General features: G+C 42.7%; 7 protein-coding genes across 12 annotated transcripts; 3 read left to right on the top strand and 4 right to left on the bottom strand.

Annotated features, from left to right (window-relative positions):
• Window positions 1-6: 6 nt before the first annotated feature.
• LOC135435395 (alpha-protein kinase 1-like) lies at window positions 7-5,796 on the top strand (the record flags this gene model as incomplete). The annotated part of the gene is made up of 5 exons (XM_064692426.1): window positions 7-1,466; window positions 2,375-2,514; window positions 2,694-3,357; window positions 3,832-3,982; window positions 4,057-5,796. Coding segments are annotated over 5 exons (4,155 nt in total), but the record flags the coding sequence as incomplete, so codon positions are not given.
• A 27-nt stretch (window positions 5,797-5,823) lies between these two features.
• LOC135435407 (ecdysone-induced protein 74EF-like) lies at window positions 5,824-6,387 on the top strand. The gene has a single exon (XM_064692442.1). The coding sequence runs from the start codon at window positions 5,824-5,826 to the stop codon at window positions 6,385-6,387; it is 564 nt and encodes a 187-aa protein (XP_064548512.1).
• A 4,316-nt stretch (window positions 6,388-10,703) lies between these two features.
• Window positions 10,704-12,448, bottom strand: REG (proteasome regulator gamma). The gene is given in 4 exon segments (XM_064692438.1): window positions 10,704-11,382; window positions 11,385-11,603; window positions 11,675-12,207; window positions 12,288-12,448. Coding segments are annotated over 3 exon segments (744 nt in total). The 5' UTR covers window positions 12,054-12,207; window positions 12,288-12,448; the 3' UTR covers window positions 10,704-11,236.
• A 711-nt stretch (window positions 12,449-13,159) lies between these two features.
• On the top strand, window positions 13,160-14,147 carry LOC135435399 (leucine-rich repeat-containing protein 57). Its single transcript, XM_064692433.1, has one exon. It carries the CDS (start codon window positions 13,314-13,316, stop codon window positions 14,079-14,081), a length of 768 nt encoding a protein of 255 aa, XP_064548503.1. The 5' UTR covers window positions 13,160-13,313; the 3' UTR covers window positions 14,082-14,147.
• LOC135435397 (probable peroxisomal acyl-coenzyme A oxidase 1) lies at window positions 14,076-16,876 on the bottom strand. 2 transcript variants are annotated; one of them, XM_064692432.1, is made up of 3 exons: window positions 16,595-16,876; window positions 15,349-16,538; window positions 14,076-15,282 (listed from the first exon to the last, which is right to left on the bottom strand). In XM_064692432.1, the coding sequence occupies exons 2-3, from the start codon at window positions 16,380-16,382 to the stop codon at window positions 14,208-14,210; spliced, it is 2,109 nt and encodes a 702-aa protein (XP_064548502.1). In that variant the 5' UTR covers window positions 16,383-16,538; window positions 16,595-16,876; the 3' UTR covers window positions 14,076-14,207. The 2 variants fall into 2 exon arrangements, with proteins under 2 accessions (XP_064548502.1, XP_064548501.1); XM_064692431.1 differs by having other exon boundaries at window positions 16,592-16,876.
• A 3,927-nt stretch (window positions 16,877-20,803) lies between these two features.
• On the bottom strand, window positions 20,804-53,517 carry HDAC4 (histone deacetylase 4). Of its 5 annotated transcripts, XM_064692424.1 has the most exons (15): window positions 53,430-53,517; window positions 52,522-52,669; window positions 47,822-47,866; window positions 40,778-40,887; window positions 32,435-32,542; window positions 29,970-30,251; window positions 29,807-29,880; window positions 29,587-29,717; window positions 28,295-28,441; window positions 25,727-26,739; window positions 24,446-25,651; window positions 24,255-24,374; window positions 22,440-22,874; window positions 21,071-21,204; window positions 20,804-20,970 (listed from the first exon to the last, which is right to left on the bottom strand). In XM_064692424.1, the coding sequence occupies exons 3-15, from the start codon at window positions 47,853-47,855 to the stop codon at window positions 20,916-20,918; spliced, it is 3,849 nt and encodes a 1,282-aa protein (XP_064548494.1). In that variant the 5' UTR covers window positions 47,856-47,866; window positions 52,522-52,669; window positions 53,430-53,517; the 3' UTR covers window positions 20,804-20,915. The 5 variants fall into 5 exon arrangements, with proteins under 5 accessions (XP_064548494.1, XP_064548492.1, XP_064548495.1 ...); XM_064692422.1 differs by lacking the exon at window positions 53,430-53,517 and having other exon boundaries at window positions 52,522-52,711; XM_064692425.1 differs by lacking the exons at window positions 28,295-28,441; window positions 53,430-53,517 and having other exon boundaries at window positions 52,522-52,712.
• Window positions 53,518-53,849: 332 nt separating this feature from the next.
• LOC135435406 (prisilkin-39) lies at window positions 53,850-54,320 on the bottom strand. The gene is made up of 2 exons (XM_064692441.1): window positions 54,274-54,320; window positions 53,850-54,185 (listed from the first exon to the last, which is right to left on the bottom strand). Exons 1-2 carry the CDS (start codon window positions 54,283-54,285, stop codon window positions 53,850-53,852), a joined length of 348 nt encoding a protein of 115 aa, XP_064548511.1. The 5' UTR covers window positions 54,286-54,320.
• Window positions 54,321-55,629: the final 1,309 nt, after the last annotated feature.

The raw sequence follows: 55,629 nt of genomic DNA on the forward strand, positions 1-55,629 counted from the left end.
CCCGTGTTGAAGAAGAGCGCTGTCTCGTCCACGCCGCCCGAAACGATCATCTACAATGTGTCCGGCAGTCATTTGGCAGCACAGCAGCAACATCAACAGCAGCAACAGCAGCAACAGCAACATCAGCAACATCAGCAACATCAGCAACTTCAGCAGCAGCAGCAACATCAGCATCAGCATTCCGCACCGCCGGCAACGCATTCGGTGCACGCGGCGCCGCCGCAACGTTTGGCCGTGGAGCCGGAGCCGCAGACGCTCGACTTGAGCATCAAGAAGCCGCCGCGGGATGGCCACTCGCCGCATACGGGCGCCGGCGCCGTCGATCGCCATCATGGACCGCCGCCGACATTGGGCGGCGCCATGAAGCACATTGTGCGCACGGCGCCCATGTTTAGGTCCGAGGCGCCACCCACATTGTCGGTGCCCGGCGGACCGCCAAATGCACCCAGCTATTTAATGTACCAGCAGCTGCATGGCGTGGGCGTTGGCGTAGGCGTAGGCGTGGTCAAGGCATCTGCAGTGCCCGCCCAGCCGGGCTCACTGTATGTGCAACCCGTACCTGTACCCGCCGGCCAGGGCCAAATGACGCGCCCAACGCCGCCGCCGCCCGCACAGCCCCAGCCGCCGCCGACGCGCGTCTCCAAGCTGCCGCCCAAGCTCAGTCCACAGCAGCACCCGCAGCAGCAGCACCCGCAGCAGCAGCAGCAACAACATTTGCACAGTCAGGTGCCGTCGCCGCAGCAGCAGCAACAGCAAGCCGCAGTCAGCGTCGCTCAGCAGCAGCAGCAGCAGCAGCAGCAGTTGCAGATGGTAAAGGGCGGCTCCATAACCCACGGCACGCCCACCAACAGCGCACAGCAGCAGCAACAGCAGCAGATTATTGTGCATGCAGCGCCGTCGTCGCTGCCCAGTCCCAAGTATGAGAGCCTGGTGCGCCAGACGCCGCCGGGCAGCTGTCCGGATAGCGGCAAGCATGGCTCGATTACGCAGGGCACGCCGCTGCATTTGCCGCCGCATCCGTTGGATAGCAAGCGGGCGTATGATTTCTATAAGAGTTCGCAGCGCTTGAGTCCCGCGCAGGCGCCGCCGCCGCCGCCGCCGCAGCAGTCGTCGCCGCAGGCACCGCCGCCCCAGGGCTATGGTGTGGGCGTTACCGTTGGTTCGCCCTATTCCCGCTCGCCCTACAGCAACGTCGTCGAGCAGGCCTCGGCGCTCAGCTCGCGCCAGATTGTCATCAACGACTATCACACCTCGCAGCAAATGCAGGGCCAGCAGCAGCGCAACGTCTCCCGGGGCAGCAGCAGCGCCGGCGGCGGCGCCGGTTCCGGTTCCGACAAGGAGTCGCCATCGCCCCGCAACAGCATCAGCGGCGGCTCCGCCGTCTATGCCGGCTACGAGAAGGAGCCACAGCCACGCGGACGACCCGAATATTCCAGTCGCGCCTCACCGGCCGATCATTCCAACAGGTATGCATATCGAATCCATATAAAGAACAACTATTTGGCCTCATCGATTGGCTGATGTATGAACTGAACTGATAGATCGATTGGTTGACTGACAGACTAATATGCGAACTGATTGACCGACAGACTGATGTATTGATTGACTGACTAACTGATTCATTGACTGATTGGGCGATTGATTGACTGACTGATTGTCTCATATACGGACTGACTGATTGACAACTGATTTACTTACTGATTGATCAATTGATTGACTGACTGACTGACTAACTGACTGACAGACTGATATATTGATTGACTAAATGAATTACTGACTGATTGATCGATTGAATTACCAATATACAGAATGACTGACTTGTGGTTCGACTAATAGACTAATTGATTGGTTGACTGTCTCACAGATTGACCAACTGATTGACTCTCTAGTCGTTTGAATGTCTTATTGATAGATTGACTGACTAACTCATTGTTTGTTTGATTAAGTAACTGATTGATTTACAAACTTAGTTATTGACTGAAAGACTAATTAACTAATTAACTAATTGCTTAAATAATCGACTCTTTGGTTGAGTGATTGATTGATCGACTAACTGATTGATTGATTGGTTGACAACTGCCAATCTGAGATGCTGGTGTCTGATTGACTGACTGATAAACTGATTGGTTGATGTAATGACTATTCATTTAATGGGTTGATTGACTGACTTATCGACTGACTGAATGATTGTCTAACTGATTGACTACTTGGTTTACTGACTCAGTGTTTGACCGGCTGGTTGTTGGACCGACTAACAGACTGCTTGATTGACTGAATGACTAACTGGCTGACTGACTGACTGAATATATTGCCCGTATATCTTTCCCTTGTTTCCTTGAATGTCTAATATGTTAACTCGATTCTCCTTCTGCAGCACACCCAGTCCGCATCGCACGCCGCCACCGCAGCGCCAGGGCGTCATACAGCGCCACAACACGGGCTCCAAGCCGCCTTCGCCCGCTGCGCCGCCACCGAGTCGCATGCACATTGTCACGCCCTTCAATTTTCCGCCAGGTAAGCGCAGCAAGTCATATTTGAACAACAATCATGGTCACTTTATGTGCTCCAGATGTGCGCTCAGTACAATGCCAAAGCTGGGTTCATTTATGAACATTTCTCGATAGTTTTCCTCTTCATTTACTTAAATGAAAACAAAGTAACACATTTTCCATCTCGCATCTTCTCATGATCAGCTGGCCACGATGCGCTGGCCTCGTTTGTGGATGTGGCCGTGCAGCAGCCGCAGCTGCCGGTGCCGTCGCAAAAGGATGACAAATCGCCAGTGTCGCAGCCGCCGCCACCGCAGCCGCAGCCGCCGCCATCGACACACGGCCCGATAATAACGCACGCCCAGGTGGCGCCGGGACAGCCGGTGCCGCCGGCAGCACATCACGATCTGCGCTATCGGGCCGATCAGATATCGGCCAACTATCATCATCAGATGGCCGCCGCGGTGCACCAGCAGCTGGCTCAGCAGCAGTACAGGCAGCAGCTGAACGCGGCCGCTGCCGCACACGAGATGCAGCGCCGCATCGAGCAGGCGAAGCGCGATCAGCGCCAGATCAATCACAACATAGAACGGGAGCGCGAACTCCAAAAGGAGATCATGCAGAATCAGCACCGAATCGAACGGCAGCGTGAACAGGAGCGCCAGCGCCGGGAGCAGGAGCGCCGCGAACAGGAGCGCGCTGCCGAGGAGCGGGACAGCCGACGCATGGAGCGCATGCTGGCCACGGCCAATGCGGTGCCACCGCCAAGCCATGCGCATGGTCATCCCCATGGACATGGGCACTATATGCGTGGTCCGGTGCCTGAAACTGGGCCGCCACGCACCATACCCGACCGTGAGCGAGAAGCGTGAGTATCAATCATTCAATAAATTTAAGTCAATCATATGAATCAATTCGTAACAATGTCATGTATCTGTCAATCATAAACGTATAAATCAAGCAATACTATCATGTTCAACTATCATCGATCAATATAATTATTCAACAATATCAATCAAAGATTAAACATTGCTGAAAATGAAAAAAAGCTTTCAATCCAAATCAATCAATACGAATCAATATTTCAAACTTTAAATCAATGCAGATCATATTTAAAAATGTCTCTCAATCAGTACCAATCGTTTGTTTTTTTAACAGACCAACAGAATATATGAATATATTGAATTATTCAATCACTCAATCAATCAATCAAAATGCACACAAATCGATGCAAGTAAATAAATGAATCAATCAATGTTATAAACATGCAATCAATCAATCAAAATGTATCTGTTTAACAATCCAAGCACATCAATCATGTCAACTTTCCCTCTTCTTGCAGTTACTATCGCCAGGCACATGGCAGCAATCCGCCAGAGGATGCACCCGGACAATTCAGCGCCCAGAGTCTGATTGATGCCATCATCAAGCACGAGATAAGCCGCACCGGCGACATCGGCAACCTGCCCCGCGAAATACCGCGTACCAACTACGTGAGTAAAACGCCACCACCTGGACACAGTTTTGAGTATTGTGTATTAACCTTTGACCCCTCAATCGCTTTCAGTATCCGCGCGACTTGCGGCAGTCGCACGAGGGTCCCGTTTCGCTGCGGGCCGCCGAGAACAATGGCAGCATCAACTCCAGCTCGCCCAGTGTCAACAGCATTGATCTCGAGCAGGAGCAGCGCCCACAGCAACAGCAGCAGCAGCAGCAGCAGCAACAGCAACAGCAGCAGCAGCAGCAACAACAACAGCAGCAACAGCAGCAGCAGCAGCAGTCAAAGTCCGGCATTCCGCAGTCTGGCTCGGAGCGGTCCGTGCATGGCCAGCTGCGCGGTCAGGTGCCGCCGCCCACGCACCATGGCACGCCCATTTCACAACCGGGCAGCGGCCCGACGTCGCAGCAGCAGCAGCAGCAGCAACAGATACACACGAAGAACATCACCTTCGGGGAGCTGACGGACTCGATAATTGCCAAAGACTACGGACCGAATCCGCATTTGCGTCCCACCTATTTGCCCTATATGCAGGATACGCAGAGCATATTGCCGCCCGATCGCTGGAAGCAGAACCGCCGCCAGCAGCAGAAGGCCGAGGAGGCCGCCGCTGCGGCAGCGGCAGCAGAACGTGCCAAACAGTCGCCCATCAATGTTGTTGGCGGCGGCGGTGGCGGTGGCAGCAGCACCAGCAGCAACAGCAGCAGCAGCAGCGGTATCGGCAGCAATAGCAGCGGTCCCGGCGTTGGTGGCGGCGGCGGCGGCGGCGGCAACAGGGGCAGCGACGTCGGCCCACCACCAACAGGTGGCGGACGGGCCAATACGCCCGGCGAGGATGCACGCAACATAATACGCCTGCCGCAGGCGGTCAGTCCGAGGAAGTACGCCCACGAGCTGATCATGCAGCATGCCGCGGTGGCCGTTGGCGCCGATCCCACACACTATTTCCTCTCGGCACCCGGTGCTGTTGTCGGTCGCAGCGGTGGCCCCGGAGTCGTTGTGCCGCCGCCGCCGCTTCCCCAATCCAGCGGCGATCAGCGCGGCCCCGGCGCCGACAGTGGCGGCGGCGGCGGCGGTTCGGGCTCCAAGTTTGACAACTATGTAAAGAATCGAATTGCGGAAGTGATGCGCGACGATTACGGCAAGAGTCGCAACGTGGAGGAGCATCTGCACGCCCAGGTCGCGCATTTGGCGCACGCCCATGCCGTTGCCGCACAGAGCCACGTCAAGGAGTCGGCGCCGCCGCCGACACACGAGATCAGCGTCTCGCGCAAGACGCCCAACCAGTACGATGTGATAGACAGCGGGCGACGCTCGGCCAGCAGCAGCAGCGGCGGCGGCGGCTCCAACAGCCACAACGCGTCCGCCTATCATGCGCCGCCGCCGCCGTCGGCGGTGAACGCCTTCGCTGCCAACACCTATGCGTATCCGTTTAGCGCTCTGACCGTGCCCAGCGCTGCCGGCGGTCTGCCGCCGCCGCCGTCAATGCCGATGGCGCATCAGTCGGCGCCGCCGTCCCACTTAAGCTGCAAGGCGGCGCATGCGCTTAACGAAGTGGGCGCCGCAGCGGCTGGCGTCAGTTTGATTGTGGGCGGCGGAGGCGGCGGCGGCGTCGTTGTTGGCAGCGGCGGTCCTGGTCCTGGCGGCTCAGTGGGCGGCGTCCTTGGCGCCTCAGCTGGCGGCGGCGGTGGTCCGCTGAATGCCAACGTATTGGCCGTTGCTGCTGCAGCTGCGGCAGCGGCAGCCGCTGCCTGCGAACCAAAGCCTCTGCTGTCCTCCAAATATGAGGCGCTTAGCGACGAAGATTAGTTGTGACTGCAGGCGTCGTCGTCCGGCATGCGCAGTCTGACGGCAGCAGCGACGGCGCCTCCAGCAGCCCATCCACATAGCGCAGCCAACGTCTATCAGCAACAGCAGCAGCAGCAGCAGCACCTCCTTCAGCAGCAGCAGCAGCAGCACCTTCAGCAGCAGCAGCAGCAGCACCTTCAGCAGCAGCAGCAGCAGCACCTTCAGCAGCAGCACCTTCAGCAGCAGCAGCAGCAGATCAGCTGGACCAGTGCCAGCTATCGACGTCATCATCTGGCCCAAGCCCAAGCTCAGCTGCAGCAGCAGGCGACGGCGCAGTTAGCGCCGCCGCAGCAGCAGCTGTCGCCGCGCGGCCATCATCATCCAGCACACTATCAGCCGACGGCGCTGCTGCCGCCGCCACCACTGCAGTCGGCAGCGGCAGCGGCAGCATTGGCGCAACAACAGCGCGTGCACTATGCAAACAGTCAGCATTACGGTGATCCGACGTCGGCAGCGGCAGCAGCAGCAGCGGCCGCTGCGGCAGCCGCAGCTGCGCATCACTATGCAAGCGGCGCAGGCAGCGGCGCTGGCGCTGGTCATGGTTACTACTGAAAAAGAGACAACAACAACAACAGCAACAACAACAACAACATATGTATGTACTTTACGTAATTTACAGCAGAAACAAATTATATGTATACGTATATATGTATGTTTATGTGTATGTATAGAACTATACCAACTACAAAATTATTCGAGCAAAGCAAATAGAAGAAAAGAACACACACACACCCACACATCCACTAAAGAATTGTTGACAGGCGCTTGTTTTAAAGAGAGCACTGCAAGCTAAGAGAGCACTTTCACGCTCACACAGGCAGAGACTGGACTACGCTCTTCTAAACGTAAGAGAGCTTTGAATGAAAACTGCATAGAGAGTTAAAGAAAGACAAATACACATATAAACATATACATATATGAACACACAGACAGGCACGCACACGCAAGACCTGGTGCATTTGTTGCCTTGCATTTTGTGTTAGTTATGTAACCCAACCGGCAACCTGCTGACCCCTTCATGGACTAGACACACACTCAGAATGGACGCACGCACGCACGAACGCACGCACCAAAAAACGAAAGAATGAATGAATAAATAATGCAAATTTAAACTGTTGTTAGGCATGCAAACAGTTACAGTTAAAAGTATAATAGAATATATGCTAACATACGGTATGTATGTGTATGTGTATGGTCTATGTATGTACATATAATTATATTTACATATGTGTCTATATTATATGGAGAGAGAAAGGCAGCCGCGAATTTGAGCACCTGCTGCATGCGCTTTTATCGTACTCCCTTTTTCCCAAACCCCTCGAGCTGCCCTCACCTTTTAGCGCCAGTTTTGGCCACTTGAGGATCTCTCTCACTCTCACTTTCACTCTCACTCTCCCTCTCTCGCTCTCGCGCAAGCACTCGCCCACACATCTCTGTTTCATACACCGTTCTTGTGATTTGTTGTGTGTCTCCCTTTCTCTCTCTCTCTCTCTCTCTCTCTCGCTCTCTCTCTCTCTCTTTCATTCTTTCTTTCTCTGTTATTGTTCTTTGATTTGAATTTTCAGTTACGTGCATTTGTTGTAATTTGTAGCCCAAACGTAAACATAACCTCAAAAATTGAGTCGAAAACTTAAGGAAATAAAATTTAGTGACAAAACTATATATATATACTATATGTATATGTATATGTATATGTGTATGTATATTTAAGGATGAAAACTATTACATAAATACATATATATTAAACAATTAAATTTAACAAAATATATTTAAAACAAAACAAAACAAAAAAACAAAAACAAAAACAAGAAAATAAATACACTGTTGGGCTGTTCTTAGAAAAGAGAAAAAAATCTAAACAAAAACAAAAACAAAAACGAAAAAAAAAATGATATAAATACATAAATGAAAACAAGTAAATATATATTAAAGTACACTTGCAAAACATTTATTTAAAAAAAATATTTTGTAAATTTCATAAAAAAAAAAGAAGAAAAAAACTAAACATAATTTTAAAACATATACTATAACTACTTTTTGTACTATCCATTTTTTTTTTTTTTGCTATTTCTATGTGTAAGTTTTTAATTTATGAAGCATTATTGTTTTTTTTTCTATTGATAAACTTATGGATATGCATATATGCTTATATGTGTGTATACAGTTATAAATAAATATATATATATATATGCTATATGCTATTGAATTATGTACGTTTATTATTATAAAGATTGTGTGTAAGTAAAAGGAAACAATAACAAAACAATGATGTATATATATATGCTTACATGTATATATATACAATATATACAATATATATATATATATATAAATATATATATTATTATTATTATATGCATATTTTTTTATATAACAAACTTATGTCTTACAACAAACAAACAAAAAAAAACAAACGAAAAAAAAAACAGTTTTAGTGTTTAGCTATTTTACTGTTTATGTTTTTTTTTTAACTTATTTTATACATGCAAAAAAGAAAGGAAAAAAAACAATTTTTAAAAGAATTGAAAATAAAAACGATTTACAAAAATTAAATATTTTTAATACACAATGTAACTAAAAATAAAAAAATAAAGTAAAATACAAACAAAAAAATAAAAGTAAAAACCACAACAAAACGCTAAGACTTATTCAACAAAAATTTGTAAAATATTAACAAAAACTTATAAATGTATATGTGTGTATGCATGTGTGTGCGTATATATATATATATATATAAAAATATAAATATAAATATAAATATAAATATAAATTTAAACATAAATATACATATATTAAAGAATATATATAAACAAGAATGGATATGAAAAAGATATGACAAATATATAAACACACTCACACACACAAACACACACACACACACACACACACACACACACGCAACTCTGTTGGGGCTTTTGGCCAACGCGGCATGTCCCGTTTTTTTTTTATAAATATATATGCATGTACATGTATGTGTGTATATATATATATATACATGAATTACAAAGTAAATAACAAATTCTAGATGGCATAAATATAGAAAGAGAGTGAATAAAATTATACAACAAAAATATATATATATATATATAAATGTGTATATAAGTTTATATGTGTATATATGTTTGTGAACGCATATATATATATAAATAAATATGTGCGCATGTATGTTAGTATGTGTGTGTGTATGTATGCATATGTGGTAGCTGAGCTGGAGCCACAAACCATGGCTGAGGAGCAAAGTCGCCTCAACGGCCCAGGCTCAAGTTCTATATAACCATATATACATCTATATATAAATAAATATAAATATAAATAATATATATAAAATATGAAATCTAAAATCTAAAATCTAAATGGCAACTCAAGTTAAACATTAAAGTTGCCGAGTTTTAATAAAACAAGAAGAAGTAAGAAAAAAACTTGCGCTGGTTATGAAAAGCAGCAGCTGATCATGATGAACATGTTGATGATAATGATCACACAAATTATGAAAACGTATGCAAAACAAAAACACAAAAATATGCAAAAAAAAAAAATAAAAACAACAGCAAAAACAAAATAAAGAAGAAAGATTACAAATATAACAATATGTAATAATAATAATAACAACAGCAACAAAGTCGATAGTTTATTGTTTTTTTTTTTTTTTTGCTCTTTTTGATTTCCGGTTTCTGTTTGAATATACAAAAATGCATGATTGATAAACAATTGACATAAATATAATGATAAACATATAAATATGAAAATGAAAACAAAAATTATTTGAATACCATATACATATATATATATATATAAATATTTATATGTGTATATGTATCTATTCATATATATATATATACATATATGAACAGCGTGGGCTGGAGCTGATTTATAATTGATAAAAACAAATAGAGAGAACGATGTGTAGCTCTTAAGTTTTAGTTTGTAACTTTATGCCTTAAGTTGTAAGCTTACAAATAATAAAATTAAATTAAATACAACATATTAAAAAGCAAACAAAACAAATATAAAAACAAATACAAACAACAAACAACAAAAAAATGAATAAAACAACAACAAAACAAATGTATAACAAAATGTGCCTTTTGTTTCTTGATCGGGGCAAGATATATATATATATATATATATATACACAATAAATAGTTTATTCCAGTAGTTAAAACTTTTACAGTAGCCACCATTTGGGTTGAAAATGTGTGCGACTTGAAAAATTCGAGCTTCAAGTAATCGGTGAAGTGACGTCCAATCCTGGACAAGATATGGCTATTTAGACTATTTGTTGCTTCCAGAACCGGCCTCATTTCCAGATTGGAAACGTTTTAAATGACAAACGATAGTCGTGATCCACACGAGTCCAAAATGCTATCCCATACCAAAATCGGAACCTTAATACTCGAGATATTTCAATTTGAATGAATTGTTCAAACTTCAAATGATTAGAGCTCGGTTTAATAAAGTTCCATTTTGGAGGGACCTGCAACTGTGGTTATGTCTGGCTATGTGAAATGACGCTGTAAAGAGCATCCATAAAAAGTGAATAAAAGACATTTGTTTTATTGCTATTGATTTATTATTGATACTCTATATAGGCAGCGATCTGCTGTCTTGGCTTCTAATGCAAGGCAAGACAGCTAAAATCGAGTCGGCTTAGGCATTTGCGAAAGTATCCCTGAAGTATGCTTAAACTATTTATTACGCAGCAATCCTAAAATTATGCTACACTGAACTGAACGTGTGAACATGATTGTAACCAGAATATCCAGTTAATGCAACAAAACCAAAAACCAAAACTTTAACTGGCCTGGCATTTCGTTTTCTCTGATACTCATTCATTTTGTTTGATTATAGATAGATAAACGCAACGAGTCTTATAGTATACAAGTATGCGAGTTCTCCCCGTGTTTATTACAAGTTTCATTGTCAGTTAAGCCCACTTTTTGAAGATTTGTTTGGTAATTTGTTAATTATGTTATGTTTGCTTATTTACGTGTAACTATTGCTTGGAATCTAAAATTAGCATCGACTTTTGCTTGTATATTACTTTAATCTAGATTATAATCTAGATACCCAAATATTTTATTACATTAAACTGTCCTTAAGAACTGCACGCTTTAAACATAACGTCTAAAGGTTATCATATTGTTAGATCTCTTACAAATTCTCTCAACTTTAAGAATAACAAACTATTCCAAATGGAAATTTCGAGTGTGATTAACTGTGTTTAACTGGGACCCCGCTTTAATGGGATACGCGGGATGCTGGTGACGCGGCCTCTGGAACGGGATGCGGACGCTGTTGGCTTCCAGTATTGAGGAGGAGGAGGAGGAGGAGGAGGCGGAGGCGTGTGTGGTCTGTTTGTTAACTTTAAGAAACAAATAATAATAATAATAAATGGGCGTCTCTAGTATAAGCTCTCAATGTTCGATGAGCGCGGCTTCTTCAGCTTCTCCAGATTCTTTATAACAATATCGTGCAGCGAGGAGTAACGATTGCGCACCTCGCACACCACCAGCCACAGGCTGAGATACTCCTTCTCGTCCAGTTCACAACCGCGCGCCTATAGTCATCGATATGCGGATATTTGGCAACCTTCGAGACGACCTTGGCGCGCGACAGAAAGTATCTAGATATTTGGTCAAAGAAGGCGGCCGCCTCCGATTCGACCGTCTGGATTTCGGCCAGCGTATCTTCCTGAATCGACACACCAAAATTGTTGCCATCCTCGATTTTGGGTATCATAAAGGAAATCCACATTTTTAGTAGGTTCGCTGCGCAAAATACAAAAGCGTGATATTAATTGCTGCTGCTTGTTCACAAAATCACAGTCCCGTTCACTTACAGTCCTCAACCAGCTTGCGTATAATCGGCTTGACTACCTTGATCATCTCGCAGAGCGGCTTATTGCAGGGCACCGTGCCGGCGGGTAGGCCCAAGACGGCGGTGCCTGAGACATCATCTTTGCGCGCCCGTTTTGACACTGGATGATCATCGTGGGCACTGCCGTCGCCGTCATGATTGTTGACCAATATGGGCGCCAAGACCGGAATGTTTAGGTCCTGATGCACCTCGTTGAAGTTGCGCTCATTGAACATGGACGTGGCGAGCAGCTCGTTCAGCTCAACGATTTTCTCGGGGAATCCTTTTGTAATAAGTATCTCCGCTTTCGTGATCAGCGAGTCCTTATACTCCTGCACCTTGCTTATTGTATCCTTAGGCATTCTTACCGATCGCTCTTCACGCAACTAAGCACAACACGTTCAACAGAAATCACAGCTTGCGTTCTTCACCGGTCTGCAACAATCAGTAGCGCGTGCTTCACGTTCGGCCACTTGCGTTAGGTAAAGGCGTGAGTTAGTGTGTCGGCAACGTACACTGTGCAACAAAACATATTGTTTATCAACTGTCCGTTAGTTAATGCAGCATTTTGAATGCACATTCCGCCCGTAACTTACCAAAATGAAAAACTCTTGATTGCTTTCGATGCGGCAGGCCGCGAGTCCACGCTTGTATTTTATGACAGCTTCGGCAGTGGTGAAATTCAAAGTATTGTAAAACGCGAATTGTCCATGGCAGAACTATCGATTAACTATCGGTCAATTTAATACAAAAATGGCTAGATTTAAGCAAAAACAACTAACAAAATAGTTGATTGATTTCTAAATTGTATTACAAATGTATATATATTAACTTAAGAAAAAAACACTAGTTTTTGCTACAGCAAGGAAATTCTTAGGGAAATGCAAATTATTCGATATTGCGCGCAATTTATGTATTTTAACATACTTTTTAACTATATACTAATATTTCAATTTCATAAATAATATACATATATATATTTCACTAACGATATAACCGTAGCCGAGTCGTGTCGATACACAGAGGCTTACTCATTTCACAACCCAAACGTCCATGACAAGCCCCGGGTTTACATATGTATGTATTTGCCCACGAGCACATATTTGTCCGATTTTTAGTCTTTACATAAATAAATTCTTTCCATAAATATTGCCAAAATAAAACCATCGCTCGTCTACTTCACAGCTTAATAATATCGTTTTATCGTATATTATTGTACGAGTGCGACTATCGATATGACAACTCCAACTTCACTCCAACTATATAGCTCATTCGATATTGCGCGCGATTATATATTTGAATGCAATTTCCTAAAATAATTTTGCTAATAATTAAATATAACAAATTAAATATTTATTTTGCCAATGACGTAACCATACAAACATAGGTTGCGTCGATTTAGAGAGGCTTACTAAATTCACATCCCAATGCCCATGACAAGCCCTTTAACAACTGCCCCCGGTCACATATTTGTCAGATTTTCGGTCCTTGCTTTCAAAATTGTGCACATTTGTTATTATTTGACACATATATATTTCCCAATTATACCATCGTTCGTCTACGCAACAGCTCCAAATATTATCGCACATTATTGCAAAATTACGGACTATCGATATATCGATATGACATCAATTTCCTCCGTCTATAGCTCAGAGCTGGTCAGAAGCACGAACATGGGCAACAAACAAATAAAACAACATCTGGAGACCGCACAAAAGACGGGTGTACTGAAAATATCCTTGCAACGCCTGCAGGAGTTCCCGCCGCAGCTAAAGAACTACCCGAATGTGCTGAAGACACTCGATCTATCGGAGAATCGCTTCGAGAGCGTACCCGATGAACTGGGCCGCCTGACAATGCTGAAACATCTAAACCTGAGTGGCAATCGCCTGTCGGAGCTGAACGAGGTCGTGGGGGAGCTGCTCAAACTAGAGGTTCTGCTTCTGATGAACAACTTTTTGACCAAGCTGCCCAAGACGCTGAGTAATTGCACGCACCTCAAAACGGTTAATCTGAGCAATAATCAGCTGAAAATATTCCCATCGATGCTGTGCGGCCTGAAGCAGTTGGATGTCTTGGATTTGTCGCGCAACCAGATCACCGAAGTGCCCGCCGAGGTGGGCAATCTATATGTAACCGAACTGAACCTCAATCAGAACCAAATCTCGTCGCTAGCCGAGGAAATTTCGGACTGTCCCAAGCTGAAGACGCTGCGGCTCGAGGAGAACTGTTTGCAGGCGATCGCATTGACGCCGCGCATACTCAAGAGCTCCAAGATCTGTAATCTAGCCGTCGATGGGAATCTGTTCAATTCGAAACAGTTTACCGATCTGGAGGGTTACGATGTCTACATGGAGCGCTACACGGCAGTCAAAAAGAAGATGTTCTAAATGTTATTTATGTGTTTACTTCTTCTTTCCATATACCATATTATATTATTTAATTTATTAGCTTAATTCTATGCTTTCTGTGTAGTTGCCCATCCACAATAAAAGTCACTCGCATTCTGTGGCGCCTCACAGCTTGCAACGAAATAGCGGCTGCAGATGCGTGTGGTAGCTGGGATTGACGGCCTCCTGGTTGAGCGGATTGCGACGCGCCTCCGCCATCAGACGCTCGTAGACGCGGCCATCCCAGCAGCCCAACGTGGAGCCGAGCACGCGATCATGAAAATCAAAGCCATCGACCAGGGCCACCGCATTGGGACGCAGTGCGCCCAGCAGCTGCTCGTAGCGCTGCTCCAGCTGCTGCAGCTGCTTGCTGCTGATCCTGTTCCACTTGAGCACGGCGCCCAGCTGGCGCAGAAATGTGTCCAGCACAAACAGCTCCACCAGCTGCTGCAGCAGCTCATAGAGCGCTGGTGGCACGTTGCGCGCCAACTGTGCCAGCTGCTTGATGGAGTTGCGTGCCAAGTAGGCGTGGCCGTGCAACGTTGCCGCCGCCGTCAGTCGTCTGCCGGACAAATTGTTGGCCTGCTGGTTCGTATGGCCGCCGCGCTGGCGCTGCTGCTGCTGCCACAGCCAGGCCTCGCGCAGCTGTGCCGAAGCACTGATCTCTAGCGCACGTGCCACATTCTCGAGCAGATTGTCGCCCCAGCTAAGCGGCGATGCGTTCCGCAGGTAGGTGACGCTGGCGGGCAGCACCTTGCGCTTCAGCGCATCCACATGCTGGCGCAGCAGAAAGCGCGCCGTCTGCAGCAGCAGGACCGTATGCTCGCCCTCGTAGGTGAAGGCGGCGCTCGCCAGGCCCTGGATGCTGTCAAAGTTGGCGGAGGACATGTAACCATGGCCGCCGCAGGCTTTGCGCAACACATCGATACCCTCGGCGGCGCCCTCTGTGCAGACGGCCTTGAGGCAGCAGCTGAGCGCGTGCAGCTCCGGCAGCTCGCGTCCACCGCTGCCATTGGGGCCGGCCGACTCCAGCTGTTGCATGACGCGCTGATAGATGGCCCACAAGACGTCCGCCGCCAGGCGATAGCAAATGCCGCGCGCGATTTGCGGCAGAATCTTCGCCTGCTGCGTGACATGATCCAGAATTTGTGGTTCCGGTGCATTCGGCTCGATGGGACTCTGGCGACGCACGGCGGAGTAGCTGTGCGGCAGGTGAAACAACAACAAGAGTGGATTAGCTGAGCTGATTTAGCAGCTGAACACCTACCGTGTGGCTATGGTGGCCGCCTGGAGCAGCCCGAACATTACGTCCCGCACAATGATGACGCGCACAAAGACCATGGTGCCATAGACGAGGAGCGGCTGTGCCGCCTGCACGAATCGACCATCGGCGAGCACCTGGGCGTTCTTCATCAGCATCTGGTCGCGCGGTATGCGCACATTGCGGAAGCCAAGGAAACCGTTGTTCACCCCGTTGGCGCCCAGCTTGGGCCCAATGTCACCCACATCGATGCCGGGCAGCGGCTCGTGCGTCTGCTCATCGCGTATGCGCACCAGAAACTGCTGCAGTCCATGATGCTTGCCCCGGATGTAGAGCTGCGCCAGCACCACCACCATGTTGGCCGTCTGTCCGAGACCGCCGGGCCACCACTTGTAGGCGCTCAGGGTGGGCGTGTTGAGCACAAACTGCTCGCGTTCCACATCGTAGTCGGCGCGCGTCTCCAGGCCGCGTATATAGCTGCCGTGGCCGAGTTCCGTTTGGGCATAGGTGCCAACGATGCCATCCAAGCGCCAGGCGCGACCCACCCAGCGACGCTGCTGCTCCGCGTTGCCCTGGCTCAGGAGCGTGGGCAGAAACATGGAGAAGTGCAGGCGCAGCGGAAAACTTTGCTGGAACAGCGCCGTGCCCACTGGACCCGACAGCAGCATACGATAGTCGTACAGTAGCTTAATGTTAACGCTGCCCTCTGCCCCCTCCTGCTCCTGCTCGTTCTTCCCTGTGGGCTGCTCTGCGCGCCGGGTGCGCTGCCATTCACGCAGCTTGGCTAGAAATTTGGTGCCCTTGGTTAAAGCATGCTCGTAGCGCTGCTTGTACGACATGCAGCTCGGATGCACTGCATCATCGAATTCCGGATCATTGAAAAAGTAACTTTCCAGTGCACGACGCTCCTCCAGCTCGTGCCGCCCGCCCGCCCACCAAACGGCAAAGTCTTCGCTGGCAATTGTCGCCGACTCGCGCTCCCGCCGCAGGTCAATGCACTCGCCCGACGCCGACCCCGATGCCAATGCCAATGCCTCCATGTCCGTGCCAATTCCTCTTCGTGCTCTGAGCGAATCCAACAACGATTCGCCAACAACTGAGACGACAGCGAACTGTGCTGTGCCACGCCCCGACTGGTTTATGGGCCGCAATCGTTGCCCCACGCAGAGCTTATCAGCTGTTGACTGTTGACGATCCTGTCACACAAACGTACATATTCATATCAATTTCACAGATAAGATACACTTACCACCTTGCACCCAATTCTAAAGTGCTGCAGCTATATAGAGCATATGCAAACATATTTTTAAGCATGCCTATAATTTTGAATGAATCCAATTAACACGCAAAAGCAGCTAATCTAACACAAATGTTGACCAGTGTTGCCAATTCAGCTATTTTCTTAAGCTTACTTCAATTATTTTCAGAGCTCGTCAGGCAAAAGCAGTTGAAATTATTAACGGATTTATCATTTTATTGAGCATTAAGCCATTTTTAACATCGCATTCAGTCAGCCATTTTTTTGAAGCGACAGTTGGCAACACTGTTGCGGGCATTTGATTTGATTGGTGAAAGAGAGAGAGAGGGAGAGAGAGAACAATGTAACCAAATCACGACATTCAAATTTGCGTTGTTTCTGTGTTTAATTACATTGTCTTTTTTTATTTTCGATTTGCATGGTCACATTTTTGACGAATGGCGGGTAAAATGTGCTTTTGACGGTTAGAACTATGTTTGAAAATGAGTTCAAAAAACCTATGGAAAGACTAGGGATTATATATATATATATATATAGTTTAAAGACTTTTGAGCAAGTGTTAACTATTTTAAAACTCCCAATGCTAGCGTTTTGCCAAGAAATCTGGCTCTTTTCTGGCTCGCTGGACCTCTCCCTCACCTGGCCAAGTTCCTATTTGTCTCCTCTTCGATTTTAGCGGCTCTTCCTTAGTCTTCTTTTCTTGCTTAAGCTATCCCTTTCAATCACTAGATCTCTCTTTCTTATTGGCGCATTTAAGCTAGTTCGCTCTCTTTCTTTTCTACTCGCTAGATCTTTCGCTCTCGCTCTGTTAGTCCTGGAGTTCGTACCGATAAAAAGGCGATTAAATACGCATTTGAACAAATTTACAATTCATTTTCATTTTGTTTTCATTTATTATCATATATAGAAAAAGCGACACAGACATTTTGTATTATTTGTATATGTATATATAAGTATGTTTTTTTTTTTACCAATACGACAAAGTATTTGATGAATTTGATGCCCGATTCTAAACCAGGCAACTAGACATCAGCTCATTGTGTTAACTGGTCTGGTATGGGTCCATTTAACAGTTATTGAGGTTTGCGACCCATATTCACCAGGATGAGAAAAACAATAACTCTCGGCCGAGCACATAATATCGGTCCGATTTCGTAAGTTAACATGAGTATATATAGTATAGTATATATATATATCAATTTGATTTCATTATCAATGCCATTCCCAAAATAAAAAAAAATAACCAACAGAATAATCTGATACGATGCGAATGCTTTTTTGAATACCCTAGGAGAGGATCTTTATATGTAGATATATAGTCGGATTTAAGCTATTGCTGGGAATGACATAATTACCTTTTAGCTAATGATCTTTTTGTTTTGCTCAATTATTGTTTTAGCTCTTGTTAACATTATGTTACATCATATCATTACTTTTTCGGCTCTTATATCTCGTTGTGCTCAATTAACATATTTGTATAATTTCTTAATAAACAAACAAACAACAAGCGCACACAGAACAATACACATTCACGCTCCGATTACACACACATATAGATAAAGACATACATACATGCACACAAATAGCACATACATACATACATACATAGGTTAACGGAGATATCGAGATCTTTTGGGTATGCTTATTGTTTATACTTTTTATTCGTTACTTTTCATCGCTGGGTGCCTGCGCCCAGCCTTATCAACAGCTTATATATTTTTAATTTATTTTCCATTTAGTTGTTGTTTTGATTAGATCAAAATTGAAATTCTGCTTTTAGATTTTGCTATAGTTTGCTCACTTTTAGTTGCTGCTCAGACAGACACACACAAATATATATCTATAAATACTATATAAATACATACATATGAACGCCATTTGATTATGATTATTGTTACAGTTATTAGTTAGGAGCAGCTACTACCCATGCCCCCACATAAGCAGAAGCTGCTGTCCATGCGCCATTGTTGCCAACTTTCTTCAATTCTGCTTTTGCCTAATCCGTCAGACGGACTCATTTGGCTATATTTCGGCCACAATTGAGGCCATTTTCGTGCTTAGACAGCTAAGTCAGCTGTTTTAACATTGAATTCAGCCACTTTTTTGAAGCGGCAGTTGGCAACACTGGTCGTGTCTCATTGTTCCATTCAATATACATATATAAATATATATGCATGTATGTGCATGCATGTGCATGCATGTATGTGCATGCATGTGCATGCATGTACATACACATACATAGATTCATATATCTTATATAGATTGCATTGTTACGTACGTATTGTACTTCAGACTTGCAGCCACACATGCATACACATGCACACATACATCTGCACACACACATACATGTGCATAGTTGTAGATGTGACATAGTACATACATATGTAACTAGAAATTGTACAAAAAGCGCACTAAGAATTTTGTTTTGTTTTGTTGTTTTTGTTTTTTTTTCATTTCTATTTTGCAACTTGTTCAGCCCATAGTCTATGGTTAGAATTACAGTTATAAGCAAGCCAAAAACTACGATTTGTGCCTGTAGTAGTAGGTGTACGCGTTAACCGTTAGTTAGTTAGTATATACATATAAGCAACTACATGCACATACATACGTATGCGTATGCACGCACCCAAATATAAAAATAGAAAGAAAAAAACCAATTCGCGTAATCATAGAAAAAACAAAAACAATAAAAACAAAAAACAGAGTACAGCATAATTTATAATAGTTAATAAATAAAGATTCTAGACAATCGTTTGACAATCATTTCACATTTGTTATTATTACATACGTACATACATATGTACATACATATATATATTATCGCATTACATATCATATTACAGCTAGATTTCATTTAATATACTTAACTTTAGCTTTATAACTGTATAAATCGAGCTAAAATTTCAACACATATTCTCAACACTCATACACAAAAGTTATGCGAAAAACAGAAAAAAAAAAAAAAATGAAGAAGAATAACAACTAATAGTTAATAATAATAAAATAAAAAAGACAAATAATAATAATTGTAATAACTATAGTAATCTATATAGTAATAATAGGGCTACACACAACAGACATACGTACATATATCGAGAAGTAAAAATAGTTATTTGCACGTTCAACATTTAAATATATGTATATCTATACATAGTATACATATATGTATATATGTATATGCATCTCTTTTATGTATATTCGTTTTAACAAATGCAGGCTTTATATAGTAGTTTATGTGGTATAGTACTCACATATATTTATATATATATATGCATATGCTTTATATGTATTTGCATATAGACTTTGAATTGATTTTAACATTTAGCTTTAGAATTATCGTTTTTTACATACATACATACATGCATACATACATACATATATAATTTCATTAAAAATTCCATTTATATACTTCGCTGCTTGCAGGCGTATCATATACAAGCATACAATCTACTACAACTATGCAACTTACATAACTACAATGTTTTACATGTGTGTGCACACACGCACATGTATATACACACATACATATATATACACAAATGTATATCTATGCATATGTGTATATACATATATGTATGTGTTTGTGTGTGTGTGTGTGTGTGTATAGAAACTCTATGTAACTGTGTTGATTCTTAAACGTTTTGCTTTGCGCTTGCTTCTTCTTCTTCTTCTGCTGCTCTTTACTTCAACTTCCGTTACTGTTTTTAGTTTTCTTTTCATTTTCTTTTTTATTTTTTTTTGTTGGTTTTTCTTTGTTTTTGTTTTTGTTTTCTTTTGTTTTTAGTGGCACAGCCACGTTTTGAACTTTAGGCCTTCTTTCCAACTGTTTTTATTTATTTTTTGTGTGTTTTTTTTGTTTTCTTAACTCTGGCTCTGCCTCAGACCTCCTACTCATTCGATGGTTTTCTTTTCTTTTCCATTCTTTTCTTTCTATTTGTTGTTTGTTGTTTTGTCTCTCTCTCTCTCTCTCTCTGTGTCTGTGTCTGTGTGTGTGTGCTTGTTGGCGCGGCTGGCTTGGCTTGTTCAGCGTGTGTGTGTGTGTGTGTGTGTGTATAAGAGTATAAAAAACAGTTAGATTGTGATAGAGCGAAATATATAGAGAGTGTGTAAAGCGAGAGACGAGGACGAGAACTGACAAACGTTTGCGTGACGACGACGACAACAACAACAACAACAACGACGACGGCGACGACGGCGACGACGGCGACGACGGCGACGACGGCGACAACAAATGACATCAACAACAATAAACAACAACATTTTTAACTACAACAATAACTAGAGTGCGTTGAGCGGGCGACGGCGACGCGGACGTTTATTTGGTTTCATCCTGATCCATCGGCTCCTCGGAATCGTCACGCGAAAGCGTTCTGAGAGAGAGAGAGAGAGAGAGAGAGAGAGAGAGACGAGATTAGCCAGCTTTCATACATGTATATGTGTGTTTGTGTGTGTGTGTGTGTGTGTACTCACCTGTGCAGCGACTGCATGGAGAGGCCGGCCATGGCATTTACCGTTTCAGATTCATCGTGCTCGATCTGGAGCGCCTCCAGCGCGGACAGGCCGACCGTGTGCTCCAGGAGTCGCACGCAGGGCCAATGTGTTTGCTGCGGCGAAAAATGAGAAACTGGTTGAGACTATGTACGTACATACATATAAATAGAGAGAGAGAGAGAGAGAGAGAGAGAGAGAGAGTGTCGGACCAGCAAGCAGAAGGTCGCCAGTTCAAAGCTAGCTGCGATTTGCCCAATTTGATTTTTATTTACATATACTCTGGTAGAGGATATTCTAATTTTGATGTGGAATGTGTAACGCACAAAAGGAGACCATAAGGAATATATACATATACATATATATTCTCGAACAGCATCAACAGCCGAGTTGACAAAGCCAGTTCCATCTGTCTCTCAGTTTTATAGATATCGCCCTGAAACTTTGTCATATACGAGCTGCCAAAGGAACGATCTTTTTTGTTTATCAAGTTGGCTTGACCCATTTATAGATCGGCATTTATAGATTTCACTATGCTCCCTATATATGTATGTATATGGAAAATCTGAACATCGGGCCAATATATCTTATAGCTACTATAGGCACGATCGATTTAAAAGTCGGTTCTTATATGGAAATCTTTATTTTACTCGGAATTTAGTTCCATTATGATTCTCATATGTATCATATAGCAATATAGGAGAGATCGGTCGAAAAGTACGTTCTTGCAGAACTTAAAGTTAAATCTGCTGGTATATATACTTATTCAAAACGGCTGCAAATTGATTCTTTTCGAAGAATTAAATATACAATACTTTCGTATAAATATGGAATATATAAGTAGAAATGCAATTATACAAGAGCTTTAATTCCGACCGATTGTTCCAATATGAGACATATAATAAACTAAGCCGATTTGATAAGGTTTTACAGATATATAAGATATATATAGGAAGAATAAGTGAGACTCCTGAGACTTGCTGAAAAAACACAGTAAAAAGCAAAGGACAGATTTTTGGACAGATTCTGCCAAAAGATAAAGTCGTGATATATAGAGAATATATATATATATATATATATATTGCTCATATTTTGGGAGGTTCGGAAGATACGTAAATGACAAGTTTGATCGATATTTCTAATGGAAGCTATATGATATAGTGGTCCGATCCGGTGGATTTGTTTGGCCTTTTAATGCTTACAAATGCCGAGATTGGTTAAGATATCTTGACAACAATAAGAACCTACATATGGACCGATCCTAACTATGCCAACTATATGATATAGTGTTCCGATCGGGTGCATTTCTTTGCTGTTTAAGTAACCGCTAACCGTCTATTCAGGGACTCACCTGTATGGCAATGGTCTTTTGGAGCGTGTTGATGGCATTCTGGCAGGGCGGTCGCTCCAGTTCGCTGGTCAGGATCGGCGCCGCCGGATCGCCAAGGAGGGCGCGAACACACTCTTGCGCCGAATCACAGATGGCCGCCAGATCGTAGCCGCCCTCGAGGGCGAGTACCACCTTGCCGTTGGCCAGCTGGAGCAGTTCGCGCGTCATCAGGCCAAAGCAGGCGGGCGAGACATGGTAGCCGCCGAGGGGCGCCGGATGGCCGGTGGCCGCATCGAAGCCAGACGAGACCAGCACAATGTCCGGATTGAAGCACTTGGCGATGGGCATCACAACGGTACGGAATGCAGCGATATACTCGGCATCGCCCAGCGGTGGATTCAGTGCGCCCGACCAGGAGATGTTCACATTATAGCCGAGGCCAGCACCGGCGCCGCACTGCAAAAGAGAGCACGAGCGAGAGCGAGAGAGGGAGAGCATGAGTAAGAGCGAGCAAGCGAGAGAGGAAGAGATAAAGGAAGATCGAGATTGGATTTAGTAAAAGCTACAAATTGTCTTCCAATTAGATGAGTTGTTGATGTTTATGTTCGACTGAAAGATACCCTGTACCCCAGCGACGAGCTACCTTAGCCGAGTCTTGAAATAACTTCGGTGCTTAAAGTCCGATCTGAATGAAGCTTAAGGGACATTTATGTGTGACACACAAATATGTGTAAATACCAAAGAGCAAAGTTTTTGCTTAACGAATGACTTGCTTTATTCTCTTTTGATTTTATGGAGCATAGATGCAAGGCATGCAAAAAGTGAAATATACCCAATCTGTGTATAATATACGAGTACCTACATATCTAGCCTGGTGCCTATAGCTCTTATATTTCTCGAGTTATTCGACTAAACAAGAAGTTGATCGAAATTCCTGCTAATTGACAAACTTAACATAATCAGCTCTAGCCTAACAAACTTAACATGATCAGCTCTAGCCTATAAAAACTTAACATAATCAGCTGTAACCTAACAAACTTAACATGATCAGCTCTAGCTTAACAAACTTAACATAATCAGCTCTAACCTAAAAAACTTAACATGCTCAGATCTAACATAACAAACTTAACATGATCAGCTCTAGCCTAACAAACTTAACATAATCTAACCTAACAAACTTAACATAATCAGCTCTAGCCTAACAAACTTAACATAATCAGCTCTAACCTAACAAACTTAACATGATCAGCTCTAGCCTAACAAACTTAACATAATCAGCTCTAACCTAAAAACTTAACATCAGCTTTAACCTAACATACATTTAATATGACAAAATGTCAGTCAGTTAAGTCTCATGAGATCACAAGATGGAAGATTCTCCTTTTTCTATACCCTGTTAATAGTGCTATGTGAGGCAATATTGTTTGAAAAACTTCCTTTTCTTTGTCGTTTGCAACTTAGAATACATATAGACGGCATTTGAATTTACTTTAACTAATGGACAAAGCAGTTATCAGAGCTTTACAATATCTCGAAGGCCAATAGAAAGTCGTCAATCTCGGAGCGTTGATAAAGCCAGACGACAGACTAAGGGAAAGAATAGGATCTAGGCTAGATTGAAGCTGATCATGAATATGGTCTTCCCGACAAATGAACACTTTTCTCCACAATCGATAATTATCGATTTTCACTTTTGCTTTTTACAATATTGCGTAGAATTTAAATGTTATGGGGTAATTTATCTGTGACTAAACTTTTCGTATACCCTAAGCCCCAGTTCGTCCCAGCTTTCAGTTTAGTTGTAGTATATCTGAGCAATCCTTCCCGGGAACTTACCTCTGTGGGGCCACCTGTGCCGGGAAAGAAGTTACCGTCATCGTGTCGATGTATGGAAAGATATAGAATGTCGGGACTTTGGTAGAATGCTTGCTGTGTGCCATTGCCATGATGGACATCCTGGAAAGAGATTGAGATGAAGAGCTGTTAGTTTTGCGAATTGTTGGTTTGTATTTGTTGATGGGACTTGCCCAATCGACGATGAGGATGCGCTTCATTTCGGGCACGCGCTGGCGCAGCAGCTTGGCGGCGATGGCAATCGAGTTGAAGAAACAGAAGCCCATGGCCAGATTGGCCTCCGCATGGTGGCCGGGCGGACGGACGACGGCGAAACCGTTTCGCAAATCACCTTTGGCCGTTTTGAAGGCCAAATCAATGACACAGCCGGCGGCCATGCGGGCGGCAATTGCCGTATGATGCTCGTTCCATGTGGTATCCAGATCGACGCCCAGGCCGCCGCAGGAGAGACGCACAAAGCTGGCGGAGAGGGTGCTCTCGAGCTTGGGTCGCTGCAGCTGGCCCTGATTGGAGCCAAAGAGCATGGCGTGCGCCTCTGTGTGCACCGTTTGCAGCTCCTCCTGTGTTGCCTTGCGGGCGCGAAGCCGATCGCAGCGCTTCACCAGATCCGTTTCATTGAGACGCGCCCAGACGCTCTGCAGCCGGCCGCTGTGCTCCGGATGCGGCGCATTGTCGCCGCAAATGCAGGCATGCTTCAGCATTAGCGGATCGTACGCGAGTCCCGTTGTGATCTTCTTGTGCGTCAGTCCGCCTCCAACCGGACACGGGCTCTCCACCAGCTGCTGCTGCTGCTGTTGCTGTTGCTGCTGACGCAGCTGGGCGGCATAGACGCTGCCGAGGAGCTGTCGCTTGTGGGGCAGCGTCAGATTGACGGGCGGTATATGATCGGCCGATGAGGATGTGACAATGGGCGTCGGATGCTGGCCCGTGTCGGGTATCTGGCTGAGGCCATGGCCCGGCACCAGGGGGCTGCTCAGCGTGCGCGATAGCGGACGCATCAGGCCCTTGGCCAGCTCCTCCTCCTGCAGGAAGAGCAGCTCGCGCTGCTGCTGCAAGTACTCCTGATCGCGCAACTTGCTCGACTTGGCGGCCGCACGGTAGTTGGCCGCGGCCAGGGCCTCCGGCAAGTTCTGTGAGGTGCTTGTCGCAATCGTGCTCGTGAGCACCGTCTTGGGCGGCTTCTTTTTGTCGGTGAGATCCATGACCTCGGCGGCGGAATCGTCATCGTCATCATCCTCCTCCTCCCTAAGCTGCGGCTCGCGTATCCCGGCGGCGGCGACGGCAACGGCTGCGGCTGCGGCGGCGGCATCGCTCCGCGTCAACACCTTCTGGCGCAGCTTCTGGGTGAGCACCTGGTGCTCGTACGCCTGGCGTTCCGCCTGCGCGCGCGATCGAGAGTAAGCAAAAGTTGGGGTTAGGCGGCCAGGGGCATAGATTCATTCTGGGAGACTCACCTCGCTATTCTCGTAGTGCGTTTGCGCCACGTTCAGCTGGCCGGCGCCGGTGAGCATGGGATGGCCCAAAGGCAGCGGCGCCGACTGGGTGCGCCCCAGCGGACGGTGGCCCTGCTTGTGCAGATGCACCTGGGCCACCTGGGCGTCTGTGATGGGCACATGACCGGCGCCGCTGTGACCGCTGTGACCGCTGTGCGGATGCTGTCCGTGCGCATTGTGTTGGTGACCATAAAGCGCATGGGCGTGGCTATTTGTGGGCGGCAGTGTACCGGCGCCGGCAGCAGCAGCAGCAGCGGCGGCGGCGGCAGCGGCAGCGGCCACAGCAACAGCGGCAGCATGAAGATTAACAGCCGAGGCGCCAGAGACGCCAGAGACGCCGCCCAGCTGCATATAGGACGAGGACGAGGGCAGAATTGTGGAGGCGGCATGCGCCTGCGGCGGCGCCGTATCCCCCACCAGCGATGCCTGCGACGAGGACGTCGACGTCGCCGATGCGGACCGCACAACTGGCGACGGCTGCGGCGCGATGCCCGTTGCGGGCATCATCGAAAGCGGCGGCGGCGGCACCGGCGCCGCTTGCCTGCCAAACGACATGGCCAGCGGATTATAATAGGTGGGCGGTGTGCCGGCCACGCCCACACCGACACCGACGGGCACCGGTGGACCGGCACCGACACCGGCACCGGCAGCGCCAGCGGCACCGCCAGCGGCAGCGGCAGCGGCCGTAGCTGCCACATGCTGACGCAGTGCAGCGAACATGGCATAGTTGGCCTGGCCCGCCTGGGCGTTGGTTAAATGCGGTCGTCCCAGCGATATGTTTGGCAGGGAGGGGGAACTGAACAGCGGCAGGTCGTTGATGCTGCTGCGCTGGCCCGGCTGGTATTGATTGACCTCCTCGTTCTCCTCCTGGATCGGCGCACTTGTCGGTGAGCCTCGGCTGCCGACCACGCCCACCGACATGCCAGTCGACGAGGGCGGCGAATTGGGACCAGAATCCGGCGTGCTGTTGCAGTCTTCAAGACAAAAGCGAAAGGGTTCTCCATTAGTCGAGCATATTCATCCACATAGACAATATACATATATATATATACATATAAAGATATATAGTATATATAGTATATATATTTATGGATTTGGTGACTTTTTTGTGCTCCACAGTTGGAGACAGTTTTGGCCATGCGGCGGCGGCGGCGGCGGCAGCAGCAAAAAGGGGGCGCGGCAGCAGCGCAATCGGCATTTGGTTAATTTGAGGTTAGGTTCAGTTAATAGATTAAACAGCAATTATTTGGAAAGTTTCGCTGGCCGTTCGGTTAGATCAAAATAACAACAACAACAACAACAACAATAATAATAATAAAAACAACAATAGCAAAAGTTACAACAGCAATAGTTAAGCCAAAAATCAACGTAAAACCCTTTAAATGGGCTTTATCCTTGCGTGTGTGTGTGTGTGTCTGTGTGTGTGTTCATATTTTTAAAAAAAAAACTTAAACAAAAATTGAAATCAAATTAATTAAATAAAAATTAAATACAATTAGGTAAGAAAATATACAAAGATTTAATAGCCTTGTAGACATTTCTCCTTGTAAATACTGAAAATATCGCGGAAAACAGACAATTTTTCCATATAAGAACCGACCGATCGTTCCTATTGCTATATGATATAGTGGTCCGCTGTTGACAAGATCTTGCATGATACTATATGAGCATCATAATGGAACTAATTAATTCCGAGCCATCTCAATATAACAAAAGGTGTCCGCTCCAATATATAAAGTTCCTTTCCCTTTATGAAGATATATCGATTAATTTTGCTATTTACGAGTTTTGATCAGCTTAGCAACATCGGACAACTATATCATATATACAGCTTTATTGGCAGAATCTTTCGAAACGTGATTTCTTGTATTAAAAAAGTTTTTCAAAAAAATCTTGATTTTCGCACCGAATAATAGCCTAATTCCACTGTCAACATTTCTTACATTCTTTTGGGAATGTAACATTTTTTGCGAATGTGAAGTATGTGGCCTGTATGTTTTCCCATAAGAAACCACATTTGTCACATTCGCCAAAAATTTTGATTTTCGTATTCATGTTATGGAAGCTTAGGTAAATGAAATCAAATCAGTTTTGCCGTTCATATGTGTCCGACAACTGACACTTGCTAATGGAATCGCAGAATGTGAAATTTGTAAATGTAACAAATGTTGAGGAAAGTGGATTCAGGCCATTATAGCCATATGCATAGAAGCACAATTAGTTTTTAGCTTGTCGTGCTCTCTGATAGAGCTTGGAATACTGTATTATACATATATTATTATAATCGATCCATGGATCTATCCATAGATAACGATATCTATATACATAGATCTCCCGATAATGAATATAATTATAGATGTTGTTGTTGTTGTTTTTGCGGCCCGACGAGCTTTCCCTGCCTTGATATCCAGTTCTCCACTCCAAAAAGAGAAGTAAGTGGTTCTACGCCTGCCGCATGGCCGTAGTCGCTAATCGTGTGTCTGTGTATGTGTGTGTGTGTGTGTGTGTTTCTACTAATGTTATACGTACTTGTGAGAACGGAGTTCTTCTGATGCCTTCGCTGGGCGGCCTGCAGCAGCCGCTCGTGACGTCGCGCGCCCGCGGGCCCGACGATGCGTGCCTTGCGCTCGATGACGCTCTGCTTGAGTCGTATCTTCAGCAGATTCGGCTCCGATGCTGATACATATATACACATATATACATATATCATATACTAGATGCAGTTATGGTAATTTGTGTGTGTGTGTGTGTGTGTGTGTCTAGACGTTGCTATATTGACCTCTCGACCCATTGGATCAGTTACTTTTGTCTAGACTTCAGTTCTGCTCTTGGCCATTTCGTTAGTCATTTAATAGATCAATTTTAGTAACATGCTTCATAACAGGGCCTCGATCACAATGGATTTAACCCTATAGAATATAAGCTACACTCATTTTCTCTAAGTGCATCGAAAGTCTAGATACTTTAGACTAGACATCATCAGACATCATCTAATTTGTTGCTTATCTTTTATATGAATATCGAGGGACTCTGCTATTAAATCGCTGCTTCGACTTATCTCATCTCTTCTTTCTTCTGCTTCTTTTTCTATTTATTGGACTAACTACATATTAGACAGGACGCACAAGAAAATATTCCTATTGATCTCACATTTAGACTTGATCTTATTGTAACTACTTTTTAAATGCTGTTGCCTAGTAAATAAGTTAAGAAGAGACTTTATAGAGAGAACCTTAACGATCTCTTTCCTACTGATTTCTCAGTTGGACGTGAATTTACTTACTTGAATATGATCTGCATTAAAGCAGTTCCTTTATTCTAATTATCTACATATTCTAGGGAAAAGTTGATCTATGGCTTCTCTTCAAGCTTATCGCTGCTTCTTTCTGCCTCTCTTCAAAGAGGTGAGTAGCTCGTCTTCTCGCTCTGGTAATATCCTACTTATTATTTTTTGTTCGGCATTTTTTAGTAGTAAAGTAGCGATGCAAGATCGATATGCCTTTTGCTTTTAAAGAAGTTCGCTTATTCCAATTCTCTTTTAACTCTAGGGAAAAGTTGATCTATGGCTTCTCTTAAAGCTTATCGCTGCTTCTTTCTGCCTCTCTTCAGATTCTTGCACCAGATCAGACTAGCTTTGGTATTTTTCTTCTTATTTTTTTTTTTTTGGCATTTTTTAGTATTAAACAAGCGATGCAACAAGTTGGCAACACTTTGACACGCCAAGCAGAGGCAGAATATTTATTAGTTAATCAAGGGGCTGGGCGTGTGAAAGGGGGGAGGGGGGGTACACACAAGATGGAGCTAATGGGACATCAACTTACCCGTTTTCCGCAGGGGGAAATCAGATTCATATTTGAGCAGTGAGGCCGGCGGCTGTGGTATTTTATAGGGATGTGCGCTGGTAACGGTGCCCGCGGGCAAGGATTCGCCCGAGGAGCTCTTCACCACGCCGCTGGAGAAAATGACAGAGAGCGAGAGCGAGAGAGAGAGGGAGAGAGAGTTGTAGAGCTTTTGGCTAGTCGCCTGTTGCGATATCCTTACCGATTGCGATAGGGCGAAGTTGTTGTTGTGCCATTCGGTGCCACCGCCTGCGACTTGCGGCTCATGAGAAAGCACTGAGAGAGAGAGAGAGTGCGAGGGAGAGAGAGAGAGAGAGAGAGTGAGTGAGTGAGTGAGTGAGAGAGCGTGTGGGCTTTATAGTTACACTGAGTATCTGTTTGACTTCGGGACTCGCGTTCGCGCTGCAATTCTCCTTGCGCTTCATCACCTCCCGTTCCCTTCGCTCCCGCTGCTGCTGCTGTTGCTGCTGCTGTTGTTGCTGCTGCTGTTGTTGTTGCTGCTGCTGCTGGTGTTGTTGCTGGTGTTGTTGCTGCTGCTGCTGCTGGTGTTGTTGCTGCTGGCGATGCTGCTCCTCGACAGCTGCCGCCGCCGCGACCATGCTCTGTTCCCGCAATTCCTGGAAAGCGCCATGTGAATGCACCGCAAACTGAATAAATTACAGTAAGTTCGAGAGAGTTTTTGTTGTTGTTTCGGAGCAAATAAAATTTATATAATTTTTATACACCCCAATCGGGTAGGGTATATATATATATATATATATATACATATATGTATATGCTTGAGCGGCATCTATAGCCGAGTCGATATAGTCATGTCTTTTGTTTGTTTCTAGCTGGGCAAAATGTCTGAAAGGGTATCTAATCTTCGGCGTGGCTAATTTAATGTCTTTAGTCATGTGTCTGGTAGGGTATTCAATCTTCGGCGTGCCGTTTCTTTATAGAGGGATATGCCTGCAAGGGTATCTAAGCTTCGGCGTGCCCAATTTTATACTTTTAGTCATGTGTCTGGTAGGGTATTCAATCTTCGGCGTGCCGTTTCTTTATAGAGGGATATGTCTGCAAGGGTATCTAAGCTTCGGCTTGCCGTGCATAGCCTTTCTATCTAGTTAATTTTTTTTGTATTTACTTAGTTATTTTTTATTTATTTTTTTATTATTTTTTTTTGCAATTCTGATTGTTTTGTTGCAAATGTTGTTTTGCCGTGTTGTTGTTTTTGCTGTTTGTCAAGCTGTTTTGGTTGTTGTTGTTGTTGTTGTTGTTGTTGTTGTTGCTGTTTTGGTTGTTGTTGTTGTTTTAGTTGTTGTTGCCTTAGTTTAGTCATCTCGCAGGGCGGCATTTCCGGCCAAGCGCCGGCAAATTTGATAATTTATTTTTGCATTTGTATTTTGTATTTTTTTTTTTTTCGCTACCCACGCGCCGACATCGCGACCAACAACAACAACAACAACAACAACCACAACAGCAACAACAACAACAAGTTAAAGAGACGACAAAAAAAACAGACAAGACCAATAAAAATGTGTTAGACGCGGCCACTCGACTTGATTGATACCCTGTGCGCAGTAAATAGCTGCGATCAAATATTCGATATTTATCGATTTTCGCGACTGATAAACGTGTATAAGCTAGTGCAACAGGGTGTACGTTTTGTAGTAGTATACGTTCTCTGTATACACAAAATAAACAACTGCAAAATCTCAACTCAATAAAACAACTTTTGAAATCGATATTTATCGATTTGGAGAGTTTGATAGAAAAAAATGAATCGACTACGTAAGACGAGAACCAACTAAAACTAGTTGGTGCAACTGGCAGTAAACATTCATTCGTCAATATCTAGTCAAACAAACTCAAACTCGGCATTTCAAAACGATATTTATCGATAAAGGTGGAGCGAGGTTAGTTATCGAAAAACCTTTTTAAGATGTCATATGCTAATGGCTCATAAGAAGACTCGTAACTTACTTGGCGTGATCTTGCTCTAAAATTCAACAATATATACTCTAAAGCCGTGTGTTTATAATCGATAATTATCGATTCGGTTAAGATGGACTAAGCTATCGAAATAGTAATAAGACAAATGCATCTGTCTGTGATACATGAATACACATATGATCTGGCTCATTTATTTGAAAAGTTATACACAAAAAACGTTTGTGAAAACATCGATATTTATCGATTTGGTGAGACAAGCAGAGCTATCGAAACAGTTATACAAAAAATGCACTTGTCTACGCAACAAATTTGGGATTTGAATAAAGCAAGATATGCTCAAAACACTTGATTTCAATCGATATTTATCGATTTGCTTGAGACGGACAGAGCTATTGCATTATTATAATCGAATATATCGTTTAACGGTCTCTAGCTTAATTCAAATTTTGTGGATTTTTATCAGACTCCAGCTTAATCCAAATGTCGTGGATCGATCATCGATATTTATCGATTCGCTTTAGACGGCTACAGATGTTCTAATATTTTAATCGATTAACCGTATATAGCTTAATCCAAATGTCGTGGATTATTAACAGACTCCAGCTTAATGCAAATGTCGTGGATTAAGTTGAAGATTGTTAATCGATATTTATCGAGTTTGTTGAATGCTAAACAGCTGTCAGACAAACACAAGCCACGGACTATATCGACACGGTTCCACATGAAGGCATCTCCAACTGCCTGCGATAGCGATGCATACCCTTTTTCAGCCATGGGCAATGGGTGTACAGGGTAGATAGATAATAGATGCCGCCGCCAGCTTTATCAGTATCGATGTGATCTGCTCCCCTTGAAGATTGTTTGTTGTCGTCGTTGTTTTTTTCTAGGTACTCACATGATATTTGTGCTCCAATTGCATTTTATGCTCCAGTTCCATTTGTTTCGTCTGCTCCTGATACGAGTGGAAAAGTCGCTGCTTTTGCAGCTCCTGGCTTTTCTTCAGCTGCAAGCACACACACAGAGACACAGAGAGTGAGTGAGAGGGAGTGTTAAGAGAGGGTGATCAAGAGAGAGAGAGAGAGCGAGAGGAGAGAGGAGAGCGCGCGTTCGATCGTGATGTTGTGGTAAATGTCGTGGGTAGATCATTAAATGGCTCTGAGTAATTGGCCCAAAGATCTTTGCAAATGTGGCCAAAAGAAATGTGACGCATAGCCGCAAATTGAATGCGGGGGCGTGGGGAGGCGCAGCCAGAGCAGCCAGAGGAGGGGATATATTTGTTGATCTGCTTAATGGATCTGTTTAAACAATTTCAATGTCAAGTTTCTTTTTGCCAAGCGATTCCCTCAAGAGCCCACAAAACTGCAGTTCAAAGAACCCACAAACTACAAATATATATATATATATATATATATGTATATATATATTGGGCTACTAGAGTTAAGGTTTCCGATAATAAATGTTTTGGGTAAAGCTCATGCTGCTGGGAAATATGGAAAAACCAGAGACAGGCAGCTGAGATCATAAAACAACAACAAATAAAGTTGACAAGGGAAAAATGTTTTTGGCAATTCAATAAAATTCTGTGACCCTATAAAGTATATATATTCCTGATCAGCATCAACAGCCCAGTCGATCTAGGAATGTACTTCGATCTAAGAACTTTTACAAACTAGAGGCTTGCAATTTTGAGCGAAGATCTTCCCGCACAGTTCGCCCGCAGTACGAGTTTGTTTCCGATAATCGATAATTTGCCCCGTTTCCAAGAAATCGATAAAAATCGATATCGAAATTCCGCTTTTTGAGCAAATCTCTTACGTTTTAAGAGCTGGAGTCACCAAATTATAACATGTAGCTTCTAGAATAGTATATGAAGATCAAGTATCTTTCATTTTATAGCTAGTATATAGCTTGATAGCTATAGAAATTGGTAGAAAAAAGTCCAGGGTATTCCCTCGTCGGACACTCCCGACTAGAGCACTCTTACTTGTTATTTATAAGCCAACTATTTTATTTATACATTTTTGAAGGCTTGTCGCAAACCTCTTGAGATTCGCCTGTAGCAGAACTTCTCAAATCAATTCTTTTCTAGCCTTATTACTTTAATTAATTTAAATAAATTAAAGCGTTCTATTTGGGTCTTATCCTGCTGCTGTGCTACTTTTCTGGATACCTGTAACGCCCACGTTTCAATTCGCGTGCGATCACTGTACTTGTTACATGGGGATTCACACTAAAAACACGACAACTTGTCAATCTTAAGCACACTCTAATCAGACTTTAATTTGATTTGCAGAAGGTCCTTTGCTTTTCTCAGCAAGTATGTAACGCTTTACAGAAGATATTTATATATATACTCGATCAATATGTACCCTCTAGCCGAGACATCGCTTAATAATTGGGTTTTTGTAGAACAAACTATTTTGTTTACTTGATTTAATTTTAATAAATATTATAGGTGTGTACATATATCAAAAATATGCTTTGCTGCTGAAAGGGTATCTAATATTCGGCTTGCCGAAGCAAGCTTGTCTTTCTCGTTTTCAAGTACATTAATATTTCAAACAAGTGTCAATGGCTGCAAAATAGTTTTCAAATAGTTCTCATAGAAACAGGTTCCGATATGATCAAAATAAGTTTATATTTTAATAAAAACATTAACCAAAATGAAGCTCCATAACTTTTACTTAGTTTACTTAAAGAAAAAATCGTAAAAGATTGGATTGTTAAAAGCTGATCAATTAGATAATTAGTGCAATTGGAATGAATCACACTGTGATGAATGCGTTGGATGAATGCACTGTGATTCACTGTGACGGATACACACACACACACACACACACACACACACACTCACATGCACGCACACATCGATAGCGATTACACAAATGAATTAGCTAAGCATATCACGCGTCACAATTCATCAAAAGAGATCATAAATTGATGATTATTGGTTGCGCTCTCGCTCTCGCTCCCTCTCTCGCTTTCTCGCTCTCACGAAGTGATTCTGGCTCTGCTGGCGCTATCGGGCGCTCTCTTTATTACGTACATGCTGCTGATATGTTTCCATGACCTTAACGCGACGCTTACTCCAATTGGACGCACACAGGCACACACACACACACAAGCACAAACACGCGCACGCACTGGACGCGCGAGAGAGAGGTGCTGAAAAACGTTGTCTTGTTGTTGGTTTTTGTTTTCTAATTGGTTTTTTTTTTAATATTTTTTTTCTGGCTGCTTTTGTTGTTGTTTTTTTTTTTAGATACTTTTTGGTAAGCTTTTTGTGTTCACAGCTTTTGGGCAAAACAGTAAAAAAAAATATGTATATATTTATTGACAAAAAAAACTACTCAGAACTACACTAATAAATAATCTGTAGAAATATGCGCCGCTCTTGGGCTTTATTAATTTTTTAGTTTATGTTTTTCATATTTATTTATTTTTATTATTTTGTTTGTTTGCCTTTTTGTCTTAATTGTCTATAATTCTTCTTGCTTTTCTGCTGTGGCTTTTTCTGTGTATTTATTGAAAATTGTATTTGATTTGAACTTTGAATTTTCACAACGACGCGTCGCGTTTCAAATGGTTGGCTCCAATTGGTATATTTTGGATACCAATTGGATGTGTTGTATTGTTCCAATCGGACTATTGACTATTGAGTGCGCTGCTTCTGGTGTTGCGTCTGTTTTCGTTTGGCTTTGGCATTCGTCGAACGCGCTTTCATTTCAGTTTCACTCAAGCGACTGGCGACTCGCGAACTGGCGCAAAAATCAAATATAAACACAAATTTAGATACAGTTATTCGCTAGCCAAAGCGCACGAAGCTCGCGAGCGAGCTGAATGAACGTGTGCCCGCCGCTCTCGCTGCTTACGCTTACGCTCGGCGCTCTCTTCATTTTTAATTACTCTCTCTCTCTTTCTCTCGCATGGTCAGTTTCGTGGCGGCAGACAAACGGGCGTTTTGCAGCAGCAGCACCAGCAGCAGCACCAGCAGCAGCACCAGCAGCAGCACCAGCAGCAGAAGCAGCAGCAGAACTGCAGCAGAAGCAGAGCAGCAGACCATATGCCATATTGAAGAATTCGTAGAAACTGCTGTTGCACCTGATTACCCCCCGCTAGAGAACGCCCCCGCCCACCCATCAGCATTTGCCTTGCACAACTTTTTTGGTTCAGCATTCTGCTGGCCAGAGCGCATGCTATAATTATAAAAGGCCTGTGCTATAATTATAACGGGGGCCAAAGACAACACACAGACACGCCCATATAAATAGAAAAACTTGCCTTCCGATAATACATAATAATAATAATAATAACGATGTTGTTGTTTTCAGTTTACGGAGAAATCTTTTTCGAGCAAATGGGAATCAATTAAATTCCCCCAAAATGAATGCAACGAGTACTCGCATTTGAAGCACTTCAAATTCAAATAAGTCATTCAGAGCATGTTCTATAAATAGACCTATTTGGTGATAATGTTTTGGGTTTATAGCAAAAACCATTTGAAATCAAGTAAATATCCCAAATAGAATAACGCAAGTGCTAGCAGTTGCTATAATTGAATGTTATTGAATTAAATCATTCGATAGATGAGTACATTTGAATATATAATTAGTTTGTAGTATGAGTATGTTTTGGGTATATGTATGTATGTGTGTAGGATCATAGGAATACTTTATGAGTATATCATGCATACGCGTGAATAGCATATGTATGATCTTATCTTGGGCATTTATGGTCTCAAATGAATGAATGAATGAATATAGGTGAGTGTGAAAAGGTATGAAAAGAGTTACTATGCAAAATTTGTTTGAGTTGTAGATTTTATGAATGTTAAGAATGAATACGTTCATATGAATTTGTGAAGAGATTGTTTGGATACGGGTATGAATGAGGATATAGAGTATGTTTGAGTATATTTGTGTATGCGATAAGCATGATTTAAGCATGTAATGAGTATGAGTATAGTTGTGAATATGAGTATGCAATGAATGAGCACGTAATATGAATCTTTGTTGGCAAATAGTGTGTCACGAGAGTACTTTAAAGTGCATTTAGAATATTTTGAGTATAAAATCGAGTATGTATGGATATGAGTATGAGTATCAGTAAGCGAACGAGTACGAGTACGGGTATGAGTATGTCAGTTTACATGGGTTTATTTTGGAGTACATTTATACCGTTAAGATATTTAGCAAGTATGTTTGAATAACTTTGAATATTTCCGAGTAAGTGCAATGAATATGATGCTGCATGTAAGGAATGAGTTTGCGTATATGGAAGATCGTTTGAGTGTGTAATGAGTATGTGCTGCACATGTAATGCGTACATTTAAGTATCATCCGGTTTTAGTTGGTTCACAATTTCGGCAGAACCCACCCCTCCCCCTCCCCCTCCCCCCTTCCAGCACCTCTCTACGTGTAATTAGCTCAGTGTGCAGCTCTACACACGGTCGTCGCCTCCCACCCATTGTGGCTAATTTACAATTTGCTCGTGCCACAGATTTTTATAAATATAACTACAACAACAACAACAACAACAACGACAAGAAAGAGCAGCTAGCGAAAGAGCTGTGATTAGCTTTTCCTATTTGTTTTAGTTTTACAGTTATAGTTCTTGCATCTCTTTCGCCCATCTCTTTCGCCCGTTTCTATTTGTGTGTATATGTATATATAAACATTTTTTTTCTGTATTTTTTTTGTTCTTTTGTTAAAAATAAAACCCACAGAGTTTATAAAGCACAAAAATAAAAATAAATTCAAAGGAAAATGTAAAAATAACAAAAACGGCAAGCGTTGAGGCAAAAAGGCAAACGCAGTGGCGCGCGCTGCGTGGCAGAGGGGTGGCAGGGAGGGGAATAGGGGGTGGGTCTGGCGGTGGCGGGGGCGGGTGTTGGGTGTTGGGCAGGCAACACTTTAGCAACTACAATATGAATAAGAAGCAGAACACTTGAACCACAAATACGAAAAATTCAAAAGAAAACAAAGCACACACACACACACCCACACACACACACACGCATACACCCACACACGCACAGGCCGCAATGCACAAAGTAAAAAGCCAAAAATAAAATCTGGCTATAAATTGTATGCAACAAGGCAATCGCTAGCAACCAGTTGCGGGAGGGGAGGGGAGGGGAGGGGAGGGATTGTGTTGGCCGCCTGCTGCACATGTTGCTGCTGTTGGACCATGAGGTCGACTGCGACGGCGACGTCGACTGCGACGTCAGGGCAGCAACAGAGCGCAGCGAGACAACAAAGTTGTGCTGCCCGCCCAGCAGCTACAGTGAGCACTCGCTGTGCGCGCACAGCCTAGATGCACGCCTGTTAAAAGTAGCTTTAAAAGAACACCCCAAAAAAAAGCTAACTTAGCGCAATTGGGCATTGAAAACAAAAAAAAAGGAAGCTAAATCAGTTTATAGCTGACGAATGCAGCTGGAAAATAGCTGAGCTGGTCACACTGCGGCCTGTATATTTAGCCAGGCTACACTTTATGGCTCTCGCGCCCTCTCTCGCGCTCTCTCTCGCGCACTCTCGCTCTCTTGGCTAGCATTTGATTTTTATTTTTAGCACAATCGCCGTTTTATTTAAAAAGAAAAGCAAAAGCAAAAGCCAAAAGGCAAAAAAGAATGCGCAAAATACTCGGTACATATTTTCGTAGAGAAAACAATAAATATAGAATCATTAAGTTGTACACGCGTTTAAATTTAGAACCAGAAGAGAAAATAAGCAAGAAGCTGGCAGCATACAGCCGTCGGCTATAGGCGACTGCGCGATGCTCTTCTTCTCGATTGTGCGTCGTCCGCATTTAATGCGTCGCCGACTCTCAGACTGTAGTAAGCTTACAGGCAAGTGACTCTCAAACTGTGCCTTTTGAATGTTTATACCCTGCACCCATGGAAAATGTGTAAAAAGGGTAGATTGGTTTGTTGCAAATGTGTGCAACAGGCGACCCAATAAAGTATATATATTCCTGATCAGGGTATCTTTACTTTTTAAAGCTACAACTCACCCACCCCCCCCCCCCCGCCCCCCTTAGAGCGAGCTGCATTTGTTGTTGGTAGAAGAATATTAAGGGTATCCGCTAGTCGGGCGCTCCCGAATAGAGCACACTTCGCACTTCTTTTTATGCTACATTTGTTGTTGGTAGTAAGTCCAGGGTATCCCCTAGTCGGTCCTTCCCTACCAGAACGCTCTTACTAGCTTTTGTTTGGCTTTGTGTTCAACTGAGTTACCAGAGCGAATAGAGCGCCATCCGCCTGCTCGAATCGTGCATACCCCATAGATAAAAATTAGGCAGAAGGCAAAATAGACAAGCAAGAGTATCGCTAGTCGTGAGTGCCCGACAGGAAAATAGCCAGCATTCAGTGCAGAGTTTTAACTGCCAGGAAATATTTCCAAATTTCATGTCTTTAGCTTTAGGACGAACAGAGGATGCGAAAAACAAGCTGTGCACGCGCAAAGCCGGATAATACACGCTTTGTGCAATACATAAACAAGTTTCAGCAATATAAAAAAAAACAAGGAAAAGTAAGGAAAATGCGGCACACGACAATGCGGACATGAATGCTAATGATATTCCGGATGATACCGATCATAATGATGTCGCCCGACGAGGACGAGGAGGAGGAGGAGAAGGAGGAGCAGACGGGTCAAGTAAATCGAATGAAGATGAAGATCCGATATGGCATTTCCTCTATACTCTACACTCTATTCTCTCCCCATTTCCCCCCCCTCCCCATTCAAGCTGTGGTCAACTAGCGCTAACAATGGCAGCAGAAAGATTGACAGACAGGCCGAACAGGAATCGGGACAAAGAAATAGCTCAGGTGGTTGCTTGCCAGGCGAAACTGAATAGAGCCAACAAAAATATATAGAAAAAAAAAAGTAAATAGTACAAAAATAAAACAGTGTGCACGACTAGTTGATACCCTGGACATAGCCTTGAGCTGCCGGAACAAATCGCAAGGCAATGTCTTTTAAAATAATTATTGGTTTCTTTTCGGGTTAGAGTTAGATTTATCCAGCAAGTGAAATATTTCTCATCTATATAGACTATACACTAGTCGAGCTCTGAAAATCTTCAATGTATGCTTAAAACATCTGATTTAACAATCGATATTTATCGTTTTCACAATATGGTATCTGATGTAACAATCGATATTTATCGATTTCAAAATATGGTAACAACTATCGATAAAACTTGTTCTGCGCTTAATATACGAGAGTATGAATATGATATCCGACTTTGAAAATCTTCAAGCTCTGCTTAAAACATATTATTTAACAATCGATAATTATCGATTTCACATATATTTCACATAACTCAAGTAACAGAGAGACAAACATGTCTAGATCGACTTAGCTCGTCGATCTGATCAAGTGTATATATACTTTATGGGGTTGGGGCTATAAAATCATTGTACCCTATTCTAGGCATTTGCAAAACGTACAGGGTATACGTAAACGCAGCTGTACGAGCTGATGCGGAGGCACTAGAAAGCAGTCTACGCAGTTGGAATAATCTATTTTTGTGTGTGTGTGTGAGTGTGTGTGTGTGTGTGTGTGTGTGTGTGTGTTTGTGTGTTAATATCGATTTGAGTCGATTGAAACAGCTGCCTTTTTTTCTAAATGCTAGGTGGCAACTTAATTTTGTTATAAATCTAACTTTTTCCCACTGATTGGAAAAGCTAAACTACGCAGCGGACTAAAAAACGTTCAAGGATGCGACACAAAGAGAACAACGAGAAGCGTTCAAGCTGGATAACAAGAGAAACTATTTCATTGTGATAACGTTTTATAGCATACGTTTGTTGGCTTTTCTTTTAATGAAAAGTAAAGCAATATACAGAGGGGGAGAAAAAAAGATAAAGGAAGAGAGAGAGAGAGAGAGAGAGAGAGAGAAAGACACAGAGAGCAAAAGAGAGAGGCAATCTAAGACAGTGGCAGATAATGTTTTCATGTTTTATGGCAACTGAATTCTTGCCTTAAACTGTAAAACCTTTAAGGAAACAACACAAAGAGGAATACGAAAAACATCGGCTTTCGGTTCTGGGCAACGTATGAGGGATGCATGAGTGTGAGAAGACGAGTCTTTCCAGCCTTTGAATCTCTCTTCCCAGTTAGTTACTAAAGACATACTAGGGAAGCTTTCTAACGAACACTTGGCTTGACTTGAGTTGAGTTGCATTTGAGCTGCAATGTGGCCTAGTTCAAGTTTTTTTTATGCTAAAATTTACCTCTAGGATCTGCTGATCAATGTCAACTTGGCGGGGCTTAAAGTCCAACGATATGACGCCCGGCGTAATGTGCAACAATCGCTCATCGTTTCCGGCTTCGGGCGGCAGATCTGTAAAGAGAACAGAGTAAAAAGTAATTATAGAAAATGTGTATAGTAACAAGTATTGCCCGGTTTTGCGCGGGCTACTACTTTTAACAATAAACGATTATTCTTAGCTATTCTCCCAATTGAAATGAAAAGTTAGCAGCAAATGCTAATTGAAAAGTTTGCTTTGATATTTAGATTTATCATAATACAAATAACATTCAAATAACTGCCAATCAGGTGATATATAAACTATCTTTTGTTCAACCTTGGCCCTACCCCGTCCCAGCCTATTTTGTGGGTGGATTGGAGCTCAACCATCCCTAATTTTTTTTGTTAGTATTTATCATATATTATGTTTTTCATTAAATAATGATATACATTATATGTACTATATTTTATGAGTAAAACATAAAGATTTATTTGGGACTTTTTGATAGGTGATATACATATAAACATGTTTAAGACTGAAGATGTCAAAGATCGTATCTTTTAATTGGTAAAATTATCAAGGAATAAATTTTAAAACGACTGCGATGAAACTTCTTTGAACAAACTCTTGAAATATGTACCTGTGTAAATATAGATTTTATCAAGAACTCCTTGAAGAAACAAATAAATTTCAAATATAGAATAATCATATTCATAAATTTCACATTTAATTTTATTATAAATTCTTTATTTGTTGTAATGAAAGAAAAACTCCTTTGCAACGGAAGTGCCGTAATTTGGAGGCAGACGCTGTATCGATAGTATCGGAATACATTTATCGATAAATGACGATGCGGGCAATCGCAATATTTATCTTGGCAAAGCACAACAACAAAGTAAACCAAACAAAAACAACAACAACAACAAAGCAAAGACGCGCGACTGTTTTTGAACGCAGCTTGTGTGTATGTATGTGTGCTTCTGTGTGTGAGTGTGTGTGCGTGTGTGCGCTCGGCCAATTAGTTGATTATATAGATAAGGCTGCGCTTATCAGACGCTTTACAAAAATTCATCTAAAACGTATTTTAACATGTGCTCTCCCTCGCTCTTGCTCTTGCTCTCGCTCCACTCTCTTTTGCCCCCGCCCCCCCAACACCCCCGCCTTAAACAGCTCATTGGCTGGCTCCAAGCACGCCGAGGCCGCATACCGAGTCGAGGCGTGCGCGTGTGTGTGTGCGTGTGTTGGTATGGGTATTGGTGTATCTCTGTAGCTATTTTTAGTAACCTTGTACAAGTTTACAGCGATTACATGGACCCGTCCCGAGAGCTTTTTTAGATAACCGCTCTCCGTGCTGCGCTGCTTGGGCACAGCGCGCACGTGACGACGTCGACAGCGACGCCGTAGTCAACATCAACGGCAACGACAAAGGCCACACAACAGCAGACCAACGACCAGTTCCGTTTGGCGTTGTCTTCGTTTCATACGCCACTCCCCCTGCCCGCCCTGGGATCGCTTTCAGCTACACGTTTTAGCACGGAGCAACTAATTTGATTTGCTTTTGTGGCGCACAAACAAATGCCAAAAAAGAAGCAACAAAATAAATTAAAAAAAAGAAAAAAGAGAGAGAAAAACTGTCGATGCTTCTGCTTCTGCTGCTAATGGACACAAGGCAAAGTGCAGTAAAACACACACAAAATGTTCATTGATAAACTGGCAACGAGTCGAACTGTTGCTCTCTCTCCCACGCATTGACGCTCTTTTGCCGCCCAACTTGCGGTCGCGCTCCCTCTCTCTCTCACTCTCAGTCGATCAGCAATTAGACATACAGCCGGACTGGACTAATTGCGCGCATATTTATGACTAAGCAAAATGTCCAATTGGATTGCTGCTTGAAAGACAACAACATTAATGTGCATACACACACACACACACACACACACACACATAAATGTACATGTGCGCGTGTATAGTTGCTGCCATTTGCTGACTCTCTGGCAAAGCAACAAAATGAAATGAATAAATCAGCAAGTAAGGCAAAGTCTAGTTTTGGGCTGCTGAGAGGTGGCTGGCTATATATAAACACAATAGCAAAAGGCAAAACCAATAGCAACAACAACAATGGCGAAATACTTACACACATGCATACATATGTATGCTCACATGTTGTTGCTGTTGCTGCTGCTGCTACTCAACGTCGAGTCGAATGCATGTTCCGCCATATGTATGTGAGTGTGTGTATTGTATAAATAAATTGCTATGCAAGTATGTGTGTCTATGCAAAAGGCTGACCGAATAGGCCGTGACCTGTTGTTCTATATATAGCAGCTATTATAAATCGTGCATAGCTATGGGAGTATAAATTTAGAAGCAGCAACATCGGCGGAATCAGCAATAGCAAAAACAACAACAACTCAACTGAACTGAACTCGCAGCGCACATTGCACAAAAACTAAACCAAAAACATAAAAAAAAAATCATATCAAATACGATGCGAACATGTGTAGTCGGGTATTTGATACCCTGTAATGTAACAATTGTACTGTGATGGTATATATTTTTAAATATCCGTAAGCTTGTACAATGCTTATAGAATATAATAAGTCCATTTTTTTAATATATATATAAATGTAAACACAAACCATCTTTTAAGCAACAATATACATATATGCCAACTGCCTTAAAATAGGGTGTGTAGAAAAACATAACCAAAACACAGCAAGAATATGATAACTGTCTGTAGGCGAGCAAGAATCAGAGAGAAAGAGAGCAAGTGCGAGAGTGTGTCAATAAGAGCGGGCGCTCGCATATGCAACAGCTGCAGCTGATGTTTATGTGTATGTGTATGTGTGTGTGTTTGTGTGCATGTTGGCTGTGTGACACTTGTAAGCAATACAGCGCAGCCGATGTTCTGCAGGTGCATGCAAAAAGTTTCTTGCCAACATGTATGCACGTGTGTATGCGTGTGCATGCATAATGTAGGAGTAAGCGAGAGAGTGCATGTTTGGCTGATGATGATATTGCTGTTGCCGCTGCTGCTGCGACTGCAGTCAGCTGTTTACAAGAAGTTCGAATAAGACGTGTCGTCGTCGCCAAGGTCAATTCTGTGTTGACATAGAAACCAACAGCACCAATAGGCGCAACAACAAAGCAGGCAGCACGTGTTCAAAACAAGCGTTAGAAAATTTGAATAGAGCAACGCCAAACATGCAGATTGTGTTCCAATTGGAAACCGAAACATTTAAGCCAATTGGTATGCATGCGATAACAGCAATATGTGTATGATTATGTATGTGCATACATGTGTATGTAGAGCTCGTAAATGGGAGTCACAGTTCTGGCTCGAAAAAAAAAACAACACAAAAACATTAACAGCAATAATAATAATAATAATAATAATTATAGGCCGACCCAATTCTCTGCTTACTTTGTTTTGAGTGATAGCAGACGACACTTGTATGCGTGCCAGTGTATGTATGCAAGCATGTGCGTGTGCATGTGCGATCGAGTACGTCTGTGTGCGTGTGTGTGTGTGTGTGTGTGTAGGAAAAAATTTCCAGCGCGCTCGTCTAAAAATAGACACACTTTGCGGCAACAGCAATTCGGGGGCCCCTGGGGCGGGCCATATATAATATGTGGGCGTGGCTCGTTCAGTTTTGGCTTATTTCGAAGTTTTAGCTGAGAGCCCGTACATATGTGTGAGTGTGTGTGTGCACACACCCGCTCTCGCAATGTATGCGTGTGTGTGTTTCACCTTGACAAATGCAAAGCCGAAAAGCAAGAGCAACAACAACAACGCAGTTTAGAAACGATTACACACACATACATATGTACATACATACATATGTACGTAGTAAACAACTGTTATAGAAGAAGCAGCTGGTAAATGCTAAGAATGGAATTGGAAAGGGCAAATTCGGCTGGAATGGGATGTTGTTGTTTGTTGTTGCCTTTGTGTATTACAAATGAGGATATTATGCCATACACAAAGCTAACGATTTTATATAACGATATAAATAAGTATGCCATATGAATTCCATACAAACAAACACACATACATAGATAAACATGCGTATATACTACACACATAGAGAGTGTGCGAGAGAGGGAGAGAAAGAGGCAAAAAAGTTGAGCTGTTATTCTTGGAATGCCATTACAATAACTGACAAGTGGAGAGGGTGTGGGGTTTGGAGTGCGGGCCTGGGAGGGTCGCAAGTGACCTTTGACAGGTGAGTATATCTCTGGCACAAATTGCGCACCCCAATAAAACGTAGCAACTGACTTGGAATGACTTGTCAACAGACCATGCACAGCCCCCCCCCCGTCTGACTTTTAGATACCTGGCGGGAAATTTGTTTGGAAATTAATAAAACACAATCATCATTAGCAATGACCTCGAGCACAAGTCAATACAAATAAGACACCAAAATTTCCGGGAAATGACACAAGAGAAACAGAACGAAAGAGAGAGAGAGAGAGCATTTTTACAGTGATTGCTTTTCAAAGTTAAACAAAAAACTATACAACAAATAATTTCGACATTTTAAATGTATTGGAATTGAAAGTCGCCATATTAAAAACACGTGCAAACATATGTATGTACATTGATATCCTTTTGCAATATTGTTTAAATCTTGAAATTTGATAATCAACGCAATTCCAACCACGCAATTCCAACACATCACAAAATGACAATGAAAAATGGTTGTCAGGGGAACTAACATACACACATATGCACATGCATACAAACATACACAAGTATGCATGCACAGACATGCATAGCATTCATACATAGCTACAATTGACACTTGAAACATTGCATTGGCTCCTTAACATGATATGTGTTATGCAGCGCAGCTTTCGCTTACGGATAACATGAGATACAATTACGGTGCACATTTTTTGAACAGCTGAGCAACCGGGGAAGACAACAGAGAGACAGCGTGGCTGGTCCACGTGCCGTTACAGAGCATGTTTGGTCATTCACAATTAGTCAATGTGCAAGGGGCCGACGCGTGTGCAGTGTGCACGTGGCCATTGCTTTTACAGTTACGAGAATTCAACAGTGGGAAGTAAAAGTGGGGCAGCCGAGCGGAATAAGTAAAAGCAGGACGCAAGAAATAAAGGGCCATAAGATTGACGCTGGCGCCGGCGTCGGCGTCGTCGTCATTGTTACCCATTTCAAAGGCAAGTAAATTTTTGTTGTGCTAAAAATAGAACAAAATCGATAAACGAATGTTGTTCGTTTTGTTATTGTTGTACACACAAACAAACAGACACAGAGGCAGCACTAGTAAGCGCCGGCAAGAGAGACTAGCCTGCTCCAAAAAACAAAAGCGAGAGGGTAAAAGCGAGAGAGCGCTAGGCCCGCCGTCATGTTGTTATTACACGTGCTTGGCATTGACAGTGGCGGCAGCAACTTGAGCTAAAAGCTGCAGCCTTGCCCAGTCAGAACTGTAAACCAACTTCCTTCCACGTTCGCAAGTGCACACGATACAGTGTTGACCACACATATATGTACATTTTTTTCGCCATGAAAAGTGTGTTGCATATTCTGGGAAGGCAGCTTCATTTTCTTCGGGTTTACATATATATTTAAATCAAAGCTTTTGTATTTATTTGCTTAATGTCTGTTTGGATCTTGGCTGTTTATTAGCGATCCTCCCACTGTGCAATTAACTGTATATAGAATATATGGAATTGACATTTGCCTAAAGAATTTTTTCTACATTTTCCTAAAAAATGCACTATTAACTTTTCCATGATGCTATTGCGAAACGATTTTGATCCTTGCATGACATACATATATTCTATATTCATTTAGGAGCTCTAACTAAACGGCCAGCACTGTAAGTCTTCATTCACGCACAAACAAAACACACTTACACTCACGTGCTCTCTCTTTTGAGTGACATTCGCAGTCAAAAACGCAAGCACAACCACATGATGGTTTGAGTTTCGTCTTTTGCTGCCGCTGTCGCTGCCACTGCCACTGCTGCGCTGACACCCGACCATGGACAATGTTCTTGTTGTTTAGCCGCTGCCGTTACGCGCTGCTCGCTGCCGCTGCAAAGGCAAAGGCTAAGGCAGTAAAAGCTGCGCTCCGCTGCGCTGCGTTGGGTAGGCAGCGTTGTTTGCTTTTGTATTCTTATTAACAGTTATTTTCGGAAGGCACACACACAGCTGCACTCTTCCACTCTCACCTCTTTATGTGTGTGCTTGTGTGTGTTAGTATGCCATAAGCTTTGTTTGTGCGCGCCCCGTTACATATGTACATATGTATGTACATATGTATGTACTCGATTGTTATTACCCTGCAGCACCGCCGACCACTGAATCAGGCCTGAAGGCAGGTGGCGGCGCGGCAGATTCCCTTGCATGCGTCTCAGCCGTGAATTTAACACAGGCATGTTTTGGGACTTCATGACCTTAGATGACTTTTGGCATGAACACCTTGGCTGAATTCATGCCGAAACTCATTTAATGTGATCCAGTTCGAATTCGTGACTGATTTCATGCGACTTTTGAGTGATTTCATTGCTGAATTAGTAACAAAAATCATGAACGCTTTCATAAGTGATTAAACATTACACTAATTCAAAATAGAAACTCACATTTTATGCCTTAATAATATTAATAATATTAATTTTCAATTATGGTAGTATTTAGTATTTCCTCAACGTCTTCTCCTTTTGTTGCTATTGCAATATTGTGAAATGAAACATGAAAATTCTACGGCCACACTTGCAAAAAAAAGTCATGCGTATTCCGTTCTTTTTAACAAGCGTGGGGAGAGGAAAGCAAATTAGAAAAGTATGGCAACTGGCGCATTCGTTTTAAATTATCTATTTACTATAGAAAGAGGCAAAGGGAAAGGCAAAAAGCGTTGCATGTTCTTCTTTCAATCCCTTCTGAATTGGATGCAATTCACACACAGGCACAAATTAGAACAATCGGTCCTGCAGGGTATTGCAACCGACCACGCCCCCGCACCCGACCAAACGGTACATAGAGAATGGCTTCACTTACCACGTATTGGTATTCTATCGTCAGGACTAGACATTTTGCATGGATCTGTAAGACACAAAAAAGAAAAGAAAAAAGTTGTTTAGTTGTTAGTCAGCAACAAAAACGGGATGTCTAATTGGGTTTTCAAATCAACACAATTACCAATTGGCATTATTTGGTCGGCTTTCCAGTTGGTAAACTACATTGCTTGTGAGCCGCAACGGCAAATGTTAAACTTTTACAAATGCCAAAATGAATCATTTGCACAAAAATCTCATATTCCAGGCCATTCATAGGCTGGGTTTTCTTGTGTGACAAATGTAAATTTCCAGCAAGAAGCGAAAGCCGCAAAATGAGCGACATCAATTCCAATCAGAAATCGTGATGCGGCGAATTGAAAAATCTGTACCATTTGCAGTTGCTTACAAATTCATTGAAAAATGCATACATACATACAGTGCACACATATGTACGTATACAATCTGTGCGACAGATTAGCGGAGCCACAACAATGGGCAACAACAACAACAGCAACAACGAAGAAGGAGAAGAAGAAGCAAAAGAAGGCGAATGAGAATAGCAGACGTCACATTCTGATAAGCTACAGCTACAGCTACAGCGATCAGAGCGAGAGCGCATTAATGATAGTCCGTTAGTCTGCTTCTGCTGCCACTTCTGCTTCTTCTTCTTCGTCTTCTTCGTCTTCTTCTACGTTGTTCCGCTACTTCTTCTTTGCACTTGGCTCAGATTTCGGAAAATTTTCTGAATTGATAATCGTACATTTTGTTGCTGTTATTCGTTATACATATTTATTGTGTTTTCGATATCTGTTGCTAATTTAAAATGCCAGCTGAATGATTCGGCCTATCTCCCCCCCTCCCCCGCCACCACCACTCCCCTACTCAATATACCACACCACAATGAAACACAACACACCACACTTCTAGCTGTGAATGGAAAATGTTGAAAACCTGCAAATTACCAAGCAAAATACAAATTCTGCTTATATTGCGACTCGCATGAGGACTTCGTGTGTGTGTGCATGTGCGTATGTGTGTTTGTGTGGGTTGCAATCGAATTGGGTCACAGGTGCATTAAATGAGTGCACGCTTATTCTGTGTACATAAGTAAAAAGTAAAGGGTGATGAGTGGCGGAGTGGGGGGAAGTTGCTCGCTTTGCCGCCCCAATGACCTTCAACAACGTCAAAACAACTAGAAAACCCTAAACCGAGCAACAGCCTAGCTTAGCCTTAGCTCCTGTGCCACCCACTACACACACACACACACACACACACACACACACATACGACGCATACAATTTCCGCTCACTAATTACAAAAACAAACAGAACAAGAAGCAGCAGCAGCAGCAGAGACAACTGAATAAAGTGTAGAAAGAACAAACAGTAAATAATTATGTATATATGTATGCATGTACATATGTATGTGTGAGCATAGAATACATAACAATCAAACGGAACAGACGTCAAAAATGAGAAATTTAAACCGATCCAATTGGAATTTGTCATTTGTTCTATCGCTTCTTCGACGTCTCTGCTTGTTATGCGCTGCGTAACGAGGGGCTGGGAAAGGGGGAGGGGCGGGTGGGGGAGGGAGTGCTTATAAGATGCAATTATAATTGAACGTCAAAGAAAATGAATATAATAAATATAAATAAATAAATTCAATCAAATGTTTTAATCAATATAAATGTTATTAAATCAGCCAAGTGCAACAACAACAATATTAAAAGTGGGAATTATATTTCTATGTGTGATTATGAAAGCAAACGTGCTGCAGCAGGGATATACTCGACTAGCAGATGTCCCGTACTTTTATTTGAGAACTTTTCTTTAGGGCGTTATCGAGCTTTCCAACTTTTTTTGGAATAGTATTTTTATAATTATAATAAGGTTATATTTAAACTTCACCCTATTTCTTAACTTTGCTTAAAAACTGTTGAAGATACCCTGTAAATTTAATCATTTTTCTTCCATATACGCTATTATTTCATAATATTGCTTAACACCTGTTGCATGTACCCTGTACATTTCATCATTTTGATTAAAAACCGTTGCATACACCCTGTAAATTTCATCATTTTGCTTAAAAACCGTTTAATTGTTGAACAAAGTTTGATTTTATCTAGAAATCGAAGATCTAAGACCTTTGGTACAGCGCAAAGCTTGTGAGTTTTCTAGAGCAACAACTTCCTATATAGATCTATCAAATATAAAATTAATGCATACAAATATATATACATATATACATATAAATGATGTATTCGTATTTATACAAGGTTGTAGAGGGAATTATAACTTGGGAATGGCAATAATTTAAAAAATTACGGGCGTTACTATGTTTCTTATATGTAAGCAAAAACTTATCAACACTGGTCTACGTAGAGCTCTATGTATAGATTCGGTCGAAAATTGACTCTCAATATGCAAGAGTTTTCCGTTTCTTAAACGAAATGAAGTTTTTTTATGTTTGGATAATCATGGTATGAAATGTAGAAGAAGGCTTTTCCAACTCTACAAGTTATATACATATATTCTTAAAAAGTATCAAAAAGGTAAAGGATGATAAAGGATAACCATGGCACAAAATGTAGAAGTTGACTTTTTAACTCTATTAAGTATATACATATATTCTTGAAAAGTATCAAAAGCCAAGTTTATATAGAAATATCCCTCTGTCTGCTTCTATGCAAAGAAGTCGCTCAGTTTAAAGGCTTTCGGTCGGATCGGACAACTATTTCAATATAGCTGCCATTGGAAGGATCGGTCGAAAATTAAGCTCTTTTACAAGACTTTTTTTATTTAAGATATCTTCTTGAAACTTTATAGTTTCATTATGCATCTAACATATAATCAAAACCTAAACAATATTTGACTACTATATCATATAACTCTATAGGAAGAATTGGTAGATATTTGAGTTTTTGTAGGATAAGTTTTCCGTTTTACAAGAGATCTTCAAGAAACTCGACAGTATCATACAGTTCTATAGAAAGAACTGGTAGATATATGATTTTTTGTTTTACAAGAGATCTTCAAGAAACTCGATAATTACGAGCTTTAGATATATGTATGTATATATATTTATATATTTTACATATCTTATCTTTCTGCTTAGTTTACTCTATTTAAAAGACAATCAAAATACGTATTCCGACAGAAAAAATAGGATTAAATCTGCAAATTCAAAATGCGTCAAAGCCTTGAAAATAACGAATCAAATTTTATGCGGAAAACCCAATTTTCAGAACATGCGATTTTCAAAGAAAAACTACTTTACATTTGAACTGTTATATCAGAATCGTTATATAGCCATACATATATAAATTACAGGTATATGCACATGGGTCAGCAATTGCATTTAAATACCTGAACTCCCCCTCTCTCTCTGCTGTCTTCTTCTTTCGCTCTGATGGAGCTTTTGCCTTGTTTAAAATGTAGAACGTAGAATCTGAATTCGTGGAAGGCTCACGGCGAAAACGCACACACACACACACACACATGCATCATGTATGTATGCGTAGGTATGTAAATTGCTTTTGCGTTTTTGAATTTTGCACTTTGCATTTCTGGTTTGCATAAATATTTGCTGCGCACTCAACGAAACTGAAATTTGGCGTGTGGCGAGAGAGCATCAAAAAAAATTCGCATTCCAATTACATTGATTACACGCATTCCCATGCACCGCACTCTCCACTCCCCTCTCTCTCTCTCTCTCTAACTCTCTTTTTCGCACACACCAGTACCCAGAATTAAAAAAAAAACAAAAACAAAAGCGCAACAAGCGGCAGCGACGTCAGCAGCGCAGCAGCATCATCGTTGTCCGTAATGAAATGACAATAAAAATCAAATGACGTTCGCTCTTCTTCACTCGCTACTTCTTCCTCCTCCCCTACTTCTTAATAGCAGCGACGTTGACACAGCTTCTAAGAGAAATCCCAAAATGCGCGTCACACAAACACAATGCCAATTGCTCTAAATGCTTTGTTGTTCCTCTTCATCGTCTTCTTCTTCTTGTTGTTGCTGCTGCTGCTGTTATGCTAGCTGTTAATTTACAGCAACACAGCTTACGTACAGATGGCAATTGGACAAAAAAGGCTAACGCTGACGTCTGTCGTAGCTTAAATGGTGCGCTGCTGCGCGGCAAAGGAACAGAAATATTCTGCCGCCATTGCCAGTGTTGATAACCAAAATGACAAAAGTGAACCTAACCAGTTCAATGCGCTTGGCGTTGCTCCCAGCTGCTATGGCTACGGACGGTGCCGATGCTGCTGGGTGCTTTTTTTTGTGCGTTGACGCCAGCAGCGGCAGCGCTGCCAACTTCATTACAACGGCAACGACAAACAACAAATAGCAAGACTCGAAAATCGCCAAATACATACACAACAACAACAACAACAACAACAGAACCAACAGCAGAGGCAGAGGCAGTGGCAGTGGCAGCGGCAGCAGCACTTCATTTAGCACGCACACACTTGTTACATAAATAACGGCGAAATGAGTGTGAGTAGCAAAAGGAAAAGAAAACAACAAGACGAAAAAGAAGTCGTCGTCATGCTGAACCTGAGCAACGGCGGCTGCTCAGCGGACACGCACACACACACATACACACAAGCACACGCATGCCTGTGATCTAATAAGAATTTTTGTTGAATTGGACAAAAACACACACACACATATGCTAACTTACATACATACATACCTTTTCAAAGTGGCGCGAACTGCTCCGACTCGGGCCTATAAATGTTGTTGATTTTTATTTTTGCTGTTGTTATTCTTGTTTTCGTTGTTGTTGTTACCGCTTCCAACGCGCGCGACGCACACGCACACGAACGCACGCTTTTCCAAAACTTGCGTTGTACAAGAAAAAAACTTTTCACAATGCGAAAATTATTAAAAAACAAAAAAAAAATTATATACTTTGGCGAAAAAAAATTAAATTTAAAAGCAACACAGAAACTAAAGACAGCGACTGCTTTGCTCTTGCACACTCTCTCCCTCTCGCTCGCTCGCTAGCCACTAGCCCAGCAGCAGCGCACACATGTGCAATACGTGTGTAGTGTGAGTGCGTGTGTATGTGCGCACACAAACACCAAAAGCGACGTCAACGACGAATTCACGACTTTTTGTGTGCGTGTATGAGTGCGTGTGCTTTTTTTGTTTTTACTTTATTTTATTTTTTGTCACTTCACATATTCACAAACAGATTCGCATTTTTTTGTTGTCGTACTAGTATTTAGTACTAACACAACTAAAAATGTACATATGTATGTACAACTGCTGCTTATTTTCTTATTTTTTTTCTCTCTCTCTCTCTTGTTGTTGTTGTTGTTGTTTCTCCCACAATTTGGTCAGCTTTCGGTTGTATATTTCGCACTTGCTTTTTGCCACTGCGACAGTTGTTGTTTTGTTGCTGTTGCTGCTGCTGCTGCTGCTGTTGTTGTTATTGATGCTGCTGCTGCCACTTTACTGCAGTCGTAATTCGTAGTTTGAAACAACAAAAAAAATACAAAAAAAGACAACAAAAATTACCCAACACTAGTGCAACAACAGCTGTTCACACTAGTATTTAAAAAAAAAATTTTTTTTTGTTAGTTAACTCGAACGTACTTCTTAGCTGGCTCAAATCGAAATTGTATGTCAATTTATTTGCTGAGCTCTTCTTGCTCGACGAAGCAAAAGCGAGTAGAAACAACCGTCTCCGACAAAGAAGAGCGTAAAAATGAACAACAAAAATGTGAGAGCAGCCGCTATCGATACTTATCGATGCACAAAACGCAGCGCAAACTGTTGCCCATCGATAGGCGGCAATCAGTGCTGCTTCCAGCCACGCAGTCGCTTTCAAGCACTGCACACAGTGTTGTATTTCAATCGAAACGCGCGCGCGCAACGAATTCAATTTAAATATTTCAAGCCAAATGCATTTTGTAAGGACATTTATTCGTAGCGCATGGAAAAAAAAAACGAAAAAAATACGATTATTTATGCATGATTGTGCAGCGATGATAATGATAACGGTTCGGTTTGCACTCAATAGAAACCATAGTGACCATGATGATACGGATAGTAGCCATGGTGGCCGCCATAATAGGGCGCAGCATGCTGCACATACTCATAGCCGCCATAATAGGGTGTGGCTAGGCCATAGCCGCCATAATGTCCGTGTCCATGTCCATAGCCGCCATAGCCGCCATAGCCGCCATGCCCATAATGTCCATAGCCAAAGCCATAGATGCCGCGCTTCTCCGTCTTCTTCTCGTCCAGCGTTGCGTCCAGCTCAGCCGCTGGCGCTGCTCCGGCATCGGTTGGCTCCGCGTTCGCTGCCAGACAGCTGACCAGGCACATGGCCAGCATAAAGATGACACACTGCAAAAGCCAAGCGGCGTTTAGAGCTGTAATTGCTGGACCAGCTGCTCCTAATCCTGCTGCTGCTGCTGCTGCTGCTGCTGCTTACCAGGTATTTCATGTTGTTTAAGATTCGACTGCGACTGCTGCTGAGTGGGCTGCTGGCTCAAGCTGATTTGTTGTTTGTTTGCCACAAGCGCAGCGTTTTTATAGTTGTGCTACAGTTTGCAATTATGCAAAAAAAAAAAAACTATATATATATATATATATAAAAGCAGAAGAAGCATAATTAATAGAGAAAAACAATAACAATAACAAAAAGCTCAAACAGCAGCGATTGTTGCAGTTGCCGCATTGAATGCATGACGGGCCGCAGCTCTAGCTAAGCTCAAATACAGTAAACACCAACAAAACGGATCAACCAGTTCCTGACGATAAGAGCACATGATGTACACAGAAATTATGTGCTTTAAACCAAATGTTTTTTATTAGAACATAAGTTAATATCATTTCTGCAAACTGGTAAAAGTAAAAGCGCTGGTTCGCTGGCACAGTTTGAACCAGTTTGAAAAACACAGCTCTCCATTTTTCTCTAGATCAAAATGCAAATACTTTTTAATAAGAACATAAATTATGCATAAATATCATGGCTGAAAAACTGGTAAAAGTAAAAGTAAAAGCGCTGGTTCGCTGGCACAGTTTGAACCAGTGTCGCTTCTTCTTTCGTTTAGTTCATGAACTGTTTTTTGGTTCGCACCTTGGCTTATGCTCATTTGATCTCTGAATTTGGGTTTGGATCTGGTGGAAAATATTTGTTTGTTATTTTTGGTTAAATTTTTTTCTAAGAAAAAACTGCTGTGATTCTTGTTCCGGTTCAGATGTTCTTTGAACTTTCAAGTACAGTTCAGAGTAGACAAAATCGAACTGGTTCGGTTCCAGTACGATTTGCAGAGAAACCCAATGCTGTTCGCTTTAGGGTGCACCCACTGTACTGCCTGCAGGCAGCGCATCGCTGGCCGGGCCCAAAAAGGTCAGCTTCTGCTGCAGCCAGACGGGGCTGGAGGCGGCGACGGAAGCTTAGCCGCTGCTTTGGCCCAAGTGGGCGTGGCAACTAACGTTTTTGGCGTCTAGAACGCGAGTTGCGCAACAAGAAACAAAATATTCAAAAAAAAAAAAAAAAAACTTCTGCTTGGGCAAGACGGAAGCTGGTCAAAATTGTGACACACTTAGGGAGGGGGCGTGGCAGAGGATCGGGTGTCGCTTTCACTTGACATGCGATACATGCGATACATGCGATACATGCAACATGCAACATGTTGACAAACAGCCATATGGATTACAGCAAAGCCTCAACAAAAGGCAAGTCAAATGCCAGAAACCCCGTGGGAAAAAACAATTTGCCAAGCTAGAAATTGTTTATTAAACAATTGCATTTGATGTTTGGTTTCGTTTTGTTGTTGCTTTT

This window comes from Drosophila montana, unplaced genomic scaffold, assembly GCF_035044405.1.
Source record: "Drosophila montana isolate Dmon_TW-CO22-7 unplaced genomic scaffold, ASM3504440v1 contig_3607_1, whole genome shotgun sequence".
Classification (NCBI taxonomy): Eukaryota; Metazoa; Arthropoda; class Insecta; order Diptera; family Drosophilidae; genus Drosophila; species Drosophila montana.

What these genes read in the sequence shown, in the direction of transcription:
- LOC135435397 (XM_064692432.1), bottom strand. Translation starts at nt 16,382, where the DNA reads ATGGAGGCATTGGCATTGGCATCGGGGTCGGCGTCGGGCGAGTGCATT. An exon ending in GCGGCCACCATAGCCACACG is followed by an intron (nt 15,283 to 15,348) that starts GTAGGTGTTCAG and finishes CCTGCCGCACAG; the next exon opens with CTACTCCGCCGTGCGTCGCC.
- HDAC4 (XM_064692424.1), bottom strand. Translation starts at nt 47,855, where the DNA reads ATGTCTAGTCCTGACGATAGAATACCAATACGTG. An exon ending in CGATAGAATACCAATACGTG is followed by an intron (nt 40,888 to 47,821) that starts GTAAGTGAAGCC and finishes TTCTCTTTACAG; the next exon opens with ATCTGCCGCCCGAAGCCGGA. An exon ending in GCATCCTCATCGTCGATTGG is followed by an intron (nt 24,375 to 24,445) that starts GCAAGTCCCATC and finishes ATCTCTTTCCAG; the next exon opens with GATGTCCATCATGGCAATGG.
- LOC135435399 (XM_064692433.1), top strand. Translation starts at nt 13,314, where the DNA reads ATGACATCAATTTCCTCCGTCTATAGCTCAGAGCTGGTCAGAAGCACG.
- LOC135435407 (XM_064692442.1), top strand. Translation starts at nt 5,824, where the DNA reads ATGCGCAGTCTGACGGCAGCAGCGACGGCGCCTCCAGCAGCCCATCCA.